The sequence below is a fragment of the Rana temporaria genome, chromosome 4 (genome assembly GCF_905171775.1).
Source record: "Rana temporaria chromosome 4, aRanTem1.1, whole genome shotgun sequence".
NCBI lineage: Eukaryota > Metazoa > Chordata > Amphibia > Anura > Ranidae > Rana > Rana temporaria.
Window position 1 is genome coordinate 2,795,791 of NC_053492.1, and position 68,200 is coordinate 2,863,990.

At 46.9% G+C, this 68,200-nt stretch overlaps 1 protein-coding gene across 1 annotated transcript; it reads right to left on the reverse strand.

Moving 5' to 3' along the window:
- Nucleotides 1-3,630: 3,630 nt before the first annotated feature.
- Nucleotides 3,631-37,182, reverse strand: LOC120935223 (gastrula zinc finger protein XlCGF28.1-like; the record flags this gene model as incomplete). Its single annotated transcript, XM_040347389.1, has 3 exons — nt 3,631-3,701; nt 9,071-9,813; nt 36,758-37,182. Coding segments are annotated over 3 exons (1,239 nt in total), but the record flags the coding sequence as incomplete, so codon positions are not given.
- Nucleotides 37,183-68,200: the final 31,018 nt, after the last annotated feature.

The window sequence follows — 68,200 nt, forward strand, 5'->3', positions numbered from 1 at the left end:
TAAGGATGCACCATGTCCGCGACCAGTACTGTTGCCTCTAAACACAGAGCCTACTTGCCCTCTTTTATTGGCCTGTGAGTTTCTGCCTTTCCTTGTTGGCCTTCCAGACATACTTTATTTGATGTATTGGAATAGGTACAAAAGGAATTGTCTGCAGTGAGCTTCATGTGCAAACTGGGCCCAGTATACAGTACACAGACTTAATATACTGTTGTGATTTGTTTGAAGCTGACTTTAAATTTTTTACATGTGAGTTTAATGAATGAAGTGTTGCTGTGATTTTGAATTAAAGCGGGAGTTCACCCGAAATTTTTTTTTTTAACATTAGATTGATGCTCATTTTGTCAAGGGGAATCGGGTATTTTTTTTTTAAATCGAAGCTGTACTTACCGTTTTAGAGAGCGATCTTCTTTGCCGCTTCCGGGTATGGGCTGCGGGACTGGGCATTCCTATTTGATTGACAGGCTTCCGACGGTCGCATACATCGCGTCACGAGTAGCCGAAAGAAGCCGAACGTCGGTGTGGCTCTATACGGCGCCTGCGCACCGACGTTCGGCTACTTTCTGAAAATCGTGACGTGATAGATGCGACCGTCGGAAGCCTGTCGGAAGCCTGTCAATCAAATAGGAACGCCCAGTCCCGCAGCCCATACCCGGAAGCGGCGGAGAAGATCGCTCTCTAAAACGGTAAGTACTGCTTCAATTTTAAGAAAAACTACCCGATTCCCCTTCACAAAACGAGCATCAATCTAATGTTAAAAATTAACATTTCCGGGTGAACCTCCACTTTAAACTGGTGGTACAATTTTACACTATTGGAGCACTTCTTTTGTTTTCATGTACATTATTGAGGGGTTATCACGGTGGTCCAACTGAGATTTGTTTATCCATTTGTGGGATCATACACAAGTGATTTAGCCTAACACGAGAGTGAAAGGCAAATCCATCTGTTGTGTGCGTTTTTCAGAGGGGAGTTATCACAGCACGGTGGGGAGGTGGAAGTTTCACAGAATAAGGAATTTTCTTATCGAATTTGTTCATAAATTTTTTATGGACTTTATATTACTTGTCACGTGGTGTTATTGAGTTTATATGTTATTGTTTATTTATCATTATATTAATTAGCGCTGCAATTTTCTTACACCTATTTAGGTTAAGTTTTTTTCATTTTAAATAGTGCATTCTTGGCCAATAATCAGCCAGCAATGCACTGCGATGACACAGTGAATGATGGGTCCTGACTCACCACTCGAAATTGGCACGAACGGCTCATATCGTTCAAAATTCGGCAAATGGCTGAACACTGACAATGTTTGTCTCGAACACAAAGCTCATCCCTATAACATACACACAATCGGAATTCCCAGCCAAAAGCTCACATCAGTTTTTCAGACGGGAAAACTGATCGTGTGTACAAGGCATAAGACTTCAGGTTTTTCAGGCAGCAGAGGGTGGCATCCTAGTCGTTCCTGACTATATCCTGACTCCTTAACTCTTAACAAACCCCAAACACCCTCATGGATGCCAAATATTAATTCACAAACACACTTAAGAAATGACCTATCAACCGGCCACAAAGAGAGAGATATGTTCTGAGAAGAGGGGCCCCCACAGAGTCTCCGCGCCGTCACCACCCGTGACGCGCACCCGACACCTCCTCTCACGATGCGCACACTGCTGTGATGTCACCACTATCCCTGCCCCTTCCTTTATATAGCTGATGACAGCTCAGGACACTATCAGTCAGCGAGTGTTACCATCAGAGATCACTCCTGTGTGGTAGGTCATTAGGGTTATGGGGGAGTCAGTGGGGGGTTGGCATCGGGATTGACGATGGATTTACAATGAGAGACTTATTTGGGGGATTTTAACAAAAGACATTGAGAGTCTTTATTGTTTTATTTATTATTGTGAATGATATGATATGTACCTCAAATGAATTAATGTGGGGGAGGAGCAGTATTTGTGGGACCCCAAATATTATAGAGGGGTTCCAAATTCTGATAAGCCCCCTGTTCACAGACCCCCCACATCCATCAAGCCAGAGTTTTGAGGATTGGGCCACAGTGCTTCTCCATGGGCAGAGTTACCCCTGACAAGCCCCCCATGTTGAGGACACATGACCTGGTATGGTTCAGAAGGGGTGGAGCCACATGTTTGCCCCTCCCCCTTTCCTGGTCAGCTACGCTGCATGTTTGGATGAAGGGTGTGGTATGGATTTTCTGGGGGGCACACGCTTTTTTGTGTGAGGCCCCCTTTAATATCCATCTTACACTCAGAGGGACTGATAGGTATTAGTATGAAGACATGTCTGATGAAGGAAACTAAGGGGTCTACTTATAGAAAATTCATAGGACGAATGTGACAATCACTCATCCAGCCATTACATATTCTGGCCATAATGTAGCAAAGTGATTTCCTATGATGATCAGCTCCATCTAGTGACCATAATGAGGTATTTTTCCTAACATAACTTCATTAGTAAAAATATCACAATACCACATTATGACCACTAGATAGAGCCAAGGAAATCAGTGTATGAAATATAATACATCCAATATTCATCTTGGCCAGTTGAATGCCGCTCACATTCATATCATTTTCTTTTTTTTTTAACAGACCTCTAAGGGCCAGATTCACATACAGCGGCGTATCTTTGAGCGGGCGTAGCGCATCTCATATGAGCTACGCCAACGTAACATAGAGAGGCAAGACCAGTATTCACAAAGCACTTGCTCCCTAAGTTACCGCGGCGTAGCGTAAATGGGCCGGCGTAAGCCCGCCTAATTCAAATTAGGAAGGTAGTGGGCGTGTTGTATTAAAATTAACCGTGACCCCATGTAAATGAATGGCCGAACGAACGGCGCATGCGCGCGCATGCTCAGAATCATGTCGCATACACTCCCTTAGATACCACGGCTCAATGCGTACGACGTGAACGTAACCTACGCCCAGCCCCATTCACGTACGACTTACGTAAACAACGTAAAATACGACTGTGACAAGACCCTTTGCTCGCCCGGTTCTGCTCTCCCGACACTCCTCTGCTTCTATTGGATCAGCTTGCAACGTCTGATGGTCCAGTCATCCAGGGTTCCGGGATCTGAACTACAGCTATGTGCCGTTCAGACCCATTAAGAACAAACACCAGGCAGGCTGTATGTAAGTTCAAACAGGACTCTTTATTTTCAAGTACACGGCACACTTTTATACAGAATTTGGAACATCCCACCCCCAACAACCGCTTTCCTATTGGTCAATTGTAAAGTACATGCAGTCCTCACTCAGGTCCTCCTTAACCATGCAAATGAGGACTTGGAACAATCAAAAGGGATTGGTCCAATAGCTTGTATAGAAAGACTGTTATGTGTATTGAGACAGAAACCCCAGGGGGTAATCAATGTACACAATAGCCCGGTCTATTTAACAGGGCTTAATTACTACCTCTGAGAGGTCACATTCCTTTAGATAATAACATGCTAATTCAATACTCCTGACAGGAGACTTCTGACCTTTAGAACAATACAAAGTCTTTTAGCGTAAACACATACATCTTCAAGCACACATAATAGATTCAATTAACCTTCAATCCACAATGTTAGACAGACGGACTGTCTCTGACAGACGATATTTATACCTGATAATCAAAAGGCTTTAAAACAGGGTTATCACATAATGGACAATGAAATGTCTCAGTATATCCTGTAATACAGGAAATAGTATTTCAAGTAGAAACACTCCAGTACTCCAAGGTCCATGACAACGACGGCTGTTCCGACGTCTATACCCTGACATGACTTACCCCTGCTTTAGGTTGGATAACTTTATGCCGGACGTACGCCTTACGTAAACGGCGTAGCTTACTGCGACAGGCGCAAGTACGTTCGTGAATCGGCGTATCTAGGTCATTTACATATTCGACGCGTAAATCAATGGAAGCGCCCCTAGCGGCCAGCGTAAATATGCACCAAAGATACGACGGCGTAGGAGACTTACGTCGGTCGTATCTTGTTTCAAGAATAAGGCGCATAGATACAAGGGCGCATCCTAGTACTTACGCGGCGTATCAGAAGATACGTCGGCGTAAGTCGTACGTGAATCTGGGCCTAAGTGTTTGTGAAATCTTCCACCACAAAATGTACTCAGCCAATGAGAGGTAATGACTCCATTTTTATTTTTATCCTGCTATCAATGGCCAACACGGCACAACACTTCATCCATGTCTTTGGTGATCTCTGATCTCCTTATGAACTCCGGGATGAACAATTCCTATCGCCTGACACCCGGGACATGCAGTTCTGAGGGTTGGACAGGTAGGTTTTTTAACATTTAGCCCTGTTGTGGGTGAGCAAGGAGAAGGTTTACTTGTTGGATGGAAGCATTCGGGTGGCTGGGTAAATGTTTCCACACCCCCGGTAAAGTGCCCCCACCCCGACACACACCTGCTATGTATCCTGGGCTCCTCTTACCAATCTGTGGACCCAGGACCAGCATAGTGAATGATGATGGGGAGGGAGGAGAGAGGACACACATCCACTCTCCTCCCCTTCTTACTCCTGACCTGGAAGTGACATGTTTGACATCACTTCCAGGTCCCTGGTGACAGTTTCTCCACCATTAAAGAATATAATGCAGTGATCTGTATTACATTACATTCAGTGGAGCACAGGGGGGACATTGGGGGTCTTTTAGACCCTGGATGTCTCATTAAAGTGAACCTGTCACCAAAAAATCATCACATAGGAGACTTTTTGTCCTCCATGTCAGTGTTTATAAACCTTTTTTCAGTCAAGACACCCTTTAAAATGATGGATAGTCTTAAGGCGCCCTCCAAAATTATGGACAGTCTTGAGGCACCCTCCAAAATTATGGACAGTCTTGAGGCACCCTCCAAAATTATGGACAGTCTTGAGGCACCCTCCAAAATTATGGACAGTCTTGAGGTGCCCTCCAAAATTATGGACAGTCTTGAGGCGCCCTCCAAATTTATGGACAGTCTTGAGGTGCCCTCCAAAATTATGGACAGTCTGGAGGGCCCTCCAAAATTATGGACAGTCTTGAGGCACCCTCCAAATTTATGAACAGTCTTGAGGTGCCCTCCAAAATTATGCACAGTCTTGAGGTGCCCTCCAAAATTATGGACAGTCTTGAGGCGCCCTCCAAATTTATGGACAGTCTTGAGGCACCCTCCAAATTTATGGACAGTCTTGAGGTGCCCTCCAAAATTATGTAGTCTTGAGGCGCCCTCCAAAATTATGGACAGTCTTGAGGCACCCTCCAAATTTATGGACAGTCTTGAGTTGCCCTCCAAAATTATGGACAGTGTTGAGGTGCCCTCCAAATTTATGGACAGTCTTGAGGTGCCCTCCAAAATTATGGACAGTCTTGAGGTGCCCTCCAAATTTATGGTCTTGAGGTGCCCCAATCTAAAATGTAAAAACTATTCTAATAGTTCCACATAATACAACAACATCCACACACGTAGGACACCCAACATTATAAGTGATTTATTCTTACAAAGCAAATACACTTTTACAAACTGGTACTGACTAGTATTCCAATGTTTCTCTTCTCCCTCAGTTTTTCTCTATCACTCAGCTAATGAGACCCCAAAGCTGATGGAGAGAGGCGGGGGAGGGTCACACAAGGATTATATTCAAGCAACTGACATCCTCCTTATCAGCTCATGATATCATTGGTCATTAGGAGGTTGGCAGATATAGGGTTGTAATGGTGACAATGAAAACCTGAGGCTTTGTGTAAATAAAAGTCTTCATCCACACTCCGGATTGTATACAATTTTGGGGCAATTGTTTCGCATTTTGCCAAGGCACCCCCGAAAAAACCTCAGGGCACCCTGGTTGAAAAAGGCTGCTCTATGTGATGGAAAAAATATATAATTTTTTTAATTGTACAAAATCAAATTTAAACCCAGGCACATAACCCCTCCCCCCCAAAAATCTGAGGCTGCGCCCCCACATATACACATGTACAAACATAAACTCACACATTGGGGTGCCTACACCTAGAAACATTGATTGTGATACACGTGTTACATATCGCTATGCAGGCCAGAATGAGAGCGATAATTCCATCATCAGACCTCCTCCGTAACACTAAACTGACGACCTATAGGGGGCTTTTTAAGTTGCACCTATAGAAAATATAGAGTACTGACGTTTTTTACCACTTGATTGATCTGTTGGGTATCAACTTACTCTGTGCAACCTTGGCTTTTATATTTTACCAAAAAAATTGGTAATTTGTTGTGTTTTTGTGTCCCTAAACTGAATTTTAGTGTGTTTTTACCAAAATTTTGCGATTCCTAGACTTGTGATAATATCGTGTGACATAAAAAAATGCAACTACCACTATTTTATTCTCTAGGGTGTCTGCATTCAGAAAATACATCAGGTTTTGGGGGGTTTATATAATCTTCAGGCCTAAAATAATTTTTTAACTCCTTCTTGCCTGTCCAATAGCAGGATGACGATCAGGTAGGGGTTCCATTATCCTGACTGGAGGTCATATGATGTCCAGAAGAATAAGCCGCTCAGACACGTGGCGATTGGTGGTGCGATGTGTCGCTCTGACACTCTACATCTCCAATCTCGGTAAAGAATCTATGACGTAGGATCTTTACCATGTGATCAGCTGTGTCCAATCAAAGTTACTCACATCTTAACCAGGAAGTGCCGGTTATCAGCTTTCTTTTATTCATGCTGACAAGGTGCGAGTAGAGGAGAGACGATCAGAGGATCTCCTGACAGGGGAGGATCTGCACTGATATTCAGCATTGATTATCAGTACAGGCCCATCAGTGATGATCGCCAGTGCCCACCACATATGCCAATCAGTGCCCATCAGGGATGCTTGTCAGTGCCTCCTCATCAGTGAAAGAAAAAACGTACTTATTTACAAAGTTTTGTAACAGAAACAAAGAAAAACTTTTTTTTTCAAAATGTTGTCTTCTTTTTATTGGTAGCACAAAACCCAGTGATGATCAAATACCACCAAAAGAAAGTTCTATAAGTGGGAAAAAAAGATAAAAATATAATATGGGTACAGAAAGCTGAAAAGTGGCCTGGGCAAGAAGGGGGTGAAAGTGTCATTTTTTGAAAGGGTTAAACACGTGAGCCAAAAAAAAACTGTAAAAATGAGCTTTGGCAGTGAAAAGGCTAAAGGATAATTTCACCTTCAGGGACATGTTACATGTTTATATTCCTGTAGCGGCTCAGTGATCCGAGTCCTCTGTGTGACAGCAGTGCGGCGAGAAGTTCCCCGTTCCGGCTGTCACTTTATGAAAAGAGCACGGCCGTGCCATTCATTCACAGAGTTCTGTCCTTTGCCGATGTCGGCTTGTAGTTTTTAACAAACTCCCACACCGCTGTTGAGCTCTCTGGTAGATGAGGGACAAGAAGATTGGGACCCCGATTTAGTCCCTTGGACCAGTCGTTTTTTCAAAAAATGTCCACACCCCTGAAATGGTTTCTTACATGATGAAGATCAGCCATGGAGTATATCTGAGGTGTATATCAGGGTGTGCTTCTTCCCCACTTGAGAGCTGTGATGTCCAGCAACATTTCCCGCACTCAAGACACTAATACACCTCAAGGGTTGTGTGGGATCCCTGATGTTAGAGCTGCACGATTAATCGCCAAGAATCGTTATCGCGATCTTTTTCCCGTTGCGATTCTTGACACAGGGTTTCACGATCTTTGACATGAAAATAATTTTCTCTCTGCACTTTGGTATGCAAAGAATTTCCTCTCTGCTCTCAGCCAAAAGTCAAAGTCTGGGCAATCTGCCAAGTCTGGGCAGCCTGCCAAGTTTTGAAAACATTCTTTATCAGTGGAAAGTTAAGTCTAAACATTGTATCACATTGACTTCTGTATGTAAATTAGGAACTAGGGTTGTCCCGATACCACTTTTTTAGGACCGAGTACAAGTACCGATACTTTTTTTCAAGTAGTCGCCGATACCGAATACCGATACTTTTTTTAAATGTGTCCCCAAATGCAGCCATGTCCCCCCCATATGCAGCCATGTCCCCCACATATGCAGCCATGTCCCTCTAGCCATGTCCCTCACATATGCAGCCATGTCCCTCTAGCCATGTCCCTCACATATGCAGCCATGTCCCTCACATATGCAGCCATGTCCCTCTAGCCATGTCCCTCACATATGCAGCCATGTCCCTCTAGCCATGTCCCTCACATATGCAGCAATGTCCCTCTAGCCATGTCCCTCACATATGCAGCAATGTCCCTCTAGCCATGTCCCTCACATATGCAGCCATGTCCCTCTAGCCATGTCCCTCACATATGCAGCAATGTCCCTCTAGCCATGTCCCTCACATATGCAGCCATGTCCCTCTAGCCATGTCCCTCACATATGCAGTAATGTCCCTCTAGCCATGTCCCTCACATATGCAGTAATGTCCCTCTAGCCATGTCCCTCACATATGCAGCCATGTCCATTGATGCGGCGGCGGGGGGGGGGGGGAAGGGGGGGAAAGTATTCTATTTAGGTATCGGGGGTATTTGCGCGAGTACGAGTACTCCCGCAAATACTCGGTATTGGTCCCGATACCGATACTGGTATCGGTATCTGGACAACCCTATTAGGAACGTTTAACCACTTAAACACCAAACCTTTTTCTGACAGCTCTTTTCAAGTTAAAATCATTATATTTTTTTTGCTAGAAAATTACTTAGAACCCCCAAACATTATATCATTTTTTAGTAGAGACCCTAGAGAATAAAATGGCGGTTGTTGCAATATTTTATGTTGCACTGTATTTGCGCAGCAGTCTTTTTAGATGCAATTTTTTGGAAAAAATTACTTTAATGAATTAAAAAAAAAAAAATAGCCAGTAAAGTTAGCCCGTTTTCTTTTTTGTATAAATGTAATAGATTTTATGCCGTGAGAATTGTGATCTTCATTCTAAGCAAAAAAATAGTGATTCACATTTTGGCCAGAATCGTGCAGCTCTACCTGATGTACAGGAAGACAGGACTTCAGTGAGGAAGAATTCCCTCACTCAAGACAGGAATATGGCTTCTCCCTCGTGTGAGATCTCTGATGTCTGTAAAGATCGCACTTCTGTGAAAAACATTTCCCGCACTGAGGACAGGAGTGTGGCTTCTCGCCTGTGTGAGATCTCTGATGTCTGTAAAGATCGTAATTGTGTGAAAAACATTTTCGGCACTCAGGACAGGAATACGGCTTCTCCCCCGTGTGAGATCTCTGATGTTTGTAAAGACTGGACTTGACTGAAAAACATTTCCCGCACTCAGGACAGGAATATGGCTTCTCACCCGTGTGAGATCTCAGATGTATGTTAAGATCGTAATTCATTGAAAAACATTTCCCGCACTCGGTACAGGAATATGGCTTCTCCCCCGTGTGAGATCTCAGATGTTTGGTAAGATTGGACTTCACTGAAAAACATTTCCCACACTCAGTACAGGAATACGGCTTCTCTCCTGTGTGAGATCTCTCATGTGTGTGAAGATGGGACTTCTCTGAAAAACATTTCCCGCACTCAGGACAAGAATGTTGCTTCTCCCCCGTGTGAGATCTCAGATGTATGTTAAGATCGGACTTCATTGAAAAATATTTCCCGCACTCAGGACAGGAAAACGGCTTCTCCCCCGTGTGAGATCTCTGATGTCTATTAAGATCAGACTTCTTTGAAAAATATTTCCCGCACTCAGGACAGGAATACGGCTTCTCCCCTGTGTGAGATCTTTTATGCACATTAAGTTTGGATTTAAAACGGAAACACTTCCCACACTCAGTACAGGAAAAGCTCTTCTCTGATGGAAGGACGGCACCGTCCCTCACAGTCTGAGGTTCCTCAGGATAAGAGGAATACGATGGTCCGGCACCGTCCCGCACAGTCTGAGGTTCCTCAGGATAAGAGGAATACGATGGTCCGGCACCGTCCCGCACAGTCTGAGGTTCCTCAGGATAAGAGGAATACGATGGTCCATCTACACTGTGTGGTGCCGGATGGACATTTAAGGTAGTCAGGTTTTCTCCTGGACTATACTGTGTGATGTCCTTATCTTCTACTTGAAAAGTGAGACAATCCTCTGAGGTTTTCCTCATCTCCCGTCCATCTACTAAAATATAAATAAAAAGATTATTACTAGACATGAGCTGATTGGTTCCCCTAAACCAGGACTCCGCCCACATCAGGCAGCTTTGTCTCTGAGAAACTTACAATTCCCCCCTCAAGGTAACTAGTAAATGGCTCCTCTGTAGGGTGTCAACTAATGATTATTTTCAGAATTGATTAGTTGGCCGATTATTGTTTTGATTAATTGGATAAAAACCTGAAAAAAAGTTTGGTGTATAATGGAGTTAATATTCTTGAATATCTATATACAGCGGTAAATATAAATCTCCAGATATATAATCCACTCTGAGAATAACAGACAGATAGATGTATTATTAGAGGGTGAATCTGCTATATATCACAATCAGAGATGAACATTAATAAAATATAAAAAAGAGGTAAAACGCTGTTTTGCAGATGATCAGACAGGAGTGTAATATAATATGATGGATGACAGACTCCCTTGTCATAGACAGGTAGGTGGGTACAAGCTCCCTGCACCTGATGTCACTTATGCTGGCCGTACACAAACTCATTTTTCTTTCACAAAAACATTCATCCAATTTTCTAACCATTAGTGGGTCAAATCGGCGTTCATTTTCCACCACAGTGACGGGAAAATTGGAAGGAGCAGAACAGAAAACTTTTCTCCATAGAACAAATTCTCACATGGTGGGTGTGGTATTTACTCAGAAGTTACATTCATTTTATAATTGAATGGTAAAAGCAAGTGGAATTTTCTATCTACACTCGTCCATTCATCGAATGTACAAATCATTTTCATACAAATATTTGTGTGAATATTCTCATCCAATAATAGATCCGTATATGACCAGCATAGGACATTTATAGCAGCAGCATAATTTTATTTCATCATCTGTAATGATAGGGATAAAAAAAATATTCCATTATAGTACAAAAACATCAGATAATCACTACTATAAGGGATTCATTTATATTGTGAAATGGTGAAAGTAATATATCTTATATCATATATATATATATAATAATAAATATACCCAGAAGTAGGATATATGGGGATTTTACCTGGGACTTTATTCATGAATATAATAATTTTTTATATCATGCACAATACTGGTAAACTTTTATTTTATGTAATTTTAATGCCTTCTATCACCTCCAGTCTATCAGCCTCCACCTTCTCTGGGGTCAGATGCTGATCTTCCCTGTGTAAAGACCTTAAACTCATTGTAAATGTTGGATTTCTTTTTTTAAAACAAACATGTCATACTTACCTGCTCTGTGTAATGGTTTTGCACAGAGCAGCCCCGATTCTCCTCTTCTGGACCCCCCCCCCCCCCACTTCAGGCTTCTCAGAATGCCCCTATAAAAAGTTGCAAAGTATAGTATAGAGTTCTCCTATAGGAAGGTACAAAGTATAGTATAGAGTTCTCCTATAGGAAGGTACAAAGTATAGAGTTCCCCTATAAAAAAGGTACAATGTATAGTATAGAGTTCCCCTATAAAAAAGTTACAAAGTATAGTATAGAGTTCCCCTATAGGAAGCCACAAAGTATAGAGTTCCCCTATAGGAAGCCATAAAGTATCTTATAGAGTTCCTCTATAGCAGCCTTTTTCAACCAGTGTGTCACGGCACACTGGTGTGCCGCTAGAGGTTCTCAGGTGAGAGAAGGGCTGTCAGATGAGCCTGATCTCCCGATCTCCTGCCGAACTGTACATCAGCACTGTGAGAAGCTCCTTCAGCCTCAAAAGTGAAAGTAAAGTGCAGGGGAGTGTGCTGTGCTCTCTGCTTCCCCCTACAGTGCAGTACCCGGCTGAATGAGGAAACTGGAAAGATACTGTGTTAGACGCTAGATTTGTTTTAAAAGGGCTTTATACATGTGTCTGCGTGTGTGCATGTGAGTGTCTGCTGTCTATCTGTATGTGTGTGTTTGTATATGTATGCATGTGCATGTGTGTGCGCGCGTGTGCGTGTGTGTGTGTGTGTGTGTGTATATATACATATATATATATAATTAGAGCTGGGTGATTTTTTCCCCCCGAAAAATAAATAGGATTTTTATAACAGCTTACCTGTAAAATCCTTTTCTTGGAGTACATCACAGGACACAGAGTCTTAGTCATTACTAAGTGGGTTATATTCCACCTTCAGGTGCTGGACACTGGTGTAATCAATTAGACAGGAAGTTCCCTCCCTATATAACCCTTCCCATACTGGGAGCACCTCAGTTTTTGTAGCAAAGCAATAAGTGTCCCAATATCCCCAGACAAGAGGGGCGGGAACTCGGGAGCTGTTATAAAAATCCTATTTTCTTTATCGTACATCACGGAACACAGAGTCTTAGTCATTACTAAGTGGGATGTCTAAAAGCAATGCTTACTGAGGGGAGGGAGACACCAACAACGCAGACCGCCATCAGACATGAGGACCTCTAATGCTGCCTGCAGCCTACTGCGCCAAAAAAGGCTGCATCCTCCTGCCGTCTTACGTTCACCTGATAGGGATTAGTGAACGTAAGCACAAACGACCAAGTTGCGGCCTGGCAAATCTGAGTCATAAAGGCTTGGTAATGCACCCCGCATGAAGTGCTTACTATCCTGGTAGGGTGCACCCCAAAAGAAACAGGGGGAGCCCTCTCTTTAACCACAAGCCTGAATAATAACCTGATGAATCAACCTTTGACAACAGTTGATTTAGAAGCTGCCTGCCCTTTGCTGGGGCATCCTGGTAGCGCAACAACATCAGTCTTCCGTATCCGAGCAGCCGCTTCAGATAGGTCTTGACCTCTCTTACGCTAACGAGAGGGCGTGTAGCCATTTTATTAGCTGATCTGAACACTGCCCGCCCACATCTAGGGTCTTCTGGCGGAAAAACAAAATGTTAGGTTTCTATATCTGGAAACCTTCAGATAGATCTTTAACTGCTCTCATCTCTATTGAGAGAAAAGCAATAACCTTTCCTTCCGCGGACCAAGGTCTTGAAAAAAAGAAGGCAAGAATATCTTGATTCAAATGAACACTAGATCCTTCTAGTAAATAAGGTTGGGTGAGGATTTAACATCACCCTTCTTGTAACAATAATTAAGTATGGCTCTAGACAAAGTTGCCAATACTCTCTTGCGGATGCAACCGCCGCCAAGAACACCAATTCCCTCCTTAGAAGGATGAAAGGAATTATAGTGCATCAGCCCAAGGTGCTGACCCTGTAAGCTGACAAAACTAGATCCAATCCTCCGAGCACAAGGGCGACCTAACTGGTGGACTTATACACGCCACCCCCTGTATAACGGCCCGGATCAAGAGTGTGACACAAGCGACCTTTGAAAATATTGACAAGGACGAGATCGGATCCTTGATGGAACTCAAGGCTAGCTCCATCTCCTTTCCAATATAGGAAGGCAAGAGTTTTACCTATGACATACTACCAAGGATGCCACCCCTTGGTTTCACACCAGGAACATGGGCCTTCCAGATCCTAGGATATCTGGTCCTGGAGGCCAGCTCTCCTGTATGAATCAAAGTAACTGCCGCTGATTCTGAACGCCCCGATCCTCAAGAATGCGGGCTATAACAGCCAGACCGTTAATACTCATGTATGCAAGACAGGATGTAACCCTGCAAAGTAGGCCTGGACAAGCTGTAAGGGACCCTGGGTCCTCTACTATCACCTCTGCTGTTTCTGCACTGTAAGGTCGTATGGGCTACGCCGAAGCAATTAGGCCAGCTTCCGTTCTCCTCTGATGTAGCATGGAAGTCACAAAGTCATAAACCAGTTACAACTGATCCGCCAGGATCACTTAACACTGTCCCGCATGCGGGTGGATCCTTTGTCCTTGACACAAAGCTGTTCAATCCCTTGTTAAACCTGGACGTCAATACCTTTTATGTAAAGGGTATCGATTCTGTGACATTTGGTCAGAAAAAAGTCGGGGTGTAGAGGTCAACCTCCCAGACACAATTGTTGACGGCTCCAGCGAATCGCCTTCCAATCTTGCATTCCATGGAAATGATGATTGTCAAATAGGCAAGGCCCAAGCTCCTCCCTGGTAAACCAAGTAAACCACTAGAGCGGCATCGTCAGATTGTATTCTGACAGAACAACCCTGTAACCTAAAGTTTCAGGACTTTAAGTAAGATGCTCCATCAGTAGCTCTAGAAAGCTGACGGATAAGGCTCACTTGGAGCTTGACCACCTCCCCTGGGCCGTGGTCTCTTCCAGGCCTGGCCTTTATCCCTAGAGGCCAGCCCTCGCCCAGTAACGGGTATGAAGGATCTTCCCTCCTGCCAATCATTTAGTTGAGAACCATAAACTGAAAATTCCAGCATATCCCTGGGACCAGACTCCTTGGATAATGCAAGGTTAGGATCCACTCGTTCCAGGCCGACAGCTTGAATGAAGCCGGCATATACCCTAGCACCTTAAGCAAAAGGTAAAACATAAGGAACTGTTCCTTGCTGTGAACACATAGACCAGCTTTCTCATAGCGATGATCTTGTCTGAGGCGAAAAACTCTCCTTTTTGGGCTGTGTCCCACACATTCCAAGCTTCTTGTCAATGAAAGAATGTACCTCTAGACCGGGATCCTAATCCAGGAGTTCCAGATACTTAACCATGCTGGACTCCCCTAGGCCCAGCCATGCTACTGACTGATCCGTCAGCAGGAGTTTGTCTCGGTATGCCATTACTGCTATACCCTGGGCCCTTAGACCTGCTAGAGGCGGGCCCTAGCACCCTATTAACCCAGGCACAGTGGCTAACCCAAGGGGCAAGACCACCAACTGGAGCCAGTGCTGTTCCCCTGCGAAACGCAGACAACCTCTGCAGCACCATGTAAACACATATGCAAATGGCTCCCCATATGTGCATGTGGCAAGCTTTAAAGCCATATGCCTCTATGGAAGCGTGTGATCATGGAAGCATGAATTCATACAAATAGGTTTTAGGCAAAAACATAAAAAAGGGGCGTGCTGTATACACGCATACATATAGCATGTAAGCTATGAACAAGCATCTTGCAAGCAAGTATGCGCTCTGAATGTGTTATGCAGCATTGTGCAACATGCACCCATGCAGACACGTATTCCTATGCAAGCCCAAGGAATCCTGTATAATTAAGGAAACCTAATTATCATGCCTCATAAGCAACCACGCAGAATCTAGGCAAACATGCATCCTTATGCGATTCAGCATCCTTCATGCGATCAAACATTTCATGCATTTTAAGCACTCCTGTGCGGACAAGTACCCTTGTGTGACCAAGGACTCTTGTATGATCAAGCACCCCTGTGCGATCCAGCATCTTTATGCAATCAAGGATTTTAATGCAATTTTTGGCATCTCTGTGAAAAACAAGCCTCTCTATGTGATCAAGTATGCTGGGTAATCAAGGACTCTTGTATGATCAAGCACCCCTGTGCGATCCAGCTTATTTATGCATTCAAGCATCTTATGCGATTTTAGGCATTTCTGCGGACACAACCTCTCTGTGTGACCAAATATCCCTGGGTAATCCAGGACTCGGGTGATCAGGTAACCACGTGTGATCCCTCATCTTTATGCACTCCAGCATCTTTATGCGACTTTAGGCATTCCTGTGGAAATAGGCCTCTCTGTGTGACCAAATATCCTTGGGTAATCAAGGACTCGGGTTATCAGGTAACCATGTGTGATCCCGCATCTTTATGCACTCCAGCATCTTTATGCGATTTTAGGCATTTCTGTGGAAACAAGCCTCTCTGTTTGACCAAATATCCTTGGGTAATCAAGGACTCAGGTTATCAGGTAACCATGTGTGATCCCGCATCTTTATGCACTTAGGCATTTTTATGCGATTTTAGGCATTCCTGTGGAAATAAGCCTCTCTGTGTGACCAAATATCCTTGGGTAGCCAAGGACTCGGTTAATGAGGTAACCATGTATGATCCAGCATCCTTATGCACTTAAGCATTTTTAGGCGATTTCAGGCACTTTGATGTGATTAACCATCCTCATGTGACCATGTAAAATCATACCAACAAAAAACATGTATCTTTATGTGATCAACAATAAAACATGTTCTGTTACTTGTTTTTACCCCACATGCATTTTGAACATTCCAAACTCATGTATTTCATGCAAACATGCGGACTGGTAAAGAGGCAGTTATGCTCCGATGTGTCTCCGCAAACCTGCAACGTTAGCCATGTGCACCAGCAATCGTGAATCCCCCAGTTGTGCATTTGGTTAGCCTGAAGCCAACACCAGGATGAGGACCTTATGGAGACAGAGGCTCTGGCCGTCTTAGGCTGAGGGAAGTTATATGCAGCTTGATTCTCTGAAAAGACTGCAGCTGCAACCAGAGCTTGTGGGGCTTCTGATAGTTTTCTCCTCATTAGGCTCACCTGTTACCTGTCCTCTGGTAGTGAACCTTCATCCTCAGGTCTTTTAATCCCCTGGTTTGAGGATTTAGAGCACGGAAAGGGACACACCCTGTTTTCTGCTTTTGAGGATGCTGCGGATATAGCAGTTAACCTCTTAAAGACCCATAAACGCAATGCAACAAAACATATGCAGAGTGACTGCAATGTTGGGGAAGGCTGCAACATCTGACAGGGCTGATAGCTCACAGAATGAGCTGTCTTAAGTCTCTACAGGGGAGGATAGTATCATGCAAGCATGATAAAGGGCCCCAAGCCTGAACCCTCTTTTACGAGAGACAAAAAGTCCTAAGCCAAAAGCAGAGGAACTTAACCCTGGTGCATCAACAGCTGAACTTAGTCTAGCAAAATAATGCCTGCTAATTTGCACAGCTAGATGCCGAGTAGGTGTCTTAGATGAGTCTGTATTCAATCCACACGAGGTGCTTACGTGCTCCAAGCTACTGTGTCCTCCTGGCTTTACAGAGCTCTGACGTCTGGGCCTTTTGAAGGGGCCGCCCTACGTCTGCACCATGAGCCAGCGAGCACGTGCGCCAGCGGCAACCACCTTGTCCCCCCGCCTACAAAGCGCGCCCCCCCTCGCGCACATAGGGAATGGTGGAGAGAGGGACCCCACAAAGAGTGCCGTGGACCCGGATTACGAGGGACCCCCCCATCGTGGCAGAGCCTGAAGCGGAGGAAGTAAGCTGCACCATAGATCAGCTAACCTTGAGCTTCTTGGAAAGCATAGTAAGCGAAACACCTGGCATGTCTTTCTACTGACTTTAGTGGTAGAAAACAGATAAGACCGGCAGCTACTCATGACAATCCTATTGCATAGGATTTAGGGGTACAAGCCCTCTCCAGGGGAGATCTATGGGTACTACAGCCATCCTGTCTCAACAGACATAGTGGTCTCTTTGCCCAGGCACACCTGCATTATAGACAAGACCCAATAGCCCCTTCAGGAGAGCACTAGGACCAGCTAGGGGAGGTATATGGGTGCCAGAGCCATCCTGTCTCAAAAGACATAGTGGTTAAGTTGCCCATGCATAGAAGCATAAAAAACAGGCGAGACCCATAGTCCCCAATGGAAGACCTTCTGTCGGACCAAGTCCCGTAGGTACCTCCCTTACCTTTCCACGCTGCAGGGTATTGCAAAGCAAGAGGCCCAGCATTCACCCCTCACCGTGGGCTTCGTCTCAGACCTTCAGAGACCTGGGTCCATAGCAGGTACACCTCTCCCCTGGACCTATATAGCACCCTGGCAACAAAAAACATTTGGTCTTTGGCATCGACCAATGTACTGAAACCCAGGGTCCAGCTCTCAGAGAGAAGCATTATAGGCAAGACCTCGTTCTTCGTACCAAGGCCCGGGTACCATCCACTTTGGCTATGAAGCACCTTGGACGGATCTGGATTTTATGGAGGCTTTTTAAATCCAGCATGGATCCCTCCAGTGGAGCTCCTAAGTGCACATGTTCACTCGTGACCAACACCTTAGACACTGGTGAAAAAACTGAGGTGCTCCCAGTATGGGATGGGTTATATAGGGAGGGAACTTCCTGTTCTAATTTATTCCACCTGAAGGTGGAATATAACCCACTTAGTAATGACTAAGACTAAGACTCTGTGTCCCGTGATGTACGTTAAAGAAAAATTCACAATTCAAATCAAGTTTTATTTCTAATGGCCACCGCGCCTGTCCTAAGGAGCTGCAGGCAGGAGTTTTTAGGCGAGGCCGTGGCTTCGGCCTAGTCCGCCGCGATCCTGGGAAGAGGCCACAGACTAGGCCTTGACTAAGAAAATCCTGCCCGCAGTTCGCCACGATCCTTGGAAAAGGCTTCGGCCTAGTCTGCAGCGTCCGGCCTCGCGGCTTTTTCCCAGGATTGCGGCGAGCTGTGGGACAAATTGTTAAGGCGATGCCGCAGCCTTGGCCTAGTCCGCGGAGCGCCAGTCCTATGGAGAAAAAATTTATAAAAAAAAATACATTTGGTCAAAATCTGAATCAATTTGACCTTGCAAGATTCAAATCGATTTTTTCCCCAGCCCTAATATATATGTATGTTACTTTTAATCCTGCCTCCCCCATTCCTGTACCATCAGAAGTGCTTTTGTAGGCCTTGTTTGTGATAGCAGCAAGGACTGCTGAAAACCATCCATGCACAGATCGCTTTTCAGAGGCATTTGACAAGCGGTAAAGGGGCATTATGTTGCCTCGTCACCACCTGTTTAAGCCCATAAATGCAGCATCACTACACCGCAAACGTGCATTCCACACAGTTGCAGAGTAGTAGCAGTGCAGCCCCATTCACCCTGGGTATACCTCCAGCTGAGGCCATAGCATGTGTTAGAAGTTGGGGGTGGAAAAAACAGCTCAACCATGTGGTTTTACTGCCCCTTGCTTGGTTCACATCTGTGTGGCTGTGTGTAGGGCAGCCAATTAATTGCAGTGGGCTTCCCTACCCACAAAAATGCAGGGAAAGAAGTCCCTGACCTTTTTTTTTAAATTGCACTAATTTTTTTAAATGTTTTCCAATGTGTAGCATTAAGAATTAATGGCACCCCTAAATATCAGAGCATTTGTCTGTGTGTCAGGAACGAGTGCGACATACAGTAACGTGAACCAAGCCTTGGACTGGGGTGCTTCAAGACTGAAAATACTTTTTAAAGGCGCCCCGACTGGAAAAAGGTTGAGAAACACTGATATAGAGTATATAGTGCAGGGGTCAGGAGTATGTAATGTACAATATAAATTATACAGTATAAGGGTCAGGACTCATAATATTGGTATTAAGTAATCAGTGGAAGATTAAGGGGCAGATCCACAAACGAATTACGCCGGTGTATCTATCGATATGCCGCGTAATTTCAAAGTTCCCGCGTCATATCTTTGTTTTGTATCCACAAAACAAGATACAACCGAATGAGGGATCGATCCGACAGGCGTACGTCTTAGTACGCCGTCGGATCTTAGGTGCATTTTTCTGGCGGCCGCTAGGTGGCGTTTCCGTCAAATTCCGCGTCGAGTATGCAAATTTGCTAGATACGGCGATCCACGAACGTACGTCCGGCGCATTTTTTTACGTCGTTTGCGTTCGGCTTTTTCCGGCGTATAGTTACCCCTGCTCTTATGAGGCGTACTCAATGTTAAGTATGGCTGTCGTTCCCGCGTCGAAATTTGAATTTTTTACGTTGTTTTCGAATAGGGATTTGCGTAGAATGACGTCACCGTCGTAAGCATTGGCTTGTTCCGGTTTAATTTCGAGCATGTGCACTGGGATACCCCCACGGACGGCGCATGCGCCGTTAAAAAAAAACGTTGTTTTATGCCGGGTCACGACGTATTTACATAAAACACGCCCCCATCACATCAATTTGAATTGCGCGCCCTTACGGCGCACATTCTTTGAGGATTAAAAAAAAAAAGTAAGTTACGGCGGTGTAGTGTATCTTAGATACGCTACGCCCGGCGGAAATATGCGCCGATGTACGTGGATCTGCCCCTAAATAGTTACATGAGACAAGTTGCAGAGATCCCACACCCCTGCCTCCCATCTCCTGAGACTGCACTCAGTGACTTGGGTCTGAGACTATACAGACATATCCCTCCACCCGGCACAGCCAGCAGACAACAGAACAAGTAATCCTGGGAGAATTGTTCTGTCAGAGATCTTGCCATACTCTGTATGGGGCAGAAGACCCAAATCACATACCCCAGGTACCTAGGTCTAGTAACGCCTATGGTGATGTTGCCATATGGTTTTTGGGTAATCTAAATTAAATTGACATGTGTGATATATATATATATATATATATATATATATATATATATATATATAATGTATATATATATATATATGTATATGTATGTGTATATATATATATATATACAGTACAGACACACCTTCTCAATCAAAGAGTTTTCTTTATTTTCATGACTATGAAAATTATAGATTCACACTGAAGGCATCAAAACTATGAATGAACACATGTGGAATTATACATAACAAAAAAGTGTGAAACAACTGAAAATATATTTCATATTCTAGGTTCTTCCACCTTTTGTAGCAGACACATCTCTAGAACTGTTAAGAGGAGACTGTGTGAATCAGGCCTTCATGGTAGAATATCTGCTAGGAAACCACTGCTAAAGAAAGGCAACAAGCAGAAGAGACTTGTTTGGGTAAAGAACACAAGGGATGGACATTAGACCAGTGGAAATCTGTGCTTTGGTGTGATGAGTCCAAACTTGAGATCTTTGGTTCCAACCCCCCCATGTCTTTGTGCGACGCAGAAAAGGTGAACGGATGGACTCTACATGCCTGGTTCCCACCGTGAAGCATGGAGGAGGAGGTGTGATGGTGTGGGGGTGCTTTGCTGGTGACACTGTTGGGGATTTATTCAAAATTGAAGGCATACTGAACCAGCATGGCTACCACAGCATCTTGCAGCGACATGCTATTACATCCGGTTTGCGTTTAGTTGGACCATCATTTATTTTTCAACTGGACAATGACCCCAAACACACCTCCAGGCGGGGGAAGGGCTATTTGACCAAGGAGAGTGATGGGGTGCCGCGCCAGGTGACTACCTCTTGAAGCTCATCAAGAGAATGCCAAGAGTGTGCCAAGCAGTAATCAAAGCAAAAGGTGGCTACTTTGAAGAACCTGGAATATGAAATCTATTTTCAGTTGTTTCACACTTTTTTGTTATGTATAATTCCACATGTGTTCATTCATAGTTTTCATGCCTTCAGTGTGAATCTACAATTTTCATAGTCCTAAAAATAAAGAAAACTCTTTGAATGAGAAGGTGTGTCCAAACTTTTGGTCTGTACTGTATATATATATATATATATATATATATATATATATTTATATATATATATATATAGCTGTGTCTATATATGAATAAATATATATATTGTAATTATGAATATATTTCTCTTAGTAGTGGCTGAAGACATTTCATTCAGAGTATATTGTTCATTTAGCTTGCTAATTCATGGCATTTAGCACATAGCAAAGCCCTTTGTTCGTTACTAGACATTAGGGAGTCAGTGGGCCAGATTCACAAAGAGATACGACGGCGGATCTCCTGATCCGCCGTCGTATCTCTGAGTTCCGACGGTCGGATCTATGCGACTGATTCATAAGAATCAGTTCCGCATAGATCTCCCTTAGATCCGACTGGTGTAAGTGACTTACATCGTCGGATCTTAGGCTGCAATCTCCCGCCGGCCGCTAGGTGTCGCCTCGGTCTTTTACGCATCGGATATGCAAATGAGGAGAACCGCCGATTCAGAAACGAACGCCCGCCCGTCGCTTGTTTTTACGTCGTTTGCGTTCGGCTTTTTCTGGCGGATAGTTACCCCTGCTATATGAGGGGTAGCTCATGTTAAGTATGGCCGTCGTTCCCGCGCCGAGGTTCACATTTTTACGTCGTTTGCGTAAGTCGGTCTGGAATACGAATGGCCGCAATTGACGTTGCCGCTGAAAACAATGACGTCCTAGCGACGTCATTTGGAGCATGCGCACTGGGAAATTTTGCCGGCGGCGCATGCGCAGTTAAATCGGCGCGGGAACGCGCCTGAATTAAATTGTACACTCCCCCTAGCCGCGGAATTTGAATTCCGCCGGGAGAGTTACGATCCGACGGTGCAATTTTCGAGGTAAGTGCTTTGTGAATACAGCACTAGCCTCGCTAAATTGCACCGGCGGATCGTAAATCACATAGATTACGCGGATCTAAAGATCCGCTAATCTATGTGAATCTAGCCCAGTGAGTTAAACCACCTTATGTGATGGACCCCATGCTGGGATGTTCAACCAAGATAGCCCCACCCTTTTAACCCTGGGAAAGTTCCCTTTAATCTGCTGCCCGAATATAGTCACCAGGATTTGCATGAAAGGGGGCTGACTTATGGATTGATGCGTCCAATACTGATCCTAGCTAGGCCAACCAATGGGACGTCAGCATAGAGAGATATACTCGACTGCAGAGGGAGAGGGAACTCACTTTATGGAAGGATGACTTGAAGGATGAGTCTAAAGGGTAACTTTGGTATAGGCTTACTTACATGTAGCAACTGCACACGCTTGTACTATAATGTTTTAGAGGAATATGCTCCATATTCCTTCATGTAAATGTATGTATTTTAACCTACGGTCTTGTTTGAGACTATAGATAGGTTCTGTGTGTTAGATAAGACTTTGTATAAGCTCTAATACATGTTTATTATATTGAAGCTTTCAATTCTGGTCAAAAGAACTCTTACTTAACTCTTATCATAGCTTTGAGATATTAAATCTTAAAATATAGATTTTATTGATAACAGTGAAAATTAACATTTTGCTGCCAATTGAACCCCAGAATCTCCATAAATCCAGTCTAGAGACATAAATTGTGTCTGCAGAACAGAGAAGGAAGATTATCCGAGAGAAATACAGGAATACAGGATGGGGAACACAGCTCAGGAAAGTGACCAGGGGATTACAGGCTGATATCACCCAGTCCCTGCCCTACTCTGGACCAATCAGTGAGTAGTATGGGTGGAGGAATGGATTTAGTGTTAATGACCCACCTGTGCTGATCTCTGTAGGAGTGTCCTCCTCTATAAATGTCCCCGTTATTCCATCCTCCTCCATAGACTGCTGATCATCCCTCACATACGTCTCTTCTTCTTCTGATTTCACCTCAAATTCTATATCGATTGGATCTCCACTCTAAACCAAGAAAATGAGAATATCATCTGTAAAATATAAGCTTTATTGTTGTGACATCACATAAATAAATCTCCTCAAGTTCATGTTCTAGATGCTCCATCTCACCAACCTTTAAATAAGGAGGGATGGTGTGACCTTCCTGTGTAGAATCCCGGGAATACAGAGGAAGGGGACATCTCTCTGGTGGGTTCCTGGTATTAGGTGGCTCCATCATATCCTTGTGTCCTTCTGATAACTCCTCCATCACTCCATACTCCTCATCCTCCTCTTTATACTCTTCTTTAACATCAATATTATCATCCCCGAGGTTTCCAATCTGAATATATAATAAAACATTCATTGTAACAAACATGCTGTGTATAAATCAGAACCACTAATAATTGTCAATCATCTACCTGATGATGGTGGGGGATGGTGTGACCTTCCTGTGTGGAATCCCGGGAATACAGAGGACGGGGACATCTCTCTGGTGGGTTCCCATTACTGGATCCATCTGTAGGAAACACACACACTGACTGAATACATTGTTTCTATGTGTTTATCAGATGATGGGGGATCTAGGTGGAGCCTCCGTACTGCTCTCTCCATTACAATAAAGTCTCCTCTTACCCGGTGATGTGAGGGGCGGCTGATTGTCCATCATGACATCCTTCCCGGCACCGATCATGTCTCCTGTCAGCAGCTTGATGATCTCTCTGGTGACTTCTAGAATCTTCTTTGTATTTCTCTATTCTATCAAGGAGGGGGTGGAGGCAGTGTGATTATCATAGGATCTCCAGACTTCACAGGAGGAAAACTCTAGATTTGAACACATATAGTAAAATCAAATGACATTCCCAGAATCCTCCTCACCTCACCAATCAGGTCTCTTTTTTTATCAAAACTCCACTGGGATATAATTTACCCAGACAGGGCCCCCCACTCTGTAGGTTAAAAGCTTATTGCAAGGAATTCTGGGACCAACAATCTTGCTTTTGCTTGTGAGAGGGACATTGGGGGGGAGGAGCTGTGAGGTCAGTGTGATGTCATAGGGTTTGCTGACTCTGGTTGGAGGGACATTGAGAGGAGGAGCTGTGAGGACATTGTGATGTCATAGGATTCTCTGACTCTGGTTGGAGGGACATTGAGAGAAGGAGCTGTGAGGTCAGTGTGATGTCATATGGTTTGCTGACTCTGGTTGGAGGGACATTGGGAGGAGGGGCTGTGAGGTCAGTGTGATGTCATAGGATTCTCTGACTTGGATTAGAGGGACATTGAGAGGAGGAGCTGTGAGGCCAATGTGATGTCATAAGGTTTGCTGACTCCGGTTGGAGGGACATTGAGAGGAGGAGCTGTGAGGGGCGCTCTGTGAGGTATCTGTACACACAGACTCATTTCTCCCGGGTACGTCACGCATCTCCTAAATAATAGATGAACGTTGTCTTTAGGCTTTGCCAGGACACATCATATTCCTGTGATCTCCGTGTACTCCGGAGACTTTACTGATCACATTTTAGGATGAAGATCTGAGACTGGGATCATTATGGAGATATTCGTTTTCAGGACATTCACTACAAATTATATTTTTCCCTTTTTCTTCCTATTTGAATCTTATAAAATAAAGGCATCCGTATTCCAATCCCCCCTAAATAACCCCCCCCCCCCCATCTCAAATAAACGTCATATAACTGTTAGTATAGACTGATGAGGTGAGAAGGTGATTGGTGGGAAAGGTGACATCTCCAAAATGAGGGGAATGTTCTGGCCCCACAAATGGGGAAATGTTCTGACTCTGAAGGGGTTAATGAAGGTTTCCACACTATATATGTGTATATAGGGTTGCCACCCATACGGGAATGACCCGGACAGTCCGGTTTTTGAGACTTGTGCCCGGGTTTCTGTCCTCTTCTAACCCGGACACAGCAGTATACCCGCAGTCCCGACCATCTCACTCACTTTGCTTCCCCCCCCCCCCCGCAACTTGCACGGTGCCTGCTATCCATCCCCCTCCCCCACCAGTCGGGCAGCCTGTGAATCCTCGCCGCCACTGCTGAAAGTGAGAGTGTCAGCAGCGCGGGGGACGGAGAGGGGAGTAGAAGCAGCAGCGACAGGACAGCCCGCCCAGAGCTCTTCACAGACATTGCAGCTGTACAGGGATTTCCTCCTTATCTGCTATGGTGATTCACCCCACCGCACTGTGACCGGAGCTGTTGACTGTGAGTAACTCTGAATATCTTCATACACTACTGTCATTCACCTTTTTAAGAGGGAGGAGGGGGGCAGATGTCTGTATTCTTCCTGACAGGTGGTCTCTATCTACCAAAGGGGGGGTTAGAAATGTTCCCTCCTATCACCCCTCACATATTCCTGGATGGGGGTCCCCATCATCACCCCCCCTGCAGTCCTACTGGCTAAGGGGTCTTCTAAAACTGCAGGGAGGCAAATTCCTGTATATCTAAATGGGGGTCCCCTCTTATCACTCCCCCCCAGCTGGGGATTTCTTTACTGGAAGGGGGTCCTATGTTCCTGAATTGGGGACCCCTCTTACAGTGGTGGCTGGTGCTAAAAAAAATTTGGGGGGGCGCAAACAAACTGGAAAAAAAAATCAATTGCAGCCACTGTACCCATCAAACGCAGCCACTGTGCCCATCAAACGCAGCCACTGTGCCCATCAAACGCAGCCAGTGTGCCCATCAAACGCAGCCAGTGTGCCTATCAAACGCAGCCAGTGTGCCCATGAAACACCGCCACTGTGCCGATGAAAAGCAGCCACTGTGCCCATCAAATGCAGCTACTATGCCCATCAAACACAGCCACTGTGCCCAAATGCAGCCACTGTGCCCAAATGCAGCCACTGTGCCCAAATGCAGCTAGTGTGCCCATCAAACGCAGCTACTGTGCCCACCAATTGCTGCCTGTGTGCTCATCAATTGCCGCTACTGTGCACATCAAATGCTGCCAGTGTGCTTGCCCGGCACTTACCTTGTCTTGGTGGGGCAGCGGTGTCCACGCTCCTCGATGTCTTCTCCCATCATCTCTTCCCATCCTCTGTGATAGGCGTCCAATCACAGCGCCTGTTGTTTCAGCTAATCAGGTGACAGATAACAGACCCAAGCACCTGATTGGCTGAGAGGCGGTTCAGTGTTAGGAAAGCGAATATTCATTTGCTTTCCTAACACACCGCTGAGTGAACAGCGAGCGCTCAGCATGGACACCTTTTAGGATGCATATTAGAGCCTATGGCTCTAATCAGGTTCTTCCAAAAAATACACCGCCGCTGTAATTCAGGTGCCCGGTGCCCGACAAGGGGCCAGGCACCTGAATAAGGAGTGTCATCGGCGACCATAGATAGATTTCATGCATCGCATAAAATCTATCTATGGTGATAGAGAGGTGGCAGGAGAGAGGGGGCGGCACCCGTGTGCCCGTTATGGATGCACCGCCACTGCCCTCTTATCACCTCCCCACAGTCCTCCTAGCTGGAGGCCTACTTTAACTGGAGGGGGATTTCCTGTATTGGGGTCTGATCTCATCACCCCCCTGCAGTGCTCCCCACCTGGGGGTCTTCTTTAACTGGAGTAAAACGGGAGTTCCTGGATGAGGGTCCCCTCTTATCACCCCCTGCAGTCCTCCTAGCTGGGGGTCTTCTTTATCTGGAGGGGAGAGTATTTGTCAGTATTCCTGTATGGGTGGGAGGGAGTCCCTTCTAATCACCCCCATGTAGGGTTGCCACCTCATCCCTTTAAACCCAAACACATAGTAATTACACAGGTTCTGGGGCTAATTTAATGTTGATAAGGCACCAAGTGAGTTTAATTAGCACCTTAATCAGCCAGAGAACCTGTGTAATTAATATGTGTTCGGTTTTAAAGGGATGAGGTGGCAACCCTACTCCCATGCACTCCTCCTGTTAAGGGGTCTCCTTCTCCTGGAGAGGGGTCAGTACGCCTGGAAATGTGTGTGAATGGGGGGGGGGGGTCCCCTGACTCCATTTGGGGTTCTCATATTACTTCTTGCACTTCTGCATGTGGCTCCATAAAATACTCAGCTCTCAGATTATTTCCCCTGGGCAGTTGTATAGAGTCCTTCCTGCCCCTTTCACGCCAACCTCTGTCAGCATTAGCTGACCGGGGGTGGATTACACTGGGGCACAGACTGACCTTGGGGGGGGGGGGAGGGAAGGAGATTGTACAGGGAAACAGACTGACTTAAGGAGGATGTACTAGGCAACAGACTGACCGTGGGGGGGTTATACTGGGGGGGGGGGGCAACCATCTGGCCACACCTACTGTTCATCATGGCACCGCATTACTGCTCTTCTCGGGGCGTCCCAAGTCTTTTACAATCCTATAGTGTATATTGGAAAAAAAAATGAAAAAATTGCTGTGCGCAGCTAAAGTGTTCGGGTTTAGCTTAATGAAAAGGTGGCAACCCTATGTGTATATCATCATCTGCTGGAGATAAAAGACGTCACAGTGACTATGGAGGAAGAGGACGGACATGACGGGGTTACTGGGTGTAAATAGAAAATAAGATCTTATTACCTACGTCTTCGCTCTACTTCTTCCCGACTCACCTCTCACCCAGAACTTCCTGTCTGTATCTGACATCACTTCCTGCCTGTTTCTGACCTCACTTCCTGTCTTCCATAGAGGCTTCCTATGTAAAAGTAAAATCACCATCTTGTGAAAATCAGAGGATCTGCAGCCCAGAGAAACATCTCGTAGTGTGAACACGGCCTTGTGCTGTGTGTGTATGTACAGTCGTGGCCAACATTTTTGAGAATGACACAAATATTAATTTTCACAAAGTCTGCTGCTTCAGTGTTTATGATGGCAATTTACATATACTCCAGAATATTATGAAGAGTGATCAGATGAATTGCAGTTAATTGCAAAGTCCCTCTTTGCCATTAAAATGAACTTAATCCCATAAAAAAACATTTCCACTGCATTTATGAAGAAGGATTCAGGGCGCCCAAGAAAGTCCAGCAAGTGCCAGGACCATCTCCACTGCGATTCAGCTGCGGGGTCAGGGCACCACCAATGCAGAGCTTGCTCAGGAATGGCAGCAGGCAGGTGTGAGTGCATTATCTGCTCGCACAGTGAGGCAAAGACTTTTGGAGGATGGCCTGGTTTCAAGAAGGGCAGCAAAGAAGCCACTTCTATCCAGGAAAAACATCAGGGACAGACTGATATTCTGAAAAAGGTTCAGGGATTGGACTGCTGAGGACTGGGGTGAAGTCATTTTCTCTGATGAATCCCCTTTCCAATTGTTTGGGGCATCTGGAAAAACCCTTGTCCGGAGAAGAAAAGGTGAGCACTACCACACCAGTCATATGTCACGCCAACAGTAAAGCATCCTGAGACCATTCATGTGTGGGGTTGCTTCTCAGCCAAGGGAGTGGGGGGCTCACTCACAGATTTTCCCAAGAACACAGCCATGAATAAAGAATGGGACAAAAACATCCTCCGAGAGCAACTTCTCCCAACCATCCAAGAACAGTCTGGTGAGGAACAGTGCCTTTTCCAGCATGATGGAGCTCACCATAAGGCAAAAGAGATAACTAAGTGACTTGGGGAACAAAACATCAAATTTTGGGTCCGTGGCCAGGAAACTCTCCAGACTTTAATCCCATTGAGAACTTGTGGTCAATCCTTAAAGCGGTGGTTCACCCTAAAAACTACATTTTCTTATTCCACTGCCCCCCCACATTACAATTCGATTAAGGCTCTTATTATTTTTTCCATGCTGTACATACCTTGGTACAGCATATTCACCCGTGCATCCGGGTTGCGAGTCCCGCGGGAGTGGGCGTTCCTCACATGTGTGTGATTGACATTTTGCCCAAAAACGAGCTCCCCCCCCGTCACGTAAGCCGCGTCACGATTGGCGAAAGGAGCCGAACGGCGATGTGCATGCGCAGTATAGCGCCGACTCGCCGTTCGGCTCCTTTCGCCAACCGTGACGCGGCTTACGCGACGGGGGGAGCTCGTTTTTGGGCAAAACGTCAATCAACGGCATGTGAGGAACGCCCACTCCCGCGGGACTCGTAACCCGGAGGACACGGATGAATATGCTGTGCTAAGGTATGTACAGCATGGAAAAAATAATAAGAGCCTTAATCGAATTGTAATGTGGGGGGGCAGTGGAATAAGAAAATGTAGTTTTTAGGGTGAACCAGAAAATGTAGTTTTTAGGGTGAACCACCCCTTTAAAGTAGAGGTTCACCCGGAAATAAAATGTTTTAACCTTAGATTCCTGCTCATTTTGTCTAGGGGAATCGGCTAGTTTTTTTAAAAATCAAAGCTGTACTTACCGTTTTAGAGAGCGATCTTCTCCGCCGCTTCCGGGTATTGGGCTGCGGGACTGGGCGTTCCTATTTTGATTGACAGTCTTCCGACAGGCTTCCGACGGTCGCATCCATCGCGTCACGATTTTCCGAAAGTAGCCGAACGTCGGTGCGCAGGTGCAGTATAGAGCCGCACCGATGTTCGGCTTCTTTCGGCTACTCGTGACGCGATGGATGCGACCGTCGGAAGCCTGTCAATCAAAATAGGAATGCCCAGTCCCGAAGACCATACCCGGAAGCGGCGGAGAAGATCGCTCTCTAAAACGGTAAGTACGGCTTTGATTTTAAAACAACTAGCCAATTCCCCTAGACAAAATGAGCATCAATCTAAGGGGAAATTTTTTTTTATGGGTGAACTCCCGCTTTAAGAGGCGGGTGAAGAAAAAAACCCCCACAAATTCTGACAAACTCCAAGCATTGATTCTGCAAAAATGGGCTGCCATCAGTCAGGATGTGGCCCACAAGTTGATTGCCAGCATGCCAGGGTGAATGACAGAGGTCTTGAAAAAGAAGGGTCAACTCTGAAAATATTGACTCATTGCATAAACTTAATGTAATTGTCAATAAAAGCCTTTGACACTTCTGGAATGCTTGGAATTATACTTCAGTATATTATAGTAACATATAACAAAAATATCCAAAAACACTGAAGGAGCACTTTGTGAAAATATTATATTTGTGCCATTCTCAAAACTTTTGGCCACAGCTGTACTGTATATCCTTATAGATGGGTCATCTCCACTCCCACCAGGGTTCCTCCAAAGGTTTCTAAGGGCTCCTTGAGCAATAAAAAATGTATGTAAATAATAATGGTCTAGAGCTAGATGAGAGGTGTTTTCCTGCGCACCAAATCATCACTTAACAAAAATGTAAATTTTATTGTAAATCATAAAAGGTATGTAAATGCCGTATCAGGTATACCTAGAGGAAGAGGTCAATGCCATTATATATGAATCAACGTTTCATCTTTATGTGGTAATATTAACCACTTCCCGTCTGCAATTTAACAGAATGAGGTTCACAAAGTGGTTAACCACTTCAGCCCCGGACCCTTTTGCTGGTCAATGACCGGGCCACTTTGCGATTCGGCACTGCGTCGCTTTAACTGGCAATTGCGCGGTCGTATGACGTGGCTCCCAAACAAAATTGGCGTCCTTTCTTTCCCACAAATAGAGTTTTCTTTTGGTGGTATTTCATCACCTCAGCGTTTTTTTTCCCTCAGTTTAGGCCGATACGTATTCTTCTACATACCTTTCGTACATTTTATTTTGCAATAAGCGTTTATTGATTGGTTTGCGCAAAAGTTATAGTGTCTACAAAATAGGGGATAGTTTTATGACATTTTTATTAATAATTTATGGTGGCGATTTGCGATTTATATCGGTACTGCGACCTTAGATAGCTTTATGACATTTTTATTAATAATTTATGGCGGCGATCTGCGATTTTTATTGGTACTGCGACCTTATGGAAGACACATCGGAAATTTTTGACACATTTTTGGGACCATTGCCATTTTTATAGCGATCAGTGCTATAAAAATGCATTGATTACTGTAAAAATTACACTGGCAGGGAAGAGGTTAACACTAGGGGGTGAGGAAGGGGTTAATTATGTTCCTCATTGTGTTCTAACTGAAGGGGGGATGGGACTGACTAGGGGAAATGACAGATCTCTGTTCATACATTGTATGAACAGATGATTAATCATTTCTCCCCTGAAAGAACCTGGAGCTGTTTGTTTACACACACAGCTTCTGGTTCTTGCTCTGTCACGCCCGCCAGGCACTGGCATAGGCACCAGGGGGCGTACGCCCCTAGTGGCTGCAATGCAAAATCACGTTATATTACGTGATTTTGCGCAGCCGACCTGACCTGCCGCCGTAAAACTACGGTGGGCGGTCGGCAAGCAGTTAAGTTATTCTGACTGGATATCATATGACATTCAGCAGGATAAGCCACTATCACGCACCCGTGGGGTTGCACAGTGCGGCGATCGTTGGTGTGGTGTGTCAGTTCGCATCACTGATCTTGGTAAAGAGCCTCTGATGGAGGCGCTTTACCATGTGATCAGCTGTGTCCAATCTCGCTGACAGAGGAGAGGAGAGCTGATCGACTGCTATTCTGACACCAGAAATGTCCACCAGTGATGCTACCGAGGACCACCAGGTATGACCATTAGAGGTGCCAATTAGAGCCCAGCAGTAATGCCTGCCAGTGCCTCCTCATCAGTGCTGCCTTTCAGAGCCATCTACCAGTGCCCAACAGTGCCGCCTATAAGTGCCCATCAGTGCCACCTATCAGTGCCCATCAGTGATGCATATTAGTACCTCATCAGTGCCACCTCACCAGTGCCCATCAGTCCCGCCTTATCAGTGCAGCCTCAATAGTGATCAAATACCACCAAAAGAAAGCTCTAAATGATAAAAATTGATAAAAACTGTGCTTGGCTATAGTGTTGCATGACCGCGCAATTGTCCTTCAAAGTGCGACAACGGTAAAAGCTGAAAATTGGCCTGGGCAGGATGAGTTGCCCCGTATTAAAGTGGCTAACATCTACCAAGTTTAAATAGTAAAACTTCTCTTGATATATATATATATATATATATATATATATGACAATATGAGGGTTATAATCTCCTCCTACATTCAATATAAGGCTCCAGGCTGTATAGAGGAGATGTAAAGTCATAGGGCCAGATTCTCAAAGGCGTTACGACGGCGCAAAGCCATTTGCGCCATCATAAGTCCTAATCTGGCCCGGCCTATCTATGCGACTGATTCTTAGAATCAGTTACGCATAGATATCCCTTAGATCTGACAAGCGTAAGGCTCTTACGCTGTCAGATCTTAAATGCAATTTTTTTTTCCGCCGCTAGGTGTCGCCGACGTCTTTTTCCCCCTGCCGCTTATGTAAATTAGCAATTTACGACGATTCCCGAACGTACGCGCGGACGACGCAGAGAATTTACGACGTTTACATAAGCGTAAACTTGCCCCTGTATGCCATGTTAAGTATGGCGTCGGCTTTTTCCGTCGTTTTCGTAAGTTGTCCGTGAATACGACTTTACGTCAATGACGCTCACGTCGGCGTCATTGACGTTTTCCGTTGTAAACTGGGGCATGCGCACTGGGCGATTTTTCCGCCCGGCGCATGCGCAGTTCGATCGGAGCGGGGCCGCGCTTAATTTAAATACAAGCCGCCCCCTTTGAATTACGCGGCCTTACGCCGGGCCAATTACACTACGCCGACGCAAATTACGGAGCAAGTGCTTGGAGAATACGGCACTTGCTCCAGTAAGTTGCGGCGGCGTAGTGTAAATGGCTTACGCTACGCCGCCGCAGATTCTACAAGAATCAGGCCCATAGTCTACTCACCAACACCAACTGGTATGAAGAGATGGGGGAATATCTCTCTCCTCCCATCTGTTGGCCACATATAAAAATTAGATGAACAGAAAAAGAGAAAGTATGATAGTAAATAATGTCTTACAGAAGATATGGGCCATCTGTCTTCTGCCCTATGAAATGATCGATCTCTCAGATATGTAATACGGGAACAACTCATCCATGTGGCACAAATAACCACTGATGGACGAGCCCCGTATATCATCATATCCACAGAAAAGCTTCTCTCTTAATCAAGACTGCATTGACACAAGTCATGGGGTGAGATCTGCCTTGTGTATACACCTCGGGGGGTCTGTGTGATGTTTTGGTAATTATAAGTGTATGAGTATGATCTCAGGTATTAGTATGAAGACATGTCTGATGAAGGAAACTAAGGGGTCTACTTATAGAAAATTCATGGGATGAATGTGACAATCACTCATCCAGCCATTACATATTCTGGGCCAGATTCTCAAAGAGTTACGCCGGCATATCAGCAGATACGCCAACTTAACTCCGAATCTAAGCCCGTCGTAAGTCTAAATGTATTCTCAAACTGAGATACACTTAAACATGCCTACGATACGACGGCCTGCGCCGTCGTATCTTAGGGTGCAATATTTACGCTGGCCGCTAGGTGGCGCTTCCATTGCATTTCGGCGTAGAATATGCAAATGAGTCGTTACGCCGATTCAAGAACGTACGATTGCCCGTCGCAGTAAATTTACGAATTGAATTAGGCGGGCTTGCGCCGGGGGATTTACGCTACGCCGCCGCAACTTTACAGGCAAGTGCTTTGTGAATCAAGCACTTGCCCGTAAAACCTGCGGCGGCGTAACGTAAATGTCATACGTTACGCCGCCGCAGATTTGCCCGATTCTACGTGAATCTGACCCTCTGACCGTAATGCAGCAAAGTGGTTTCCTATGATTGTCAGCTCCATCTAGTGACCATAATGGGGTATTTTTCCTGACATACCTCCATTATTACAAATAACACAATACTGCATTATGGTCATTAGATGGAGCCAAGGAAATCAGAGTATGAAATAAAATACATCCAATATTCATCACAGCTGGGTGAATGCCGCTCACATTATTTCAACTAATATTTTTTTTAATCGACCTCTAAGTGTTTGTGAAATATTACACTACAAAATGTACTCAGCCAATGAGAGGTAATGACTCCATTTTTATTTTTATCCTGCTATCAATGGCCAACACGGTACAACACTTCATCCATGTCTTTGGTGATCTCTGATCTCCTTATGAACTCCGGGATGTACAATTCCAATCGCCTGACACCTGAGACATGCAGTTCTGAGGACCGGTGTTCTGACAAGATGGGTCCCCTGTCAAATAAGGCCCAGGTTGGACTGCACAGGCGCAGCGCATGCGCAAATGGAGCAGCCAAAAATTACAGAGGATGAACAGCTGTTCATCAGCTGTACACCGCGCCTGCGCAATACACTGCCGCACGCTCCCGGGCAGGTTATTCATTGAATGGGAGGATGCATACAGAATAGGCTACATGACGGGCAGTGCTTTTCTCAAAGGGGCGGATGTATGGTTATTCATTGAACACAACAAGTGGCCGATGTGTAGTTTATTGAGAAAACCATCCCCCAAAAAAGCTCTGCTCAATAATACATCCGCCCCTTTGCGAAAAGCACCATACCAACAAGACACCAGACAGGTTATATTTTTTAACATTTAGCCCTGCTGTGGGCAAGCAAGGAGCAGGTTTACTTGTCGGGTGGCCGAGTGAATGTTTCCACACCCCCCGGTAAAGTGCCCCCGCCCCGACACACACCCGCTATGTATCCTGGGCTTAGGGTTGCCACCTGTCCGGTTTTGACCTGGACAGTCCAGGTTTGGACACATGTGCCCGGTTTTTAAGCCGCCTGAAACCCCGGCACATATAGCAGCAATTCAACCAGAGCGGCGCATCCCAAATTCCTGCGCCCGCCATCAATGTCACGCACATATGTCTGCCTGTGCGCTCGCCGCTCCACCTCCGAGCCGAGCTGTGATGGGCAGCAGGCATACCTATTCAGCCTGTGATTGGTTGAATAGGTCACGTGGGCAGCATATACGTATGGCCCGGTGGACCTGGTCACATGTGGAGGCGGGGCTGGACTGTGGGTAATCGCGGCCGCCCGGAGTCACATCTCCTTGCCTGGCATGTGCTCTCCTCGAGTCCTCACTCCTCATCTGCCTTCTCACACCCTTCTGTCAGCCTGCCGCTGTCTGTCAGCTACCCCCCCTCTGTCAGCCACTCCCCCTCTGTCAGTTACTCCCCCTCCTCTCTGTCCTCTACAGCTGATGTCTCAGACACATGACCTTTAAACTGTCTGTTAGCTTGCAATACACATTTATCACAGGACTCCTTCACACAATACAGGGTCAATTAGCACAAGCCACAATGACAGATCCTTAGAAGCCAGTCTGGATTCAATACACATTTATCACAGTAGCGGACTTAATTAACAGACAATAGAATGCAATCACAGCAAGCTTTATAGTACACCACAGCCAACACACAATATATACAATGTATACCACATTGAATCTGACTAGCACAGATCATAGTGGGGTTCTCATTCACCCTGTGCCCCTATTAGAGACACAGGGTGATCTACACATAAGAGGCATCAGGGAGCTTCTGGGTCCCACGGGCCCTTCCGTTCCATGGATTTTGCAGTGGGGGGAGATGTGAATATTACAGTGGGGGAGATTTTTTTTTTGCCGATCCGAAAAATTATCCGATCCGTGATCCGAGGAACGATGCGAACTGTGAGTTTTTTGATCCGTTGCACCCCTAATATTCAGCATTGATTATCAGTACAGGCACATCACCGATGATCACCAGTAATGCCCAGAGTGCCCATCAGGGAGGACAATCAGTGCTACATATTAGTGTCGCCTCATCAGTGCCAATCAGTGAAGGAGATAACTTACTTATTTACAACATTTTATAACAGAAACAAAGAAAAACTTTTTTTTTTCTGTTTTATTTATTTATTTATAGCAGACAAAATAAAAACCACAGTGGTGATCAAATACCACCAAAATAAAGCTTTATTTTTGGGGAAAAAAAGATAAAAATATCATATGGGTACAGTGTTACATGACCGCACAATTGTCATTAAGTGTCCGGTATTGAAGTGGTTAAACATGTGGGGAAACAAAAACTGCAAAAATGTCTCTGGCAGTGAAAGGGTTTAAAGGAAACGTTCACCTTCGGGGAGATATTACATGTTCCTGCAGAGGCTCAGTGATCCGAGTCCTCTGTGTGACAGCAGTGCGGTGAGAAGTTCCCCGTACCGGCTGTCACTTTATGAAAAGAGCGCGGCTGTGAAATTCACTCACCAAGTTCTGTCCTTTGCCGATGTCGGCCTGTAGTTTTCAAGAAACTCCCACACCGCTGGTAGATGAGGAACAAGGAGAATGGGACCCCGATTTTAGTATTTTTTTTCAAAAAATGTCCACACCCCTGGAACTATTTCTTACATGATGAAGATCAGCCATGGAGTATATCTGAGGTGTATATCAGGGTGTGCTTCTTCCCCACATGAGAGCTCTGATGTCCAGCAACATTCATATACAAGACATTTCTCGCACTGAAGCCACTAATACACCTCAAGGGTTGTGTGGGATCCCTGATGTACAGGAAGACAGGACTTCAGTGAGGAACAATTCCCTCACTCAGGACAGGAAAGTGGATTCTCCCCCATGTGAGATCTCTGATGTTTGTAAAGACTGGACTGACCTGAAAAACATTTTCCACACTCAGGACAGGAATACGGTTTCTCCCCCGTGTGAGATCTCTGATGTGTGTAAACATGGGACTTCTGTGTAAAACATTTCCCACACTCAGGACAGGCATACGGCTTCTCCCCCGTGTGAGATCTCTGATGTTTGGAAAGATTGGACTTCTGTGAAAAACATTTCCTGCACTCAGGACAGGAATACGGCTTCTCCCCCGTGTGAGATTTCTGATGTTTGGAAAGATGGGACTTCTGTGAAAAACATTTCCTGCACTCAGGACAGGAATACGGCTTCTCCCCCGTGTGAGATCTCTGGTGTGTGAAAAGACTGGATCTCTGTGAAAAACATTTCCCACACTCAGGACAAGAATACGGCTTCTCCCCCGTGTGAGATCTCTGATGTGTGTAAAGATTGGACTTCCGTAAAAAACATTTCCCGCAATCAGGACAGGAATACGGCTTCTCCCCCATGTGAGATCTCTGATGTGTGTGAAGATTGGACTTCACTGAAAAACATTTCCCGCACTCAGGACAGGAATACGGCTTCTTTCCTGTGTGAGATCTCTGATGTGTGTAAAGACTGGACTTCACTGAAAAACATTTCCCGCACTCAGGACAGGAATACGGTTTCTCCCCCATGTGAGATCTCTGATGTGTGTAAAGATTGGACATCACTGAAAAACATTTCCCGCACTCAGCACAGGAATACGGCTTCTTCCCCGTGTGAGATCTTTTATGCCTATTAAGATTGTATTTAGAATGGAAACACTTCCCGCACTCAGTACAGAAAAACCTCTTATCTGTTGGAAGGACGGCGCCATCCCGCACAGTCTGAGGTTCCTCAGGATAAGAGGAATACAATGGTCTGGCACCGTCCCTCACAGTCTGAGGTTCCTCAGGATAAGAGGAATACGATGGTCCGGCACCGTCCCGCACAGTCTGAGGTTCCTCAGGATAAGAGGAATACGATGGTCCATCTACACTGTGTGGTGCCGGATGGACATTTGAGGTAGTCGGGTTTTCTCCTGGACTATACTGTGTGATGTCCTCATCTTCTACTTTACAGTCTGGAGACAAAGTGAGACAATCCTCTGAGGTTTTCCTCATCTCCCGTCCATCTACTAAAATAGAAATACAAAGATTATTACTAGACATGACCTGATTGGTTCCCCTAAACTAGGACTCCACCCACATCAGGCAGCTTTTTCTCTGAGGATCTTACAATTCCCCCCTCAAGGTAACTAGTAAATGGGTCCTCTGATCTCCTACCAGATCATTTCTTTATTCATGGACCTTAGTCAGAGCGTGAGGAAACAACGAGAACTGTCTTTTATAGGAGTGACAGTGATGAGGGGATGATAGAACGAGGGTCCCCTCCCCCTCTATCACTCATTGCCATCTTCCCAACACAAGAAGTCCTGCACTTCCTTATTTAGTCCATAATTTAGTCATGAATAACAGCGGGGCTGAGCCCAACCAGAGGTCAGAGAGTGAGGATGGGGAGAACCACCAAGATGAAGACTGGACTGATCCTGAAGATCCCCATCATTGGGTTATTGACTCCTCCCTCATTCTCACTTTCTGTTTAAGGTTCCAAAGTTTGAGGATGTTATCACATTATTATCACCATGTAAAAGTCTGTGCTCCAATCAAATCATCAGATATAAAATGTCCAGCTGGTAGAAATGGATGAAGTAGAGATAAGGCCTATGTAATGTACAACTTAGGATTTGTTTGTATCAGAATAATGTAATGTACACCATAGAGTATATAGTGCAGGGGTCAGGAGTATGTAATGTACAATATAAATTATACAGTGTTATGATCAGGACTCATAATATTGGTATTCAGTAATCAGTGGAAGATTAAATGTTTACATGAGACAAGTTGCAGAGGTCCCACACCGCTGCCTCCCATCTCCTGAGACTGCACTCAGTGACTTGGGTCTGAGACTATACAGACATATCCCTCCACCCGGCACAGCCAGCAGACAACAGAGCAAGCAACCCTGGGAGGAGAATTGTTGTGTCAGAGATCCTGCTAGACCCAGGCATGGGGAAGGAGGCTCAAATCACATACCCCAGGTGCCTAGGTCCAGTGGCGTCACTAGGGTTGGTGTCACCTGGTGCGGTAAAACATGGTGTCACCCCCCCCCTTTGTCTAAAGAACTATGTGCAGAGTGCCCCTCACCCCCATATACCCCCTCCTAGAACAATTCCTCTTTCTCCTTCCCTTACCCCCCCTCTCAGCACAAATCGCCCCCCAATATTCCCCCTCTTAACAAAAATCTTCACCCCCATATGCCTGTAACGGACATATGCATGCTGCCGGGACAGTTATAATCTTCGTGCAGGGAGGACTACAAGGAACTGCATGGCTTGTCACAATTGGATGTACCACATTGTATTCTGAGCTCAAAGGGTTAATTGGACAAGTCTCTTTCATTGTTGAATGCTAATGTACCCTTCGCATAGCTAATGAACTCTCTCTTGTGTAGGTAACAGCCCCCTGTGAGGTGTATGCTGATGGGGATTATGTGTGAGTGATAATTGTTTTAAAGGTTAATTGAATTCTATTGAGAAAGGAATGTGCCTGGCCAGAAAATGTTAAGTGGTTTGCGGTGCCGAAGCGTCTAGAGACTGGTCAAGTGATTAATTCAAGGAGATGTCATTGTTTCAGGGGGTCTGTGTTGAAGCCCCCTACTGGGTGAAGGGGGGGGCGGAAACTGTCATTGTTCTTGTAACAGTTGTAAGCAGATATAAGCAGGTGAAATATGCCAAATAAAGACAGTCTGCTTGACCCCTTCAAACGTAGCCTGTCTCGTTTCTTGGGAGGGCGTTCGATGGGATATACCGGCGGTACCTGCATATCATAACTTGTCAGCAAAAAGGACGTCTCCAACGGCCGATACCCCTCACTACCAGTGGGTAGCCGTTACATTGGTTGGCAGCGGTGGGATGGTCCTTTTATCCAAAGAACAAGTTCTGAATGGAGTCGCAGTACGCCAGGCTGAAAAGATCCACACTAAAAGATCTATTGGAGATTCGTGGTAGGAGTGCCAGCAACAGACCACGGAGGGAGCTGATAGCTGAACTGCTGGAGCTGGACGAAATGGATGGATCCATGGAAGGAACGGAGCCCCTTGCACCGGTCAGCGAGGAAGATGTAATTACTGGGATTGTACAGCGGAGATTATCCTTGTATCCAGAAACGTCCGTGGAACTAATCAACCAGCTGTTCCGGGAAGCAAGGGAAGAGATACAAACGAAGAGGGGACAAGAACTGGAACTGGTAAGAGCTAGACAGCCCATTACACCTGCAGTTCCTACCCCCCCACCTGCTGCTACAGGAAAGAAAATACCGTTCACTGCATTTAAAGCTTTTGTAGAAAGTGAGGAGGAAATAGATGGATATTTGGCGGACTTTGAGAGGCAGTGCTTACTACACCAGGTACCACCAGACCAATGGGTCACTATTTTGTCGGGGAAATTGTCGGGCAAAGCCAATGAAGCCTTTCGGGCTCTCGCTCCAGAGGATATTTTACAATACCAGCAAGTTAAAAAGGCGCTGCTAACCCGATACGCCGTAACTCCAGAAGCCTACCGCCGTCGCTTCCGGGAGTCCAAGAAGAAGGCTGTGGACTCCCACATGGAATGGGCAAACCAGTTACAAAGGGTGGCATCCCATTGGGTCCAAGGGTGCAAGGCCAACACCGGGGAGGAAGTATTGCAGCTGTTCCTAATGGAACATTTCTTCCAAGACCTGGCCGCAGACATACAAGACTGGGTACGAGATCGCCGTCCTGCTAACTTAAACGAGGCGGCTCGGCTAGCAGATGAGTACGCAGAGACAAGGAAAGTAAGCCAGAGTACTACACGGCTGGCTCATAAGGTGGAACCACGTACTCCAACCGTCACCCCACGCCCAGAGTTTCGGGCTCCAGTCCCACCAGGACCACCACGTCCTCAGGGGCCTAACAACTACCCCCGGGATTCGTCTAGGGTGACGTGCCATCACTGCAGCAACACGGGACATATTGCTCGTTATTGCCCTCTAAGAGCTACAAATAACAACTGGAGACGTACAACACCCAACACAGAAGTCACTCCATCACGTCCCTCTGCGGCCCACTGCCTGGAGACCGAGGGGGGCCCGGAGGAATGTCTGGGAATTTTGTATGAGGCAGACCCAATACAAGCTGCCTCTCCAGATAACCGTCAGCATCACCGTCAGGAGGTACGGGTGAATGGACAAGTAGCACAAGGCTTAAGAGATACCGGGGCCACTATCACTCTGGTTCAAAAACATCTGGTAAAGCCAGAGAACGTCTCCACTCGTACAGTTGCCATCCGGGTCGCAGGGGGCGCTGTATTCCGCTTACCCACCGCCCGGGTGCACTTAGACTGGGGAGTCGGGTCAGGAAAGACCACCGTTGGTATCATGGACAACCTACCGGCCGAGGTTGTGCTGGGCAATGACATTGGCCCTCTGACTTCGGCATATCTACCTACACCTGATGCAGCTTGCCCCGTGACCACCCGCTCACAGACCCGTATCACAGATGATCCTACAATAGGCCAGGAGACCCAGGTAAGCCAAGAACCGACATGTAACCCCACTACGGTAGAGAGACCCATAGCTTGGGACACCCCAGAGGAATTTGGGAGGGAAACTAGGGAGGACTCCACCCTTCAAAAGTATCGAGAATTAGCAGACAGTAGAGGGGATGAGCGGGAACGTTTTATATGGGATGGTGACAGGTTATACAGATTGACTGAAGGCAGAAAGAGAGGCGGTGTCCCATCGCAAAAGCGCCAACTAGTGGTACCCAGAAAGTACCGGTTGGAACTTCTCCGAATCGGCCACGACATTCCGTTGGCAGGGCACCTAGGGGGTAACCGCACCACCTACAGGATCACCCAGACTTTCTTTTGGCCGGGGATCTCGAAGGATGTGCGACGTTACTGCAGCACCTGTGACGTATGCCAACGGGTAGGAAAAAGAGGGGACCACCCTAAGGCTCGACTGTCACCTATGCCCGTGATCGAGGAACCGTTTAGCAGGGTAGCAGTCGACCTAGTGGGACCTCTACCTAACCCCAGTCCCTCAGGTAAGAAATACATTCTTACCGTAGTAGACTATGCTACCCGCTACCCGGAGGCCGTCGCTCTGACGAATATTCAGGCAGACACTGTTGCCAGTGCGCTCGTTGGGATATTCACCCGAGTGGGGTTCCCTCAGGAAATCCTGTCCGACCGAGGGACCCAGTTTACTGCAGACCTAACCCAACAGTTATGGAAGGTCTGCGGTATTAAGACCCTGCTTAGTTCACCGTACCACCCTCAGACCAACGGTCTCTGTGAACGCTTTAATGGTACCCTCAAGCAATTGCTGCGGACCTTTACGGCGGAATACAGAGACTGGGAGCGATTTTTGCCGCACCTGTTTGCCTATCGAGAGGTACCGCAGGAATCCACAGGGTTCTCCCCCTTCGAGCTGCTCTATGGACGGAGAGTGCGAGGCCCCCTCGACCTCATCCGGGAGCACTGGGAGGGCGAGACAGAACATGAAGGTGTCCCCTCTTGGGCTCGGCATCCCCACTCGCACGGCCACCCACGATTGTGGTGGCCCCTAGACACCCCACCTGGGTGTATTTTCGGCGCTTCTCGGCGTTTTTTACACGCCCGCGCCAGCCTGCTACTTTCCGCGGCCGCCGCGCCTCAGGAAAGTCCGCGGCTTCAGCCGCGGCCTACCGGCGCTCCGTCCGTTTTCTCCCTGCGCCTGCCACCAATAGTGCGGGTCTTTCTGATTATCGCCCCTGCACCCCCAGAGGTCCCCTCCACCCCCCTGCTAAGCAACCAGATCGGTGGAATCATTTTCTTACCAACCTGGTTGCCCCCCCAGCCTGGGTCCTGTGTCTTTGCCTGGCGGCCATCTTGGTGCACCCCAGCAACAGTGACACCCAGCATCCCCCCCCCCCCCCTCTTTTTTCCCCTCATTAAGTTCAGCTGTCTTTGATCCAGGGCTTGAGCCGATCGCCTTTGGGATCAGGAAGGAATTTTTTTCCCTGCCGCAGCACATTGGCCAGCTTGCCCAGGGTTTTTTTGCCTTCCTCTGGACCAAGGATTGCTGAGAGCGAGGATTCTGCGAATCCTCTCTCACCGATCACCCCCACCCCCGCCCACGGTGACTGGCAACAATGGTTAAATTGCGATACTCTGCGGAAACCATTTGGGGTCTGAGACAATTCGCAACAATATTACCTGCCGTCACCAAAAAAGCCTTAAAATCAGATCAACTTTTGAGAATCGATCGACGATCGATCATCAAAAATTTCAACCATTCAACACAGCTCAAGCACATATCATGTGCGTTGCTTAACACTAGATCAGCAGTTAAACACCGATCAGAAATCCATGATTTCTTACTACAAAACGATCTAGACTGCCTCTTCATTACAGAAAGTTGGCTGTCAGACGATTGCAACACCATTCTTGGAGAACTGGTACCAGCAAATTATCATATCCTAACGGAAAATAGAATAGGGCAAAGAGGAGGAGGCCTGGCGGTGATTCATAAGTCTCATATTGCAATCACTAAACCGGTCCTTCAAAATCCTCTACCTTTTATGGAAACCCTCACGCTTCAACTTCAAGCTCACTCTCAGGAGACCGTTCACATTCTCCTCTGCTATAGGCCCCCTGGGCCAAAATCGCATTTGATTTCAGCATTAACGGAGTTCATATCCACTTTCTCCCTTAACAGCAATCATCTTTTGCTGCTCGGGGATTTCAATTTGTGGGCCAACTCCTCACAGGATCCCATCGCGGATGCCTGCATCGACCACCTGGAAGGGTTAGGTCTTCAGCAACTTATATGCGGACCCACGCATGCTTCAGGTCACACTCTCGACCTAATTTTCAGACAAAATCTGAAAATAAACATTCTGGGTATTGAACCTCTGCCATGGACAGACCACCATGCAATTAGCTTCATAATTCCCAGAATTCCACTAGTCATGAAAGTACCCATGCCGGTGACAATACACTGGGCTAGATCTCAGAGGAAGCTCCACTCGGAACTCTTCAGATCTACCCTGGGAAACCGAATTGGGGCTATTCCTCCTCAGCTAGCAGCCTCAGATACATTGGATGCCATAAATGCAGCTCTGTTACAGTCAGCTGACTTAGCAGCACCAAAGCGCAAAGTCCGCAGCCGGGCAAAAAAGTCCAGCTGGTTCAATAACCAGCTGTCGCTATTGAAGCAAGAGCGCAGAAGGGCGGAAGCCGCCTGGATAAGAAGTCCTTCAGAAGACCGCCTCAACTTCTACAAAGCAGTAACTACACGATATCACAAGGAAATTTTCAAAGCCAAGAAACTTCACTTTTCCACGGTGATTAACAGCGCAATGAATCGCCCACGTGAACTCTTCAAGATGGTCACCCAGACCATGAATCCGGGATGTCTTGAAGTCCCCACTTCAGACACCCAAGAGTTCTGCAATGAACTATCGGATTTCTTCATCAACAAAATTGAAAAAATTCGGGTAAGTATTCGGCAAAACAATACTCCACTCAGCCCCCTCTTCAATCAAAACACCGACGGAACGCCTCTACAATCAACTAAGTTCACTTTGGAACCCATCTCCATTGATACCACAAAAAAATTCATTGGTGCGCTGCGCAACAGCACAGCACCCAATGACATCATTCCCACCAAGCTACTGAAGGAATGTGCCGACATCCTGGCGCCTCCGATCACACAGCTTATAAATCAGTCATTTAAGGAAGGCATAGTGCCTTCCCTGCTGAAAGAGGGCACAATCCTGCCGATCTTGAAAAAACCTAATTTGGATCCTATGGACCCAACTCACCGCCGTCCCATAACAGGTCTAAATGCTCTGTCCAAGATAATGGAGAAAGTGGTGGTAAATCAGCTGCAACAGCATCTGGATACCCACAACCTACTCGATCCATTTCAATCCGGGTTCCGTCCCGGACACGGGACAGAAACGGCCTTACTGAAAATATGGGATGATGCGCTCGAGGCCGCAGACGAAGGAGAATCGTGTCTCCTGGTTCTGCTGGACCTAAGCGCAGCCTTTGACACAGTAGACCATAAATTGCTACTGAGACGACTAACAGAAGTCGCCGGAGTCTCAGAAGATGCCTTACCATGGTTCTCCTCTTTTCTCGGAAACCGTTCACAAACAGTGAAACTGGGATCTTTCACGTCAGAAAAACGCGCGGTGCCATGTGGGGTCCCCCAAGGATCCCCCCTATCACCGGTGCTGTTTAATATCTATCTTCGTCCTCTTTGATATTATCAGTAGCCAAGAACTACTCTATCACTCTTATGCAGACGACACGCAGTTGTACTTTCGCATCTGCCAAAAAAAGGATCATCATCTCAGATTAGAGAAATGTCTCTCTTCAATAGAAAACTGGATGACTAAGAGTTATCTCAAACTCAATAGCGCTAAAACAGAACTCTTTATGTTCAATGCCAGTCGGAAGAGTCAACCGACAACAAACTGGACACCTTCGCCCATCCTGGGTCAGACCATCTCCCCTAGCTCCAAAGTCAGAAGTCTAGGAGTCACGTTTGACACCTTCATGACAATGGACGCACAAATAGGGTCAGTAGTCAGCGGGACGCACCATTTGATGCGCCTTCTACGCAGACTTATTCCATTTATTCCCAAAGAAGACATAGCAGTCGTGGTGGGAACAATCGTGAATTCCAGACTGGACTATGCAAATGCCCTTTACCTCGGGCTCCCCAAGTACCAAATCGCTCGTCTTCAAGTCGTACAGAATACGGCCGCTAGACTTGTGACTGGGAAAAAATCTTGGGAATCAATCTCACCTTCGCTGAGATCCCTTCACTGGTTGCCAGTGAAAGACAGAATTGCATTCAAAGCACTCTGCCTGACACATAAGTGCATCCATGGGAAGGCTCCTAGATATCTATGCGACAAGATCAAACCGCACAATTGCAACCGCATTCTGCGATCCACCGACCAAAATCTGGTCAAGGTTCCTAAAACCAAATACAAGTCCAAAGGAGAAAGAAGGTTTGCTTTTCAGGGCCCCAGGCTTTGGAATGCTTTACCAACCAGCATTCGGTTGGAGCAAAACCACCTGTCTTTCAGAAGGCAGATCAAAACCCTGCTTTTCTGATAGGCATGAGACACAAACAACAAGCGCCCAGAGGCGATTCAGTTCGCATGTGCCGCGCTATATAAATTTTTCATTCATTCATTCATTCATATGTGCTGGAAATGCGGGACCGCATGGAACAGTTAGCTCGGATGGCATGGGACCATCTCCAAACGGCCCAGGGACGACAGAAACACTGGTACGACCGGGGCGCCCGTCAGAGAACGTTTCAAGTGGGCCAGAAGGTGCTGGTGCTTAGGCCTGTCAAAGGGAATAAGCTCCAGACCTCATGGCAGGGCCCTTACAAAGTGGTAGCGCAAGTCTGCGATACTACATATGTAATCGCCAGCAGCCAAGATGAAAGGGTCCAGAAGTCCTTTCATGTAAACTTATTAAAAGAGTATCAGGAAATACCAGAGGATGTAGCAGCCATATGTATTCCAGCCACTGAAGACCCTGACAGCTTACCCATCCCAGATCTATTAGCAGATTCGGAACCTAAAACTCTGCTCAATACGATACAGCTAGGGGAGCGGTTACCTCCCGCAGAAAAGGGACAGATGCGACAATTGATAACTGAGAAAGGACTGACATTTTCCCAGGAGCCCGGGTACACTCTCTTAGCGACTCACTACGTAGAGACCCCAGGACAAAACCCGCTCAGACAGACTCCCTACAGAATCCCGGAGGCAGTAAAAGAGGAGATGAGGAAGGAAATACAAGAAATGTTAAGACTGGGGATCATAGAACCATCTGACAGCCCCTGGGCCTCGCCTGTTGTCCTAGTACCCAAAAAGGACGGAACAACCCGATTCTGTGTCGATTACCGACGCCTCAATGACAAAACCGTGACAGATGCCTACCCCATGCCCCGAGTAGACGAGCTATTAGATCGTATTGCCAGGGGACGTTATCTGACCACAATCGATCTGTGCAAAGGGTATTGGCAGATTCCCCTGTCCAAGGAAGCTATCCCTAAGTCGGCATTTGTCACCCCATTTGGCTTATTCCAGTTCAAGGTCATGCCATTTGGGATGAAGAACGCCCCAGCCACATTTCAGCGCTTAGTGGACCGCCTCCTTGATGGCTTCCAGGATTTCGCTTGCGCGTACCTGGATGACATTGCGATCTATAGTGAGACTTGGGGGGAACACTTGAGGCATGTTGAGGCTGTACTGGATCAGATTAGGGCCGCGGGCCTAACCCTGAAACCAGAAAAATGTAATTTCGGGATGGCAGAAATCCAGTACTTGGGACACAGAGTGGGGTGTGGGAAACAACGACCAGAACCCGCTAAGGTTGAGGCTGTAGCCAATTGGCCAACACCCCACACTAAGACCCAGGTACTGGCATTTCTAGGGACAGCAGGGTATTACAGAAAATTTGTCCCTGACTACAGTACCATTGCCAAACCCCTGACGGATTTGACCAAGAAGAATTTGCCTAGAGTAGTCCTGTGGTCTCCCGCCTGTGAAACAGCATTCCAAACCTTGAAACAAGCATTGATCAACGCACCTGTTCTATCTGCCCCCGTCCCTAACAAAAGGTTTGTCGTTCATACAGATGCGTCCATGTATGGACTGGGGGCAGTTCTAAGCCAGATCGGGGAGGATGGAGGAGAACACCCTGTCGCGTACCTGAGTAGAAAACTATTACCCAGGGAAGTGAGCTACGCGGCCGTGGAAAAGGAATGTTTAGCCCTGGTTTGGGCTTTAAAGAAGCTCACACCCTACCTGTATGGTCAGGAATTAACCCTGATCACGGACCATAACCCCCTAGTATGGCTGAACCGGGTAGCCGGAGATAATGGGCGCCTGCTAAGATGGAGCTTGGCCCTACAACCCTACAATTTTTCTATCCAATACCGCCCTGGCAGATTCAATGGGAATGCCGACGGACTGTCCAGGCAAACGGAACTTTTACCCTAACAGCAGACCGGACATCCCCAAGTTGATCCGAAAAAGATCAATCCGGGTCTGCCGGAGTGTTCCACAAAAGGGGAGTAGTGTATCGGACATATGCATGCTGCCGGGACAGTTATAATCTTCGTGCAGGGAGGACTACAAGGAACTGCATGGCTTGTCACAATTGGATGTACCACATTGTATTCTGAGCTCAAAGGGTTAATTGGACAAGTCTCTTTCATTGCTGAATGCTAATGTTCCCTTCGCATAGCTAATGAACTCTCTCTTGTGTAGGTAACAGCCCCCTGTGAGGTGTATGCTGATGGGGATTATGTGTGAGTGATAATTGTTTTAAAGGTTAATTGAATTCTATTGAGAAAGGAATGTGCCTGGCCAGAAAACGTTAAGTGGTTTGCGGTGCCGAAGCGTCTAGAGACTGGTCAAGTGATTAATTCAAGGAGATGTCATTGTTTCAGGGGGTCTGTGTTGAAGCCCCCTACTGGGTGAAGGGGGGGGCGGAAACTGTCATTGTTCTTGTAACAGTTGTAAGCAGATATAAGCAGGTGAAATATGCCAAATAAAGACAGTCTGCTTGACCCTTCAAACGTAGCCCGTCTCGTTTCTTGGAAGGGCGTTCGATGGGATATACCGGCGGTACTTGCATATCATAACTTGTCAGCAAAAAGGACGTCTCCAACGGCCGATACCCCTCACTACCAGTGGGTAGCCGTTACAATGCCCACTTCCAGTACAAATACCCCCTCTCAGAACATTACTTCCCCTCCATTTACCCCTACCAGCACAAGTCATCACCCTCATATAGCCCCTTTTAGCACAAATCCCCCTTCTCAGCTCAAAATGCCCCCCATATCCCTCTTCCCAGTATAAATCCCCCCCCCAAACTCTTCCTTCTTCTTATACAAATTATTTTATCCCCCCTCTCAGGACAAATCATCCCCCCATCCCTGCATAGACCCCCCCTTTCAGCACAAATCATCCCCCCATCTCCCTGCACAGATCCTCCCTCAGCATAAATCATCTCACCCTCCCTGCACAGACCCCCGCTCTCAGCAGAAATCATCCCCCCATCTCCCCCTCCCTGCAGAGATCCCCCCCACTTTTAGCACAAATCATCATACAAGCTCCTGCATACATCCCCCCCATACCCCCCACCCCGCTCCAATCCATTGGGATATAGAAGTCTTGTCTCATAGGATTATTTCTCCATCTTCTCTGGCGTGCTCCTGGCCCGCTGGGACTTGTAGTTCTATGTGAGTTATCGTCATACGAGCTCTTGCATACAGCCCCCCTTCCCCCATCGATTGCAATATGGAAGTCTTGTCTCATAGAATTTTCTCTCTGTCTTCTTCAGAGGGCTCATGGCCTGCTGGGACTTGTAGTTCTATGTGAGGTATCGTCATACCAGCTCCACATCTCCCCCCTTTCAGTATTAAACCCCTCTTCTTGCCCAAATTCTCTTATTCCCCCAACCAAGCCACCCTCAGCACAAATCTCTTATTTAATCCCTCCCTGACAATTTCCCCCTACAAGCACAACCCCCACCCTAATACCAAGGCACACGCCTCCGGATTTTCCCATAAAAAAACAAACAAAAAAAATTCTTAATCCCTCTCAGCACAAATCCTCAGATCCCTTCCCCCAGCACTGACTTACCAGTTATTAGTTACCGGGTCCTCAGTGATTGATTGCTGACACTTTAGCAGCTCCTATCTGTCCCAGCCGGCTGCATGTTGGCCGTGTCAGAGCGCCGGGAGATCTCCTTCGCAGGCTCCTCCTCCTTTCCCGTCAGAAGACACGCCAAAGCAGAGGAGGAACCTGGGAAGGAGATCTCCCGGCGCTCTGACACGGCCAACATGCAGCCGGCTGGGACAGATAGGAGCTGCTAACATCCAGCCTTCACTGCGCTGGAGACCCGTGGACACCCCGCAGGAGATGTCGGCAAATGCCGACACATACTGTACTGTAGTGGCCCACTGGCGCTCCGCTCGCTGCTACAACACTTCGCCCGAGACTGGACCCCCTCTCTTGTCCCCGTCTAGTCCGGCCCCTGGTGTCACCCCTCTGGCGGGTGTCACCCGGTGCGGCCCACACTCCCCGCACCCCCATAGCAACGCCTGTGCCTAGGTCTATTAACATCTATGGTGAAAATGAACATTTTGCTGCCAGCTGAACCCCAGAATCTCCATAAATCCAGTCTAGATACATAAATTGTGTCTGCAGCACAGAGAAGGAAGATTATCCGAGAGAAATACAGGACGGGGAACACAGCTCAGGAAAGTGACCAGGGGATTACAGGCTGATATCACCCAGTCCCCGCCCTACTCTGGACCAATCAGTGAGCAGTATGGGTGGAGGAATGGATTTAGTGTTAATGACCCACCTGTGCTGATCTCTGTAAGAGTGCCGTCCTCTAGAATTAGCCTCAATATTCCATCCTCCTCCATAGACTGCTGATCATCCCTCACATAAGTTTCTTCTTCCTTTTTCACCTCAACTTTAGAATCTCTCAGGTTTCCACTCTGAATATAGAATTAAAATGACATCAATGGTAACAATGGAGATAATGTACAGATCCTAATAATACTATCAGTGATTGTCACTCATCTACCTGATGATGGTGGGGGATGGTGTGACCTTCCTGTGTGGAATCCCGGGAATACAGAGGACGGGGACATCTCTCTGGGGGGTTCCTGGTATTAGGTGGCTCCATCATATCCTTGTGTCCTTCTGAAAACTCCTCCATCACTCCATACTCCTCATCCTCCTCTTTATACTCTTCTTTAACCACTTAAGCCCCGGACCAAAATGCTGCCTAAAGACCCAAGGGGTTTTTACAGTTCGGGACTGCGTCGCTTTAACAGACAATTGCGCGGTCGTGCGACGTGGCTCCCAAACAAAATTGGCGTCTTTTTTTCCCCACAAATAGAGCTTTCTTTTGGTGGTATTTGATCACCTCTGCGGTTTTTATTTTTTGCGCTATAAACAAAAATAGAGCGACAATTTTGAAAAAAATTCAATATTTTTTAGTTTTTGCTATAATAAATATCCCCCAAAAACATATATAACATTTTTTTTCCCCTCAGTTTAGGCCGATACGTATTCTTCTACCTATTTTTGGTAAAAAAAATCGCAATAATCGTTTATCGGTTGGTTTGCGCAAAATTCATAGTGTTTACAAAATAGGGGATAGTTTTTTTGCATTTTTATTTATTTTATTTTTTTTACTACTAATGGCGGCGATCAGCGATTTTTTTCGTGACTGCGACATTATGGCGGACACTTCGGACAATTTTGACACATTTTTGGGACAATTGTCATTTTCACAGCAAAAAATGCATTTAAATTGAATTCTTTATTGTGAAAATGACAGTTGCAGTTTGGGAGTTAAACACAGGGGGCGCTGTAACATTTAGGGATCACTGTGTATGTGTTTACTAGTGTAGGGGGGTGTGGCTGTAGGAATGACGTCATCGATCGTGTCTTCCCTATAAAGGGGATGACGCGATCGATGCGCCGACACAGTGAAGCACGGGGAAGCCGCGTTTACACACGGCTCTCCCCGTTCTTCAGCTCCGGGGAGCGATCGCGACGGAGCGGCTATAAACGAATAGCCGCGCCGTCGTCCCGGATCGCTCCTGAAGCCACGGGGACCGCCGCATGTACCGGGGGGGGGTCCCGATCGGACCCCCGACCCACGTCAAGCAGAGGACGTATATATACGTTGATGTGCCTGCCTGTGCCATTCTGCTGACGTATATGTACATGAGGCGGTCCTTAAGTGGTTAACAACAATATTATCATCCCAGAGGTTTCCACTCTGAATATATAATAAAACATTCATTGTAACAAACATGCTGTGTATAAATCATAACCACCAATAATTGTCACTCATCTACCTGATGATGGTGGGGGATGGTGTGACCTTCCTGTGTGGAATCCCGGGAATACAGAGGACGGGGACATCTCTCTGGTGGGTTCCTGTAGCTGGATGACTCCACCATGGTGTCCTGGTACAGATCTTTGTGTTCTTTTAGAGACTCTGACTCCTCCATCACCCCATCCTCATCATCCTCCTCTTTTATAACTTCTTTAACCTCAACTTTAGAATCTCTCAGGTTTCCACTCTGAATATAGAATAAAAATGACATCAATGGTAACAATGCAGATAATGTACAGATCCTAATGATACTATCAGTGATTGTTCCTCATCTACCTGATGATGGTGGGGAATGGTGTGATCTTCCTGTGTGGAATCCCGGGAATACAGAGGACGGGGACATCTCTCTGGTGGGTTCCTGGTATTAGGTGGCTCCATCATATCCTTGTGTCCTTCTGTTAATTCCTCCATCACTCCATAGGCCTCACCCTCCTCTTCTTTAACAAGGAAAGTTATACAAATATAAAAATACTATAAAGATACATAAAACAGATGCAGGAGCAATCCCTACCTGTCTACATTCAGTCAGTTCAGTGCTAGTCAGTAGAGAGTAGGACACTTCCAGATGAGTCTGCTCTCCCAGGGCTAGTCAGAACAGGCAGTCAGGCAGCTTAGGATAGCAAAGACCCGCCAGTGGTGCTCAGGACTGCCGATCCTCCATCCCCTGCTGACCACCCTCCTTGGCCTTCCAAAGGCAGCTCCTCCTAAGGTAAGGCCTGATCCATCTGGCCAGTCTGTCCTCCAACCCGGGGATTGAGTGCGGCCGTCCTTTTCAGGATTCGCCGCGGCCGTGTTCCCGGGAAACGGACGACTCTTATCCCCCCATCTACACCTCCTTCCCATCCCTAACACCGCACCGCCATCCCCCCGCTAACCCCCCTACCATCTTGGGACCCGAAAAACCCTGCTACTGGATCGCGGGTGCCGCATCCGCTTACAGGAAAGTCCGCAGCTTCAGTCGCGGCTTAGCAGGACGCCCGTGAGTCACCTAGCCATAGCCTCCCCGCCACTCACAACACCCCCAAAACCCCCCAGGCCCCCGAGGATTCTCCCCTCGTCGCCCCTGCATATCCTCCCCCCCCTCTTGCTGTCCCTGTACCACAGCCCCCGGCTCGGGCCTAGTCCAGGTCGGCGGCCATCTTGGTACACCCTTTCAAACAAAAACACCACTATCACTCACCCTCAACCCCCCCCCCCCCCCTCAACCTGTTTCTGCCTGAAACCAGGTGCCACCGCTTAATCCAGGGGTACGTATCCCCCATGCCCCACCCACAAAGAAATTAATCCAGGGTTCACCAATCGCCAGCGAGGGATCAGGAAGGAATTTTTTCCCCGGTCGCTGCAGATTGGCACAGCACGCCTGTGGTTTTTCGCCTTCCTCTGGACCAAGTCTGAACGAGTGGCACTTCACTTGCTCATTCGTCCTCCCAGCGCCGTTAAAGCCCCCAATCAACATCTCCTCCCTGTGTCGTTTCTGCAACCATGGGTTATCTAAAATACTCTGCAGAAACCATCTGGGAACTGAAACCATTTGCCTCTATACCAAGGTTTGACAAATTAGTTTGGAATCTAGGAGCCAGCTAAAAATGTTAGGAGCCAGAAAACGCATCCCGTCCTGACGAGCTTGCGCGCAGAAGCGAACGCATACGTGAGCAGCACCCGCATATATAAACGGTGTTCAAACCACACATGTGAGGTATCGCCGCGATTGGTAGAGCGAGAGCAATAATTCTAGCCCTAGTCCTCCTCTGTAACTCAAAACATGCAACCTGTAGATTTTTTTAAACGTCGCCTATGAAGATTTTAAAGGGTAAAAGTTTGTCGGCATTCCACGAGCGGACGTAATTTTGAAGCGTGACATGTTGGGTATGAATTTACTCGGCGTAACATTATCTTTCATAATATAAAAAAAAATGGGGATAACTTTACTGTTGTCTTATTTTTTAATTAAAAAAAGTGTAATTTTTTCCCCAAAAAAGTGTGCTTGTAAGACCGCTGCGCAAATACGGCATGACAAAGTATTGCAACGATCGCCATTTTATTCTCTTTGCAACCCCTTTAACTCCTTCCTTACCGGCGCATTGTAAAATGACGCCGGCAGGAACCCTCCCTCGATCCGGGTGGATTTAATATGATGTTTTTGTTCCCGTCGATCTAGGGCGCGTGCACGCACCAGCGATTTTTTTACCAAAAATATATTTTTATTTAATAAATATCACAATTTTTTTTAAAAAAAAAACATTTTTTTCCCCTCAGTTTAGGCCGATATGTATTATATCGGTCTAAACTGAGGAAAAAAAATTGTGATATTTATTAAATAAAAAAGTAAAAAATATTGTGTTTTTTTTTTAAATTGTCGCTCTTCTTTTGTTTATAGCGCAAAAAAATAAAAACCGCAGAGATGATCAAATACCACCAAAAGAAAGCTCTATTTGTGTGGGGGGGGGAATATAAAGATTTAGTTTGGGTACAGTGTTGCATGACCACGCAATTGTCATTCAAAGTGCAACAGCGCTGAAAAATTGGTCTGGGCAGGAAGGGGGTGAAAATGCCCTGTATGGAAGGGGTTAAGGGAAAAGTCTCTGCCACAGACCCTCCTTAGGGTCCTTTCACACTAGCGGACCGTTCGTCCGCTCATTACAAGTCCGTTAACGGACTTGTAATGAATCCCTATGGGAACGCGTCCGTTAGCGGATGGAGCATCCGCTAGCGTCTGCGTCAGTCGGGATCCGCTTTTCCGAACGGAAGAAACCATTTTTTTTTTCCGTTCGGCGGAGCTGAACTGATGCAGACGGACAGACGGTCCGTCTGGATCAGGTTCCCCATAGGGGACAGCGGAGCAGAGACAGGGCGGTCCCTGCACTGTGTGCGGGGACCGCCCTATCCGCTGACAGCTGAGCGGGGATCCCCGCTGAGCCGACGGAGACACACGGAGCGGACCCGGAAACGGTCCGCTCCGTGTGAAAGAGCCCTAAGAATTGAGATTGCGGAGATAATCCTCCTCAATAGACTTTACACCTGGATCTCCTTCAGGTAGTTTGCAGTTAGGTTACCGACTGATAGGTGACCGACGTCCAGCCTTTCAGTACCCGGTTACCTTGATCCCCGGTGGATGGTCGAGACCCTATTGGATTGCCAGCCTCTCCTCAAGCCGGACACCCCACCGAACAGCTTCCTCTCAAAGGAACAACGCTTGGGATCTTCTCAAGATTGGGGATCCAGTCGATCACTGGAGCCCAGCCACAGCTCAAACGTTCCGGACCAACGTGGTCCCAGAACCAGGAACACCGCGTGGCACGCGCACCCCGGCCTGGAAGGCCATTTTGCCGGGGCGCTGTGACATGGTCACCCTAAAGGTGGGTGCCACGCTGGAAGAAGACCCAGATTAATGGCGTCTGTCTCGTGAATACCTTCCCCCAGCATGCACAGCGAGGAAAACTCCCCCTGATTGGCCACTAGGGAAAAGGACCCAAACCTTGACTCCACTGCTGCCACCTGTCATCCTGGGGTGAGCTCAGCACCCCAGAAATGACAGAATGAGCCCACAGCACAGCCAAGCTGAAACAGAGACCCAAATTTGAACAAATCAGCCTGGTCAGAGGTAACCAACTCTCTGACCCCCTCTAAATTTAAACTAGCACAGGTTCTTAGAAGTAACCAGGCGCTACACACATTTCCACATTATATATGTGTGTATCATCACCTGCTGGAGATAAAAGACATCACAGTGACTATGGAGGAAGAGGACGGACATGACGGGGTTACTGGGTGTAAATAGAAAATAAGATCTTATTACCTCCTCTGCTGCCACTTCCAGCAACGTTTCCTCTCTACTTCTTCCTGACTCACCTCTCACCCGAAACTTCCTGTGTGTACGTGACATCACTTCCTGTCTTCCATAGAGACTTGCTGTCCGGGTAAAAGTGAGATCACCACCTTGTGGAGCTCAGAGGAACTGCAGCCCTGAGAAACATCTCGTAGTGTGAACACGGCCTTGTGCTGTGTGTGTATGTACTGTATATCCTCATAGATGGGTCATCTCCACTCCCACCAAGGGGGACAGAAATATATTACTGCTCGGGGGGGGGGGGGGGGGACATTTTGGCCCCTTTGATTTTTCAGTAAAATTGATGTCAGACTTAGTCATGTAGAATATCTATAGGGTTGCCACCTCATCCCTTTAAAACAGAACACATAGTAATTACACAGGTTCTGTGGCTGATTAAGGTGGTAATCAAACTCACTTGGTGCCTTATCTGCATTAAATTAGCCCCAGAACCTGTGTAATTACTATGTGTTCTGTTTTAAAGGGATGAGGTGGCAACCCTAAATATCTACTAACTACTAACAACTCAAATACAGTAGATGTTTATATCTGGGTGCACGTCTCTTCTTCCCTACATCCGCTGAAGAAGTCCCGCCCCTGGGACGCAACGTTCGGTAGGGAAGCACGTGACGTCACCCGCTGCCATCCATCGGACTATGCTGCTTGTCTGTATTTACTCCTGGCACTGGATATAGTGCCTTTTATGTGAGTTTATTTTTATCGTTAAATTTTACCATTTGTACTGTGGAGAAACACTATGTTTTGTCCTTTTTTTTATTATCTTCGGATTCCATGCTTGCCATCTATGTTGACCTGTCCTGAGAGATTTCATTCCCCTGCTTGGTCTGTGCTGGAGATGTGCCTTGGATACACCCTTGTGGGAAAGCGTATTTTAATATCTGTGAGGTGAGCGGCCATTGCTATTGTTGGTGGAGGTCTCCTGCTATCCCACGCTACATCACCTGCATGATTTATATTACCAGTCACTTTTAAAAGGATCACCTGGATGGCTTTTATTTGGACTTTGTTTTAGCGCTGCACTACCTTTTTACATATACTTTCAGGAATTTTTTTAATTGAATCCCAGTGTACAGCTGCTGTTTGTGTTCTATCTTTTTATTGCGCTGATTTTTTTCTATTTACTCAAATACAGTAGAACCTCGGTTTAAGAGTAACTTGGTTTGAGAGCGTTTTGAACTTTTTTATTAATTCTGACTCGGTTTGCGAGTGTTGACTCACAAGACGAGCAGAGTTCAAGCTAAATAGGACTGCAGTACCTCATTTGGACTGAGGTATGGGGGCGCAGGAGCCAAGCAGAGCCGAACATTGTCCTGCAGTACCTCATTTGGCCTGAGGTACAGGGGTGCAGGAGTCGTGCCGAAGTGTCCTTGGGCCTTTTTGGCTGTTCTGAGGCTCTCTGGCGTCCCCCCACCTCTGGCCGGATTTGGTATTGCATCCCATTGTAGTCAATGTGGAACAAATTATTTTTGTTTCTATTGACTTCAATAGGAAAACTCGCTTTGATATGCAAGTACTTTGGATTACGAGAATTCTCCTGGAACGGATTATGCTCGTAATCCGAGGTTCAACTGTATCTACAGAAATAACTTATACCGGACTGCTGCTGTAACAAAGGTAAGTATTCCCTTTATCACCTAGAAGAGCATTATGTGTCACAGCGCTGTCCTATTGTGTGTGCCGCCCATCAATTATCACAAATACACTAAAATATGTGGAGACATTCATATATAAAGTGCTAGGGGCTCCAATAATATTCTCTGCAGATCTACTGCTTCCACTTTACACCTACTTCATTCATCTTATGGTGTTTATCAATAAATGAAGTAAACTGATTCATATGCAACATAAAGTGCTTTGTGGTCAGGATGATGTTCCCTGCAGATCCACTGCTTCCCCTTTGCACCTACTTCTTTATTCTTATAATATTTGCTGCTATTATAAATAATGTAAAAATATGTGTAAATCCATGTAATCATACAATATTTTGTACTCTATATAGTGTTCTCTGCAAGTCCACTGCTTCCACTTTGCATCTACTTCAATTAACTTATTTTGCTCCAAAAAAGTCCACCAATCAATGAAAAGTTGATAAGGTGTGAAAGTTCTCCGTGCTCCAAACTGTGCCAGCTGTAGTGTAGCCACGGCCTCTTACACACGTGATGGTGAGGGCGCCCCTTAGTAGTGCTTTCCCACTCACCAGAGCAAAATGACTCCCAGCTTTTCATCTACCAGAGTCACCAACATCCTTCACACTCTCCTCACCTCCGATGGATCCTCCTTGCTCACTCCTGCAAGTCTGCTGACGTTTCTGTCAGTCTCCCTCCTAGACTCGGCTTCCTCCTCCGACCGCTGTTCCAGCAGGAGCTTCGCCTCTTCATACACACTCAGGAGTAGGGATGAGCCGAACACCCCCGTGTTCGGTTCGCACCAGAACCTTTGAACGAACCTAACGTTCACGCGAACGTATCAAAACCCATTGACGTCTATGGGACTCGAATGTTCGAATTCAAACGTGCTCATTTTAAAGCCCAATATACAAGTTATTGTCGGAAAATGGATTTGAGAACCCGGGTCTTGCCCCAGGGAACATGTATCAATGGAAAATAAAGTTTTAAAAACTGTTGATTTTTCTGGAGCAGCGATTTTAGTGATGCTTAAAGTGAAAAAAATTGAAAAATTCCTTTAAATATCATACCTGCTGGGTGTCTTTAGTAGTGGTACGTGTTTAGAACTGTCCCTGCACAAAATTAGATTACTATAAGAAAAAAGTCATTTAAGACTGTGTAGCCCTGTTGTGCAAGCTCTGGCCAGTGATCCATCCTCAAGACCCAGTAAGCCAGAGGATTTTCGGTGGAGAAGGTGGCCATCTGACTGATGCGTTCAGACAATTTTTTAGTCTGCAGCCCCAAGGTCTGACCGGTTCCAGCAACCATCGCCAGCGTCTGGTTTACATGGTGCGGGAATACCTAGGGGCAAGATCAGACTTGGACACCTTCCCCACCGAAAATCCTCTGGCTTACTGGGTCTTGAGGATGGATCACTGGCCAGAGCTTGCACAGTACGCAATTGAGCTACTGGCTTGTCCTGCATCCAGCGTTCTTTCAGAACGCACATTCAGTGCTGCTGGAGGCTTTGTGACCGATCACAGGGTGCGCCTCTCCACCGACTCCGTCGATCGACTGACCTTCATAAACCTGATGCTGATGTAACTGAATAATTTTTTGGAAGTGTCAGATCCCTTGGAGACTGCCTATGCTAATGCTGAGTGACTATCCTGTTATGCTGACTGAATATCCTTTTCCTCCTCAATGATCTTGCTGATAGCTAGTAAGAACATTGTCGGTTCTGGGTTCCCGCCACCAGTGCCTAAGGCACAATTTTTCTGCCCCTGTTTAACAGGGGCGTGTAATAACAATTTTTGATGCAATACTTTGCATGTGGCTCTTTGCTGTGCTACAATTACAGTATCTGTGAGGGGTTGCAGTGTTGTGGCACCAGCACCAGTGGCTAAGGCCCAATTTTTCTGCCCCTGTTCAATAGGGGCGTGTAATTACAATTCTTGATCTAATATTTCACAGCAGGGCGTTCCAGTGCCCACCAAGACTAACTGTGAGGGCTTACAGTGTTGTGGCAACACCAACACCTAGGGCCTAAATTTCTGCAGAGTATATACGTCAGGCCCCTACTTTCAAACATCCAACTTACAAACGACTCCTACTTGCAAATGGAAGGAGACAACAGGAAGTGAGAGGAAATCTACCCCTAGGAAGGGAAATTCTCTTCTGTAAAAGGTGTCTCCTGTCCACTGATGCTTTATCACAAATCACAATCCTTGTTTCACAAAAAAAATTTTTTTTTCAAAAAATCATTTGTCATTGGGACAGAAAGTGAGGTGCAATCTTCTGAACAGATGCACACAGACAGCAAAACAAATGTTACAGGGGTGATAACCCTTCTCTATGTTTTCAGAAAAGCTTAAAAAAGATTTTATGGCTGAAGCTACACTTTAAAGAAGTTCCAGTTGAAAATTACAAATAGATTCTACCTAACAACAAACCTACAGTCCCTGTCTTGTTTGCACCGCCTGTATACTGCTGTTCAAAGTATATAGGGCCAAAGGGGCTTGTAATGACCTGGGGGGAGGGGGGCGGGGGAAACCCATGCTATTTTTCTTAGTGATTTTCATCCATATTGCAGGGACCAAAAATTACATTAAAGCTGCAAGCAGTTGTAGCGCTCACCCCCGAAGGAGCCGCTGAATTATCGGGTCTTCTGTCTCACCTCTGTGACACACCACAAACAATGAATCCACAGCACACCAGCACACCTTGTGAAGCTTTATAACAGATTTAATAACTGTGGGATAGAGCAAAAGCCCTTAATGTCTCCCCACTCTAATATAATACAACTAATAACAGGATGGGATAATACATTTAGATTGAATGCAATGAACAGTAATATATATATATATACTTAGCGGTATCTACCCCACCCTAAACTACTGGCCAGTAGTACTGTCCTAGGCTAGCCAACGTTGGGGCCCTGGTGTAGGGAGTACACTTGTTGCAATGGCCAAAGGCCGCTTACCACTTCTAGTGTCTCTTTGGGAAAGGAGGATGATTGTCTGCGGAAGCGAATGTCCCTCTCTCCTCAGACCGACGTCTGTGAAATGGATGCAGTCTTTTAAAGCCTTTGGCAGGACATCTCAGATCGTCTAGGGGCCGTCTGGGGAATCTGGCAATAACCTCCGTCAGCTGTCCTCACTCAGTTGGGCAGGCTGGATTACTCCGGTGGCTGAATCGGCCCTGCGACCAGGCCTCAGTTCTATCGCTCAAAACACAGTCTCTCTCTGTTTCAGTAGACGAACTATAGTCTCTCCAAGAACTATTGCATAGAGCCTGTGTCTCAGTGGCAAACACACAGCTCTGACACAGGCCGTCTTAAATCACCCTGTGATGCAGATCTGTCTTGCCTGGGTCCTTGTTCCAGACTCCCTCTCCTCACTACTTCCTCCTTTTGCTCTATCCCACAGTTATTAAATCTGTTATAAAGCTTCACAAGGTGTGCTGGTGTGCTGTGGATTCATTGTTTGTGGTGTGTCACAGAGGTGAGACAGAAGACCCGATAATTCAGCGGCTCCTTCGGGGGTGAGCGCTACAACTGCTTGCAGCTTTAATGTAATTTTTGGTCCCTGCAATATGGATGAAAATCACTAAGAAAAATAGCATGGGTTTCCCCCGCCCCCCTCCCCCCAGGTCATTACAAGCCCCTTTGGCCCTATATACTTTGAACAGCAGTATACAGGCGGTGCAAACAAGACAGGGACTGTAGGTTTGTTGTTAGGTAGAATCTATTTGTAATTTTCAACTGGAACTTCTTTAAAGTGTAGCTTCAGCCATAAAATCTTTTTTAAGCTTTTCTGAAAACATAGAGAAGGGTTATCACCCCTGTAACATTTGTTTTGCTGTCTGTGTGCATCTGTTCAGAAGATTGCACCTCACTTTCTGTCCCAATGACAAATGATTTTTTGAAAAAAAATTTTTTTTTGTGAAACAAGGATTGTGATTTGTGATAAAGCATCAGTGGACAGGAGACACCTTTTACAGAAGAGAATTTCCCTTCCTAGGGGTAGATTTCCTCTCACTTCCTGTTGTCTCCTTCCATTTGCAAGTAGGAGTCGTTTGTAAGTTGGATGTTTGAAAGTAGGGGCCTGACGTATATACTCTGCAGAAATTTAGGCCCTAGGTGTTGGTGTTGCCACAACACTGTAAGCCCTCACAGTTAGTCTTGGTGGGCACTGGAACGCCCTGCTGTGAAATATTAGATCAAGAATTGTAATTACACGCCCCTATTGAACAGGGGCAGAAAAATTGGGCCTTAGCCACTGGTGCTGGTGCCACAACACTGCAACCCCTCACAGATACTGTAATTGTAGCACAGCAAAGAGCCACATGCAAAGTATTGCATCAAAAATTGTTATTACACGCCCCTGTTAAACAGGGGCAGAAAAATTGTGCCTTAGGCACTGGTGGCGGGAACCCAGAACCGACAATGTTCTTACTAGCTATCAGCAAGATCATTGAGGAGGAAAAGGATATTCAGTCAGCATAACAGGATAGTCACTCAGCATTAGCATAGGCAGTCTCCAAGGGATCTGACACTTCCAAAAAATTATTCAGTTACATCAGCATCAGGTTTATGAAGGTCAGTCGATCGACGGAGTCGGTGGAGAGGCGCACCCTGTGATCGGTCACAAAGCCTCCAGCAGCACTGAATGTGCGTTCTGAAAGAACGCTGGATGCAGGACAAGCCAGTAGCTCAATTGCGTACTGTGCAAGCTCTGGCCAGTGATCCATCCTCAAGACCCAGTAAGCCAGAGGATTTTCGGTGGGGAAGGTGTCCAAGTCTGATCTTGCCCCTAGGTATTCCCGCACCATGTAAACCAGACGCTGGCCATGGTTGCTGGAACCACTCATACCTTGGGGCTGCAGACTAAAAAATTGTCTGAACGCATCAGTCAGATGGCCACCTTCTCCACCGCTCCTTCTGTGACTCACGGAAGCCTCAGCAACACGTTGTCCAGGACCAGGATTTGGTAATCCCCCAGGTTCTGGGAACGCGTTGCACAGACCTTTCTGCAAGGCCTCCCGAAGATGTTTCATCTTCTGCTCCCTCTGCGACGGCAAGATAAGCTCCGCAACCTTACTCTTGTAACGTGGATCAAGGAGAGTTGCCAGCCAGTAATGATCCCTCTCCTTGATACCATGAATACAAGGATCCTTACGCAGGCTTTGCAGGATCAGGGAGGCCATGCAGCGTAGGTTTGCTGAGGCATTCGGGGCACAGTCCTCTGGGTCACTGAGGACGACAGTTTTCGCAGCCACCTCATCCCAGCCACGTAAAAGTCCATGGGTTCCCTGGGACTGTAAATGATCCCTTGAAGACTGCTGCTGCTGAGTGGTAGGCTCCACCTCCATGCTGATGATACAATCCTCCTCCTCCTCCTCATCCCCTTCCTGTGTGCTAGGCGAGCAAGCAGGATCGCTGTCTGGATAAAGGGGGCCTTGAGAGGTAAGGAAGTCCTCCTGATCAAGGCCCACTGGCGTGGGGGAAAAAACCCAAGCTCCCCTGACCCAGTTCTGCTGCCATATTGGCACAGGTACTCATTGATGGCCCTCTGCTGCGTGTGCAGCCACTGCAGCATGGCCAATGTAGAGTTCCATCTGGTGGGCATGTCACAGATTAGGCAGTTCTTGGGCAGGTTGTATTCCCTTAGGAGGTCTGTCAGCCGGGCAGTGGCATTATATGACCTTCGGAAATGCACACAGACTTTCCTGGCCTGCTTCAGGACATCCTGTAAGCCCGGGTACCTGCCCAAGAACCACTGCACCACCAAATTGAGAACATGAGCAAAACAGGGCACATGGGTCAGTTGTCCCTGTCGCAGGGCAGAGAGGAGGTTGGTGCCATTGTCGCTAACCACCATGTCTGGCTTAAGCTGGCGTGGCGTCAACCACCTCTGAGCCTGCCCCTGCAGAGCTGACAGAACCTCTGCCCCAGTGTGGCTCCTGTCTCCCAAGCACACCAGCTCTAGCACCGCATGGCATCTCTTTGCCTGCATTCCTGCGTAGACCCTCGTACGCCTACGGAGCACGGCTGGTTCCGAGGACACATCAGCACAGGGAGAGGCCACAGAGGAAGAAGAGGAGGGGGTGGAGGAGAGAGGTGTGTCACAACCAGTAGTAGTGTTTTGGAGGCGTGGTGGAGGAACAACCTCCAACACTACTGTACCTTGCCCTGCGTCCTTCCCAGCTGCCAGTCACCCAATGCACCGTGAAAGAGAGGTAACGTCCCTGTCCATGCCTGCTGGACCATGAGTCAGCGGTAATATGCACCTTACCACTGACCGCCCTGTCCAGCGAGGCATGGACATTGCCTTCCACATGGCAGTAGAGAGCCAGAATCGCCTTTCGTGAGAAAAAGTGGCGTTTGGGAACTTGCCACTGAGGTACCGCACATTCCACAAACTCACGGAAGGGGGCAGAGTCTACCAACTGAAAAGGCAGCAGTTGAAGTGCTAGCAATTTCGCTAAGCTAGAATTCAACCGCTGGGCATTTGGATGGCTGGGAGAGTACTTCTTTCGGCGCTGCAGCAGCTGGGGCAGGGAAATTTGGCTGGTACAATCTGACATCGGTGTACCGATAGTAGATTGCCCGCATGTACTACTAGGTTGTGACACACCTAATTCTACACCTTCAGTCCTATCAGTGCAGGCTTCAGAGAGGACTGAGGGTATAGTGGAGTTGGAGATCCCAGCTGATGAGGGGCAAGGGGAGGTCCGCTTTGTTCTTTGGTGTGGGTCTTTCAGGTATGCTTGCCAACGAACTGCATGGCAGGTCGACATATGTCTGGTCGAGCATGTGGTGCCCAAGCGGGTGATGTTTTGGCCACGCGAGATACGCTTGAGAGATATGTTGCAAATAGCAACGGTGCGATCTGATGCACATGTCTCAAAAAAGGCCCACACCAAAGAACTTTTGCAGTAATGTTGAGACACAGCAGCGCCCTGCATATGCAAAGCTCTGCGTTGTGATGCAGTCGGTGTGCTGCCCTTAAGCTGGCCCCTGGAGGGCATCCTGCCTCATTGGAGATGTGCCTGTGCCTCCTCCTCCTCTCAGGCACCCACGTAGAGTCAGTGACCTCATCATCCCCTCCCTCCTCATCACTGTCGAAAGCCTGGCAGTATGCTGCAGCTGGGGGAACATGACTGCCAGATTGCTGTCCCTCTCGGGCACCCCCTCTCTCTGGGCTCACATTACTGCACATCTGCATGCAGCATGTACCCAACACTGTGTTGAAACAGTTTGGGGGACTCCTCAGGAGGACATGGTGGGACTAGGGAAGGAGTAAGTGATGCCATTGAGCAGAGGGAAGAGGATGCCTTGGCAGCTAATTTGCCAGACAAAGTACCCTGAGCCTGGGTGAGAGAGGATGAGGACAAGAATGAGGATGGCTTGGTCATCCACTCTACCAATTTGTCTGCATGTTGAGGCTCAACGCGGCCAGCTCCCGAAAAGGACGAGCAGGTGCAATGGCCATGTGCTGAAGAGGATGCACCGTGTCCACCACCAGCACTGTTGCCTCTAGATGCAGAGCCTGTTTGCCCTCGTGATTCTCTGCCTCTCTTTGTTGTCCTTCCAGGCATTATAATGGCCTGCAGAGGACAAAGTCAGTACACACACCTCGTAGCTTTAGGTGCAAACTGCAGAGGACACGTGCAGTACACACCAAGTGGGTTTAGGTGCAAAGTAATTAGCACACTTGCACTATAAACTAGGGTGACCAGACATCCCCAGTTTCAGGGGACAGTCCCCTGATTGAGGACACTGTCCCCGGTCCAAGTCTGTCCCTGGTTTTGTCCCCAGATTGGATTTAATAGGGGGCAGGGGCAATTTCAAAGACAGTCACTGCAGAATTAAAATAAAAAAAATAGAATTACACACCCCCGCTCTGCCGTGCCTACTAGCATAGGGGGGTTGTATTTTTCCCATTATCTGTGCCCCATTCTGATGATCATGTGCTGGTCGGAGTGGAGGGAAAATTTCTTCAGTTTCGGGCGCATTCCCATTCAGCTTTGCTCGCATGTTCTTCTGCCTTGGCTCAAATCCTGGCCAGCCACCTGCCTATCTCCTTGCCTTCCCTGGCGGAGTGATTTTCCTCCGCTCCCCACCTAGTAGTAGCCGGGGGCCTGGAGAGTGAGACGGATAGCGACGGGCAGAAAGTCGCTGATTGTTGCCATTACTAGTAAAGAAAAAATATGTCCCCGGATTTAATTTAAAAAATCTGGTCACCTTACTATAAACCAAATGTGTTTAGGTGCAAAGTAATTAGCACACTTGCACTATAAACCAAGTATGTTTAGGTGGAAAGTAATTAGCACACTTGCACTTTAAACCACGTGGGTTTAGTTGCAAATGAATGAGCAGCACACTTGCACTATCCACCAAGTGGGTTTAGTTGCACTGAGCACACAGGCAATACAACACGTGAGAACACTGCAGCTAGCACAATCAACTGCCTGACAGATTAGGAAGGACTAATCTAACTATACTATACAGTGGATAAATATATGTACAACTCCTGGGATGTATATATATCCTCTACACACTGTAAGTGAGAACACTGCAGCTAGCACAATCAACTGCCTGACAGATTAGGAACAACTGATCTAACACACTCAGAGCTCCGCCTCTTCATACACATTCAGAAGCTCCACCTCTTCATACATACTCAGGGCTCCGCCTCTTCATACACACTCAGGAGCTCCGCTTCTTCATACATGTACCAAATCTCCCGTCTGCAAGTCGTTCAGAATACGGCCGCCAGACTGGTGACTGGGAAAAAAAAATGGGAATCAATCTCACCTTCGCTGAGAACCCTTCACTGGCTGCCAGTAAAAGACAGAATTGCATTTAAAGCACTCTGCCTGACACATAAGTGCATCCATGGGAAGGCTCCGCAATATCTTTGCGACAAGATAGAACCTCACAATTCGAATCGCGTTCTGCGATCCACCGACCAAAATCTGGTCAGGGTACCAAAAACCAAATATAAGTCCAAAGGAGAAAGAAGGTTTGCTTTTCAGGGTCCTAGACTATGGAACGCTTTACCAACCAGCATTCGGTTGGAGGAAAACCACCTGACTTTCAGAAGACAGATCAAAACTCTGCTCTTTTGATGTCATGAGACACGAACAACTAGCGCCCAGAAGCGATTCAGTTCGCATGCGCCGCGCTTTATAAGTTTTTCATTCATTCATACACACTCAGGGCTCCACCTCTCCATACACACTGAGGGCTCCGCCTCTTCATACACACTCAGGAGCTCCGCCTCTTCATACACACTCAGGGCTCCGCCTCTTCATACACACTCAGGAACTCCTCCTCTTCGTACACACTCAGGGCTCCGCCTCTTCATACACACTTAGGGCTCCACCTCTTCATACACACTCAGGAGCTTCGCCTCTTCCTACACACTTAGGGCTCTGCCTTTTCATACACACTCAGGAGCTCCGCCTCTTCATACACACTCAGGGCTCGCCTCTTCATACACACTCAGGAGCTCCGCCTCTTCATACACACTCACGGCTCCGCCTTTTCATACACACTCAGGGGTCGCCTCTTCATACACACTCAGGAGGTCCACCTCTTCATACACACTCAGGAGCTCCGACCTCTTCATACACACTCAGGAGCTCCGCCTCTTCATACACACTCAGGAGGTCCACCTTTTCATACACACTCAGGAGCTCCGCCTCTTCATACACACTCAGGAGCTCCACCTCTTCATACACACTCAGGGTGGAGAGAAAGGGGAGCCCTACATTGTGTAACACCTTTTATTAAAAGGAAATACTAAAATCTGCACTCACTGAAGTGGGAAGCTGCCACATTTAGCATTGGTAGTCATACTGCAACTGAAGGTTCATCTTGTCTGAATACCCTGGCTTTGGCCAATTATGGCTCTCCGTTTTTTGCGCGATATGATTGGCCAAGCAAGCGGGTCATAGTGCATGCTTGGCCAATCATCAGCGCGCAATGCCGCAGTGAATTATGGGCCGTGGCGCGTCACTTGAATTTCGCGCGAACGACCCGAACAATCAAACAGGCAATGTTCGAGTCGAACATGGGTTTGAGTCGAACGCAAAGCTCATCCCTACTCAGGAGCTCCACCTCTTCATACACACTCAGGAGCTCCACCTCTTCATACATACTCAGAGCTCCGCCTTTCCATACACACTCAGGAGCTCCGCCTCTTCATACACAGTCAGGAGCTCCACCTCTTCATACATACTCAGAGCTCCGCCTTTCCATACACACTCAGGAGCTCCGCCTCTTCATACACAGTCAGGAGCTCCGCCTCTTCATACACAGTCAGGAGCTCCGCCTCTTCATACACAGTCAGGAGCTCCGCCTCTTCATACACACTCAGGAGCTCCGCCTCTTCATACACACTCAGGAGCTCCGCCTCTTCATATACACTCAGGAGCTTCGCCTCTTCATATACACTCAGGAGCTTCGCCTCTTCATACATACTCAGGGCTCCGCCTCTTAATACACACTCAGGAGGTCTGCCTTTTCATACACACTCAGGAGCTCCGCCTCTTCATACACACTCAGGAGCTCCGCCTCTTCATACACACTCAGGGCTCTGCCTCTTTATACACACTCAGGAGCTCCGCCTCTTCATACACACTCAGGGCTTGCCTCTTCATACACACTTAGGAGCTCCGCCTCTTCATACACACTCAGGACTCCGCCTCTTCATACATACTCAGAGCTCCGCCTCTTCATACACACTCAGGAGCTCCGCCTCTTCATACACACTCAGGAGCTCCGCCTCTTCATACATACTCAGAGCTCCGCCTCTTCATACACACTCAGGAGCTCCGCCTCTTCATACACACTCAGGGCTCCGCCTCTTCATACACACTCAGGGCTCCTCCTCTTCCTACACACTTAGGAGCTCCGCCTCTTCCTACACACTCAGGAGCTCCGCCTCTTCATACACACTCAGGAGCTCCGCCTCTTCATACACACTCAGGAGCTC